Source organism: Juglans regia, chromosome 9, assembly GCF_001411555.2.
Source record: "Juglans regia cultivar Chandler chromosome 9, Walnut 2.0, whole genome shotgun sequence".
NCBI classification, from domain to species: domain Eukaryota; kingdom Viridiplantae; phylum Streptophyta; class Magnoliopsida; order Fagales; family Juglandaceae; genus Juglans; species Juglans regia.
In genome coordinates, this window is record NC_049909.1 from 14,388,989 (window position 1) to 14,461,077 (window position 72,089).

The 72,089-nt window shown below is 34.7% G+C and overlaps 7 protein-coding genes across 11 annotated transcripts; all 7 read right to left on the minus strand.

Moving 5' to 3' along the window:
- Window positions 1–5,128: 5,128 nt before the first annotated feature.
- Window positions 5,129–7,271, minus strand: LOC108994307 (cytochrome P450 94B3-like). The gene is made up of 3 exons (XM_018969446.1): window positions 7,194–7,271; window positions 6,866–6,882; window positions 5,129–6,704 (listed from the first exon to the last, which is right to left on the minus strand). The coding sequence occupies exons 1-3, from the start codon at window positions 7,269–7,271 to the stop codon at window positions 5,129–5,131; spliced, it is 1,671 nt and encodes a 556-aa protein (XP_018824991.1).
- Window positions 7,272–13,605: 6,334 nt separating this feature from the next.
- On the minus strand, window positions 13,606–18,636 carry LOC108994300. Its single transcript, XM_018969439.2, has 6 exons — window positions 18,440–18,636; window positions 15,943–15,988; window positions 14,917–15,043; window positions 14,513–14,583; window positions 14,184–14,287; window positions 13,606–14,014 (listed from the first exon to the last, which is right to left on the minus strand). The coding sequence occupies exons 1-6, from the start codon at window positions 18,563–18,565 to the stop codon at window positions 13,976–13,978; spliced, it is 513 nt and encodes a 170-aa protein (XP_018824984.1). The 5' UTR covers window positions 18,566–18,636; the 3' UTR covers window positions 13,606–13,975.
- A 3,838-nt stretch (window positions 18,637–22,474) lies between these two features.
- On the minus strand, window positions 22,475–26,910 carry LOC108994376 (exocyst complex component EXO70B1). Of its 3 annotated transcripts, none has more exons than XM_018969547.2 (2): window positions 24,713–26,897; window positions 22,475–22,736 (listed from the first exon to the last, which is right to left on the minus strand). In XM_018969547.2, the coding sequence occupies exon 1, from the start codon at window positions 26,696–26,698 to the stop codon at window positions 24,740–24,742; it is 1,959 nt and encodes a 652-aa protein (XP_018825092.1). In that variant the 5' UTR covers window positions 26,699–26,897; the 3' UTR covers window positions 22,475–22,736; window positions 24,713–24,739. The 3 variants fall into 3 exon arrangements, with proteins under 3 accessions (XP_018825092.1, XP_018825090.1, XP_018825091.1); XM_018969545.2 differs by lacking the exon at window positions 22,475–22,736 and adding an exon at window positions 22,786–22,987 and having other exon boundaries at window positions 24,713–26,910; XM_018969546.2 differs by lacking the exon at window positions 22,475–22,736 and having other exon boundaries at window positions 24,496–26,722; window positions 26,815–26,897.
- Window positions 26,911–30,288: 3,378 nt separating this feature from the next.
- Window positions 30,289–35,570, minus strand: LOC108994403. Of its 2 annotated transcripts, XR_004802421.1 has the most exons (6): window positions 34,880–35,570; window positions 31,899–32,153; window positions 31,410–31,488; window positions 30,907–30,985; window positions 30,598–30,796; window positions 30,293–30,369 (listed from the first exon to the last, which is right to left on the minus strand). XR_004802421.1 is itself a non-coding variant. In XM_018969605.2 (5 exons), the coding sequence occupies exons 1-5, from the start codon at window positions 35,177–35,179 to the stop codon at window positions 30,742–30,744; spliced, it is 768 nt and encodes a 255-aa protein (XP_018825150.1). In that variant the 5' UTR covers window positions 35,180–35,570; the 3' UTR covers window positions 30,289–30,741. The 2 variants fall into 2 exon arrangements, 1 of the variants encoding a protein (XP_018825150.1); XM_018969605.2 differs by having other exon boundaries at window positions 30,289–30,796.
- Window positions 35,571–36,332: 762 nt separating this feature from the next.
- LOC108994366 (serine/threonine-protein kinase RIO1-like) lies at window positions 36,333–42,470 on the minus strand. Of its 2 annotated transcripts, none has more exons than XM_018969532.2 (13): window positions 42,207–42,470; window positions 41,035–41,350; window positions 40,224–40,352; window positions 39,609–39,701; window positions 39,411–39,490; window positions 39,173–39,286; window positions 38,894–38,967; window positions 38,610–38,686; window positions 38,260–38,343; window positions 38,066–38,158; window positions 37,879–37,986; window positions 37,723–37,794; window positions 36,333–37,034 (listed from the first exon to the last, which is right to left on the minus strand). In XM_018969532.2, the coding sequence occupies exons 2-13, from the start codon at window positions 41,311–41,313 to the stop codon at window positions 36,612–36,614; spliced, it is 1,626 nt and encodes a 541-aa protein (XP_018825077.1). In that variant the 5' UTR covers window positions 41,314–41,350; window positions 42,207–42,470; the 3' UTR covers window positions 36,333–36,611. The 2 variants fall into 2 exon arrangements, with proteins under 2 accessions (XP_018825077.1, XP_018825076.1); XM_018969531.2 differs by having other exon boundaries at window positions 41,035–41,356.
- A 6,476-nt stretch (window positions 42,471–48,946) lies between these two features.
- Window positions 48,947–49,989, minus strand: LOC108994367 (ATP synthase subunit delta, chloroplastic-like). Its single transcript, XM_018969533.2, has one exon. The coding sequence runs from the start codon at window positions 49,865–49,867 to the stop codon at window positions 49,145–49,147; it is 723 nt and encodes a 240-aa protein (XP_018825078.1). The 5' UTR covers window positions 49,868–49,989; the 3' UTR covers window positions 48,947–49,144.
- A 4,910-nt stretch (window positions 49,990–54,899) lies between these two features.
- Window positions 54,900–56,424, minus strand: LOC108994425 (F-box protein At1g67340). The gene is made up of 3 exons (XM_018969641.2): window positions 56,128–56,424; window positions 55,867–56,029; window positions 54,900–55,743 (listed from the first exon to the last, which is right to left on the minus strand). The coding sequence occupies exons 1-3, from the start codon at window positions 56,277–56,279 to the stop codon at window positions 55,021–55,023; spliced, it is 1,038 nt and encodes a 345-aa protein (XP_018825186.1). The 5' UTR covers window positions 56,280–56,424; the 3' UTR covers window positions 54,900–55,020.
- Window positions 56,425–72,089: the final 15,665 nt, after the last annotated feature.

Consider the following 72,089-nt stretch of genomic DNA (forward strand, 5'->3'; position numbering starts at 1 on the left):
AATACAGTTGCAAGCTCAATCCCTTCATATCAAATGTCAACGCATCTACTGCCAAAATCAATCTACAAATCTTTAAATATAAGCTTTAAAAACTTTTGGTGGGAAACGACAAAAGATCAAAAGCACAAACTGACTCTGAAATCTTGGAAATCCATTTGTCAACCAAAAAATGAAAGGGGTTGGGCCTAAGGCTAATAAAAAACATGAATTTAGCTCTATTAGCTAAAACGGGATGGGAAATGAGTCAAGCAAACACAAGCTTGTGGCATTCACTTTTGTCGACAAAGTACCTAAACACAACATCTTTCTGGCAGGCAACATCAAAATCAACAAACTCATGAGTATATGGAAAGGGATCTTGAAGACAAGGGAGCTACCGACAAAAGGTACATGCTTTTAAATTTTTAATGGGCTATTGGTCAAAGCGTGGCCAGATCCCTAGATCCCAACTTTAGAAAATTTTAGGCCTAAACCTCTTCACCAAAATAGTGATACCTTTTCATCTCTGAGAGTCTTTGATCTGATTAATCCTAATACCCACTTTTGGAACACTCAAAAAATGCTAACCCTTTTCGAGTAAGATAGCATTAGAGAAATTCAAAAAATTCCATTACCTTATAACAACCAAAGAATGGATTGCCCTATTCGGATAAATAGCCAGAATGGAAAATTTACTGTCAAAACTGCTTACCATATTACAACAAAATTTTCTATTATACATTTGCCAAATTTTCCTAGCCCAACTATGGGAAAAATTTGGAAGCAAAAAATTCATGATCGCCATAAGTTGCTCATCTTGAAAATTATCTGGAACATAATTCCAACCAAAGAAAGATTGAAGATTTTTACTCCAAATCTCATTTCTACTAGCTGCCCTTTGTGCAATGAACAAGAAGAAACGATGCTCAATCTTTTCATTGAATACCCAATTACCATGATTCTATGGAGCCAAAGCAACTCGCCTTTAAATATCTATTTACTGCCGATCATTTCAATGAAGGAGTGGATATTAATAATCATAACCCAAAGTCTAGATTGGGGTTAAATCCCTAGAAAAAACATCATTTCTAGATTTTTGCAGTTCTAATGTTAGATTTTATTTGGAGGATGCAGGATGAGTTGGTCCACAACCAATCCACTTTTCTCTAAAGAAGGCAAAGGAACAATTGGATTTATCCTACCAAGAAAATTTACAGGCATGGAAAGAAAATTCAAAATCTCAATTAATGTTGAAATGGTAATCCCCGTCAAGGAATCAAACTAATATCTCCTTTGATGCTACAGTGAAGGACTCATTCTCTACGTCTTCGGCAGTTAGTCGCGACTCAAATGGTAAGATCTTGGAAATTTGGACGTTGCAAAATCAAACTAAATGCCAGTTGTTGCAGAAGCTTATGCAGCATCGCTTGCAATAAAGATGACAGAACACTTGATAAAGGGTCCAACTATCCTGGAAGGAGATGCCCAACTGGTTATATCAACCATACATGGCAAGGCTCCAATTTAGCAGATTAATCCAATTATTGAAGATATCGTTCATATATTGTAAAATCGAAATGATTAGAACATTAAAAAAAATTCTTCGATCCCAAAATCAATGTGCCTACTTAGTGGCGCAATGGGTAGTTACCAACCTTATTTTTGATTGCATATCCTTAGATAATCTACCTACATATATTTTGTATATTGGTACTGACAACTGGCAAGGACTCTCCCTCTATCAATTTGTTATAATTCATATCCATAAGCATGCTAGATTTAAAACTTAAAAAAAAAAAAAAAAACTATGATGAATCTGCCAAATTAAGACTGACAGACCTACCCACCTACCTAGTTAGCTGAGCCTAAAGTCTGAACCCTAGTTTTTATTATAACTGTCAAGGATAGCTACTGCTTATTGCTTTAATTAGTTCAAAGATGAAAGAATTGAAAGGCTAGCTACTCACATGTAGGCTTGTAACTGACGTATATATACAATTATATATCCTATATAAACACATATTATGACATATATAGTCATGTAGTATTGTGCAGTTCTTAATGAAAAAAAAAAAGTAAGGGCTACAATTTAAAAAATAATTTTTTTTTACGTAGACTCCAGATTTATCAACTTTTTTCACGAATGAACTGCACACTCCAAAAATATCATTATATATATATATATATATATATATATTTGTTAAATATGCAGGTGAATTAACATGCAGCCTGTAGAAATGATCGAAGGGGCATGCGGGAGAATGGAATTAGCAGTCATTGATCTTGTTCCATCGGCTTTTATTATTGGAATACAAGCTGTAGTCACTATAAGAAAAATTGATTTTTGTGGCCATTTAATTACGGTGAAAAGGTTATTTGTGATCAAAACAGACTCATTTTAATTATAAATAGTCATTTAACTAGAATTAAATGACCACAAATAAACAATTTTCTTATAGTGAGTTCATATATACCAGAATTAGAATATTCTTTTTTGTGTTAATTTGATTAGCTTTCTTTTTCACCAAGCTGCCATGGCGATCGATCGAGTTCCAGCTCGAACCCAAGTTTGCGCGGTTTAATGAACAATACGGCCATTTTTTATCAGGCCTTCATTAATGGGAATGATCTCATCGATCCTTACTACTTTCCAACTCCAAATAGAATGAATCCTTACTACTTTCCATCACCAAATAGATCCTTAAGATTCCCAAAGATCGAATGCGATGATCAGTGATCACTCCATAATTAAAATGGTCATGTGCACCGTCATCATGCATGCAGCGTGGAATCTTTCATATATGTTGATAGGGTCCCATGCAATATGGGAGAGGAAGATCATGTTTATTCATGATGGTGACCATGAATAGACAGCTCTAGTTTTAAGATGAATTCTATCCATTCTATGCAATGCATGCAAACTCTTGATGAATTAATTGAAACTTAATTTTGAGATAACTAGTGATTTACACGATATCAGAGTAAAGAACGTCTTGAATAGCCATGAGTCGGCTATGACTTTTATATTTTTCCATCAGTTTAAACTTTTAAATAAGTGACCGTGATTTCTCAATATAATATATGTGTGTGTGTGTAATGTGATGCATGGCTATGAAGCAACAAAGGGGCGGGGGAAGAAGTAGAGAAGATGATCTAGACGTTGTTGCTTTTTTCTTTGTCACGATGATCTAATATTTAAACATGATGAGGCCGTCGAACTTAGCTTATAATTATTGGTATAGATCAATATGTATTTGTATTGTTTAAGAAGTATTACGAATTCGTTAACACAAAATAACATATTAATTATATGGTGTGACAAAATAGTATTCCTTTCTATAAATTGTGTTAATAAGTTAAGCGTTGGTGATGCATGCCCTTAATTAATAGTCATTCGATTGACCTAATTAATTCAGTCTTATGTCGTATCATATACTCTGATCTGATCTTTTTCCTTCACTAAGATCAGATCAGAGTACTATATATAAAGATCATATATTGGAGAAAGTAGTAGTGATAGATGGATCAGTACATGCATTGAATATATGTGGAATTGGAATATTAATATTTCAACTTGCTCCATCTCGTCAATTAATTTGTAATTAGTAGATCATGGAGAATATATATATATATAGGTCATAATTAATGAAGGTTAAAAAATGAGCATATATATATATATATATATAAATCTCTTTTTAAACTGAATGAATGATGTAATATTGTTCAAAGTCTAGTAATATGGCTGATCTATAGATCATCAGCATAATATGGCTAATCTCTTTTTAAAATTATTTATTTGTGGCTAATTATTTTCTGTTAAAATAAATTTATTTTCGTCGCAGATAGTCATTTTCGGTACCGTAAATAATCCGCCACAAATATATTTTTTTTTTTTATAGTGATACTCACTCACTCAATCTGATTTATATCATACTTTTGCTAGCTAGCTGGAACAAATTCAAATTTAATCGGTACGCACGACGTAATTAATGCCAGATATTGAATTAAGTTTCTGTAATATCATATATACTTCGATCATGAAAGTAGGCAGCATCAATCGGAATTGGATTCACAAGAATAATATATATTGGTGACAAAACAAATAAAGAATAGTACTATATATATATTATCAAAGTGGAAACCGGCCACTTTGATTGATAAATATATATAGTACTGATCATGATCAAATGCACGCGGTCTTTTCATGCAGATCATCATGATGATCATCATTTTTTTGGAAAACAAATTAAAGGCAATTAATACTGCAAATTAAATTTTAAAAAAAAAAGTGATTTGTATACTAATTGTTATTGCATGCTAATTATAAGCACTTTACAAGTACTACTGTAATCATGAAATGTCTAATTAAAAATTAGTCAAGCTAAGAGCAATATTTAAATATAAATCGTGCTGATAATTAAAGCCAAGAAGCTATTTTGGCTAACCCTATTGCAAGAAATTTAGAAAAATTTGGAGTCACATTATTATTATTAAGGCTAGCTAGTGCTAAAATGACCAAACCAATTTATGGTATTTATATATTCTTAATTTGTTTTTACTTGTGTATCATTTTTTTATGTGATTATATCATTAATAATGATTGAAAATAGCCATTATTTGTTTAACTTAATTAACATGTGCTTCTTTAAGCTCATTTGACAAATTCTTATTTTAAAATATAATATTTAAATTAATTGAGACAGTTTGCTTGCAATGTAATTATGTTTTGACAATTAATTAAAAAATAATACTACTTGGCCATTTAAAACTTGAGTACTGTTACGGGTCCTGAATTTAGAACTCAAAAAATATCTTGAATAGTATAATTTTTTTCTTTTTTTTCCTATATTTTTTTAATCATCATAAATATTTAAAAAAAATAAAAAATTCACAACATCATTAAAAAATATTTTCTTAATCATTCGGTAAAAATAAAAATAAAAATCCATTTGGAACATTTTTTAGATCCCAAATTACATTTCTCTTAAAACTTACTGCTAAGTTGCCTCACTCTCTTGACATGGCACCAGATGGCCGGCCATAGCAGTACTTTTAGGTCAAATGTAAAAAAATTTAGCAAATAGCTAAAACAATTTGAATGCTTAATAATGAGACCAATTAATTAATTTAAGTGACCATGCACAGCCAGTTATACATTGCTCTTCCGGACCATCACCTTCAACCCTCCAGCCATATGGCCAGTCAACAAAGGAACAAAAATCGGCCGGTCCTCACAGACCGGCCAGATCTCGAACCGCCTCAGTATCCTGGCCACAGCATACGACATCTCTATAAAAGCCATCTCCTTCCCAAGGCACACCCTCGGACCGGCCTGAAAAACCGGGAACTTGTACGGACTGATATCCGTTTTCAACTTCCCATCCGGTTGCTCATCGAACCATCGGTCCGGTTTAAATTCGAACCGATCAGTCCCCCACAACTCCTCCATTCTCCCCATCCCATAAGGAAAGTAGGTCACCCTATCTCCCTTCCCGATCGGAGTCCCATCCGGAAAAGTGTCGTCTTCGAGGGCGTGCTTTGAGTCCCACGCAACCGGCGGGTAGAGCCGCATGGACTCGCACAGGCAGGCCTTGACGAACTTCATCTCCTTGAGAGTTTCGAAGTCCAATGGCTTTTCAGTTTCGGATCCGCCATTAATATTGGCCAGCACGGAATTCACTTCGTTCACAATGAGTTGCTTTTGATTTGGGTACTTTGAGAGCAACCAGAACAGCCATGTCATTGCCGAGGATGTCGTGTCTCGGCCGGCCATGATGAAGCTTATCACCATGTCTCTTGTCACCTCCTCGTCGACGTGCCCCGCCTGCAACAATCTCGACAATAAATCAGTACTGCTCTCGCGTTTGTTTTCGCGAGCTTCTTCGAGGATTCGCCTTTTGTTTCGTATGATCTCGGCCACAAAGCCATGCACGAGTCGAACTGCTTCTTTGAGTTTCTTCTCGGAGCCTACGTTCAGTGCACGCTTGATCTTCCAAAACCAGAATACCGGGGCCATCGAACGCATGGCGCTTATCTCCGACGCAATGTCAAAGGCTTTTACAAGAGGCAGCACGGGGCAATGCAGGTCTAGGCAACATGGGTCTATCCCCAACGAGACCTTACAGATAGTTTCAAACGCAAACCTTCTCAGTATTTCTTGTAAATCCAAGATTTCATTCCTCTCCGCGGCCTCCTCAAGCAATGGGATCAATCGGCAATCGACTTCTTCTTCAAGCGTTTTGAAGACTAATTCTCTCAAGGACTTTGTGCTAAACTCATGGCTGGCCAGCTTCCGCTGGGTGAACCATAACTCACCGTCGACGTTGAAGATGCCATAGCCAAGAAGATCGCCGAGGATGTCGGTGAAAGGGGTGCCTTTGGGGAAGTTGTTAAAGTTGGTCTTGAGCATGTATTCGACGTTGGCCGGGTTTGCAGTCACAACGATGCGCCGTGCACCGAGCCGGTGCACGACGATGGTCTGAGTGGGGGACTTTGATAAGAGGTCTGTGTACCAGTCCAGGAGACGCCGGCGGTTTTTGTTGAAAGAGATTAGGCAGCCAATAACTGGGTATGAAGGAGGGCCATGATCCATACTGGGGGACGATTTCCGATATTGAATTTGAAGGATGAAGGAGAAGAAGAACAGGGACGAAAAAAGGGAAAACGTCCCTAGAGATATGAAAGTTAGAAGAAAGATAGACATGGTTTTGCTTAATTCCGAATATCTGACTCAGAAGTACTGATGATCTATATACGTAGACATGTTCATATATATATATATATATATATATATATATATGAGTAATGTTAGTGAGAAGCTACTATAACAGTGCACATTTTACACTTACTGCATGGTTGCTTCTAGTTAATTATTTCTAACATTCACTTGTAGAGATGTGTGGTCTACATAATATTATATAATGTGTGTAAAATAAATATTCTTAATAGTGACTTCTATCTATATTTATTATATATATAATATCTATGTGTGTTTTGTGTTGCCATACACATGCGACGTTTGCATGAGAGAGAGAGAGAGAGGCCGACATTAATGTCTTAATTCTGCATTAGGGTTTACAATCGGGAGGAGAAAGGGACCGGGAGACACATATGGTTCACGTGCAGACTTAGAAGGACAAAAAACGGCGAGCCGGCTCAGGAAGGAAATTTGAACAATGAAACATATATTACGGCGGAAGTTTCGTCCATCAGACTTGGATTTTTGTCTCTTTTTTTAAAAAAAATATTAGAACAATAAGTACCATTGGGGTTATCATTATACTGTAAAGCATGTAAATGTATAATTCATGATGTACATGGGGATCACATAAGGTACTTATGACAGTAGTACTCATGCGATCGACCTTTATGCAATAATATTCGAGTTTGTTATATATCTCCAACTCGCTCAATAAAAAATTGATCAATATTTTTCATTTTAATATTAACGGAAAGAAAAATAATATTCTTCAATATTCCTATCTCAATCCTGCTCGCTTGTAGCATATTTTAAGTATATGCCATTAAAGTATAAGCTAGTTGATATATATATATATATATATATATATATATGTTCATATCAATAAAATAGTCCTTGAGTTAAATCAGCCGTATCAATAAACTTTAATAGAGATAATAAAATTTAAAATGAAAAGTAGGGTTACTCTTACATATAACATGACCAGATTCAATCAGCTAGCAATCAAGGCTCGAGAGAAACCATTTAACTCAAGGCCGACTAAGTTGATCATGAACCCGTTACCCAAAGATCCGACCCAATAGTGTGAATCACATAAGCCCATAGGAGGCATATATATCATGCACAAGACCATTACGAAATAAAAATTATATTTGTGAGCGATCACTTGTATATATGACCTGATTTGATTTTCAAATAGAAATTTAAATAATTGTTTCTATTACAAATCAAATTGTGACTTGATTGATATATATATAGGGGTGGGCTTCAACTTCGATGGAGTTGAATTCCTCAACTCCGAACTCCAACTCTAATAACCATTGGAGTCCAAAAATAACTCCGATTCCGACTTCGAGAGAAACCTAACTCTGGTTCTATTTCGCTTGATCAATATCGAATAGAGTTGGAGTTTCATTCGGAGTTGAGTTTTTTGTTTCCTATTTTCTTACTCACTTGGCCTTTTTAGCATCCAAACAAAAATTAATTAAGAAAGTTCTGTACTAGCTAAAAACAAGATTTCTAAACAATAAACACAATTGACGACACATGGAAGGGGCAGAGACAACAATGTCAGAGGGTCAATAATGACTATCGACGATGTCCTTTCCATGGGAGGTATGGAACTGCCAGTCCTAGCCACGGGCCAATATACATGAGACAACGGCAAAACATAATGAAGAGGTAGACAGAGAGAACAAAGCAGCTAAGGAGAAATATAAATGTGTAAGGTTAGCTGAAATTGTAAAAGATGAATATATAGGAGTATGAAAACAATGTCGTTTTAAGATTTGTTACAATGTCAAATATATTAAGTATACATATAGGAAATAGAGTTGGTAGTCTGGAATCTTGTTGAACTCCAAACTCCGATTTCGACTATTTTAAAAGTTCAAAGTCTGACTCTGATTTTAAATTCCGACTTCAACAAAATCAGAATCAAAGTGGGCATCAAACAGAGTCGGAGCGGAGCTGCAGGGGTTTTGCCTTGATCACGCTCATGATATGGAAAGTGGACAACATACCCTATGAGTTTTGATATGAGAAACATATAACAAGAGTGGGACAATAATTCTGCAGATAACTTTGCCGCCCCACTAGAACATATATAGTACATACTTGAATTTCAGTATGCATGCGTGCGTGTTTTAACTTTTCGGCTTCAAAAATAGTAGTCACGAATGTATAAATTGATCACATGTTAAACATGCATGCATGTGTTCAAAGCTTTAAGCTGGTTAATGTACTTTTCATGTCACTACGTACTTAATTATCTTGTAAGTGATCTGGAGTATTCTCATCCATTAAAACTAGAAAGACGTGTACAATTTTATTACGAGAAAAACTAATATTTACAATGAGTTATTTCTCACGATAATAAATTAATTTAATAATTAAGAACTTATTATTTTTGTAACAAATAATTGATTACAAATTAATAAATGTTTTTTTGTAGTGATATTTATTCTACTATTATAAACGGCTACCGAGCCGATAGATGGAGCCGCGCGCTTTGAACTTTGTCCATATGTGTAATTTTTTCATGTTTATTGTCAAGTTATTTTTTTATCTCTCTATTTTCTGTGGGTTATTTTTGTTGATTTGTTTTCAAGTCTTGTCAGTTAAAGACTTTCAGAACTTACATTTATGTTTCATCTTTGCAACTTTACAGTAATATTGATTTTAAAAGTCTTTTTTATATAAATTATTTTCTGAATTTTTTTTATTTATTGTTATTTATTTCAGTAATCCTAACAATTATATTTACACAACACATTTTTATAACATATTTCAAAATCAAAAAATTTCAATTGTTTGTCACAGTCTTTTATGGCTTCCTCCATTTTTTTTATAAGAACCACATTATTTCTTAAAAATAATCATTTCACTAAACTAGGCAAATGTCTTTAGCACGTTGTTCTTGCGCTAGTGTGTGTATATATATAGGTTTTATTACAAGAAAATTTTGAATATATTATATGAATATAATGATCTAGCTTAAATCAAATTGTGTAAATCTCGATTGGTGTACGTTGATATTGGTCGACAGTACTAGTTTTCAATTGGTTAGTTTTCAATCTTCGTTTTTCCTTTGTTACAAAGTATGTAGAGAGGGGGAAAAAAAGAAAATAGAGAAGAGGAAGTCAAGTGAAGAAGCCAGCCCTGTAGTGATGATCAATATAGATGATATATGAAATCCCACATTATTATTTGAGAGAGGGAATTAGAAATTTTCAATGATCTTTATGATAATTCTATCGAGCCAGGACTCTAATTATATCAATAACTAATCATTTTAGAGACTCGGAGAAATTACAAATTCGCCTCTTTGCTAAATGTTGTCGACCTTTCATATATCACTTTTCAAGCTACCCGTTTCAGTCTTTATTAATTATTCCATATGTCTTGATGTCTCACCACACATTTTAGGAGCCTCTTCCAAATTTTATCTCTGACAGAAACCATGCAATTAAGGCCAAGAAAGAAACTAAATTATATAATATGTATAAAAAATTTAATATTGTCCCGTAAACATTAATTTCCTAACTCATCACTGTTGACTGTTATGTAATGTTGTACAAAACACACATACCAATGATGGCAAACAAAATAAAAGCAATCATAATCAAAACAATCATAATCAAACACACAATGCACAATATATGTGGTTCTGCAATTTGCCTACGTCCACAGAACTGTAAAAATCTTATTAATCAGAAGAGATTACAATCATTCAATCTCAACTCATACTCTCTAGGACTTTTTACTCTCTCACACAATATGCACTTTTGACAATTGTTCTCTCTTAATTATTTGGTTGAAGGGTCGTGCAAAATATGTCAAACATGATAAATATATATCAAACGGTGTTGGAAATCCTAATCTGGCAAAATCAGTGTTCTTCGCTCAAGCTGCGTGTTAAGAGTGCCTCGAGTGAACAATCAAATCAACATTGGCTCGAACGGGGTGTCGAGTGGGGATCGAGCGAACACTAGCGCTCGAGCGAGGTGTTGAGTGGGATTCGAGCGAACTCTCGGACTTAAACTTCGCTCGAGCGCACTTACAGCAAACACCTTTTTCAGCTCCGAAACCAGTCTCCACATACACCCCAAAATTGACAACATATAAAAAAAATCCATGAGTCAGCAATTTCAGCTAAAAATGCCATTTTCCCATGAGCAAAAAGCAATGCCAAATTGTACTGCTCAAAACCAAAATTCTCACGTTTGTTTTCACAATTATTCTCATCTTATCTTATTTAATCATTATAACTTTTTCAAATTCCTATACAAAATAAAATAAACAATTCAATTTTTTCAAATCCTAAAATAAAAATAATATTAAAAATATATATTTTAATAATATTTTATTCAATTTTTAATTTTTATCTTAACTTATCTCATATCATCTGCGAAAACAAACGAGATAAATAAATAAAGAACAGAAAATAAAGAACAACTATTTACATAAAGTGGGCAACAATCTTTTTAAGCAGTTTCAGGCTTCTTTTAGCAAGTAATCGTATTGCATGTGGCGCATTTGGTCCGATTTTGGACAAAATTTGGGACTAAACTGGTACGCACCGGTTTTGCATTTTCAAAAACCGATTCCGCACCGGTTATTCTCCTAAACCGGTACTTCCAGTTTTACCGGTTCCGATCCAGTTTGGTCCGGTTTTTCGATTTTAATATACTATATACTATATTATATAATATATATATATAATAGTATATTCTAGTATATAATACTATAGTGATAATATATTGTAGTATATTATAATATATAGTGATATAGTATTTGTATAACTATTAATACAGTAGAATATAGTGATATAAGATTTTAAAATTTAATATTATATTAATTAGTAATTTATCATATAATACAAAACTATTTTATATATAATTATATATTATATATAAAAATTATATACAATATAAAAAATTATAATATATATATATGAACTGGTCTGGTTCGGTCCGGTCTGGTTTTAGAAAAAGAAAAATCGAAACCAAACTGATTTTGACCAATTTTAAGAAAAATAAAACCGATACCGGACCGAACCAAACTCAGTACCGGACCAACTCACCGATTCGGTCCGGTCCAATTATATTATTAAAAAGCTTTAAATTACTAAGAAAAAGTTTAAAGAGATTTTTTAAAAGGGAGACTCATTAAGCTTCTTAATTTCCAAACCATCTCATCTCATTATTATAATTTTTCTAAACTCTCACACAAAATATAATAAATAATTCAAATTTTAAAATAAAAATTATATTAAAAATTATATTTTAATAATATTTTATTTAACTTTTATTTCATTCGTTTCATCTCTTATGTATAAATATTATCTGTATATACAAACGAGACCTAAAATAGATTTTAAAGTTTTTCTCTTGGAGTTTGAAAAAGGGTTAATTTGATTTTTCCATTTAAAATACGTTAGATAATGACAGTGTGGTAGTGGGTTTTGAACTTGGTGTCATGCGAGCGACTACTGGTACACCATTGGGCATTAATTTATGGAAGAATTTTGTTATATATCAGTCAATATTTATCTTTATATTTGACAATATTTTCTTTCTTTTATCATAAGGTGTGGGGTTTGAGATAGTAAATACTGACTAATGAGAAGATTAATTTTTTATGAAAAAGTATGGTGAGTACAAATTTTTACTATTTATAGAACTTTTTTACTGTTTATAATAGCCTTACACAAAGTTTATACATCTGAAATTTGTCTTTTACATTACTCATTTTCTAAAATCAAGAGGAGAAACTATGAAAAAGAGAGAGGGTAAAAGTATATTCTCCCCATATTTAAATCAATGCTCCTAAACTTGTCCCTTGAACTCCTCCATTAATTTTTAATTTTTCACACTTGTGTGAATTGTTTGCTTGCTAAAGAAAATACCTACTACTTGCAAACAACCAACTAATTTTTTTGGACATATTTGAGTAGAGTAATTCTACATATAATCGTAAAATGCATAAATATTATGTAATCATTTTGAAAAAGAATAGAGTCTACTATTAAAAAATTAATTTTTTTTTTTGTGCCTCTCATGTGTTATTCACTTTTTTTAAAGCGATTACGTGATAGTTGTACAATTCACAATTACAAATATCTTTTCTCATTTAAAAATCCTAATGGACGAAGCTTAAAATAATGGGGAGTTTTTCTCTTTTGTTATCCTTATGAACAAAATTCAAATCTTCTAATTATAATGACACATATAGCGGCCAATTGGAACAATTTTACTCAAACACGTTCACCTATCTTCTTTCATGAAAAAAGCAATTTTGAAAAAGGAAGTCATAGAATCAAAGGCGAAAATTTTGATATGTTGTTAATGGGTGGCTGTTGCACTTCTTGATTTCAACAATGTGATAAACGGGCGAAGAGGACAGATTGGTTTGGAATCTTGGATAATGAATGGGAGGTAAGATGAGGTGAGATAATTTTAGATGAAAGTTGAAAATTGAATAAAATATTATTAGAATATTATTTTTTAATATTATTATTATTTTAAAATTTGAAAAATTTAAATTATTTATTATATTTTATATAAAAATTTTAAAAAAATAAAAATTTAAAAAAATATAATAAAAAAATAAGATAAAATGAGATAAAACACACTCAAAATCCAAAAAAAAGACGAATATATAATGCGAATCTGCCCACTCGTAGTCTTTGATGTTTACTCGATAGCAAGCCAATGAGTGTCATGAGCTGCGGGCCCATTACCTAGATTTCGTATCTTAAATTTGTCTTCTTCTTCTTTTTGTCTTCACAGCCAAAATCTTCATTAATGCACGTTCTTAATTGGTTCTTTTCAATACCCTTAAGGAAAAAAATAAAATGTGTGTCGGTACCAAATGTGGCACTTGTTTGACATGAATTAGGCAGAAACACTTGCCTTTCAAACATGTGCAAAATCATCAAATGTCTTCTTTTATAGATAGTGTTCGAGCCAATTTTGTTTAATAGTCAAGAGAAGATATGTGTAATGTTTCTTGCTAACAAGGACATGCATATTGGTGGTTTATGCTAAAACACTTGGCATAAACCCATAAGTATTGTCTTAAAATAGGTAATCATACTAAATGCAACGTCTGCAGCTTTCACTTGATATCAACATCAGTTCCATTGTGTACTAATGAACGACTTGCTCCGGATGTGTAATTGTTGAGGGCAAAACAAACAGGCTAGAAATAACGAAAGAAGCAAGCCTGTTCAAAGTTGAAACAGGGATGCCGGATTTTTTACCTCCATCCCTTCTCTCCTTCCTATTATAGGCTTTATCCAGTAGCCTCTTTCAGCCGTGCAATCAGCTCATCCTGCACATGTGATTGCATGCATCAATTCAGGCACAAGCAGAAAGAGACTGGGAATTTGAAAGTATAATTATCTAAAAGGATTGGAAATGCGGGGATCTGAACTTCCATCCCTCCTGGAAAATAAAGAATATTTTAAACTGGATGCAGATAAAATTGAATTGATCCTTGCCTTCTTTCCTTTAGTGGAAAGACTTCTTGCCTTCAAAAGGGCACGAAGCCTTTCAACTGTGAAGCTCTGAAAGTCCCTATTAGATGCTCGACTGTTTGATCCTTCTGCATGTCCAACAGGAAAAAATAAAAAATAAATTATGATAAAAATGAGCAACAAGATCATTAATTTCGTAGGAAATGCATAAGTATATAATCAGCCGATTCAATAAATTTCCAACATCTAAAGCGCATTGCATCGTCCGATGGATGTTGGATGGCTCTATTCATTTTATATGGATGTACATTGTACAAATTGGATAATACAAAACAAGAACCATAAAAGTTTACCTTGTTGAGAACTGATTTGACTATTTGCTCTCTTAGCTGAATTTCTGACATCTGGAGCTCTTTCAGCAACCCTGAAATGATTAAACGAGGGTCAGTAATCAGACAGAACACTTTCGAATTTGCACACTTGCACACCAGGAACCAAATGAAAAGAGTTGTTCCGAAGTCTATGATGCATTGTAAATTCATAATAAACACTGGTGTCATTTGAGGCAGAAGAGAGTTGATAAGTACTGTATAATCTTAAACCCTAAGAGTAGCACAAAGATATCTCAATTAAAAAAAAGACACACACACACAAGTAAACTTATAAAAACATCCTTTGAACTAAACTTATAAAAACAAACCTTATTTATCTACAAAATGTGGAAAAAATTCTCATCTGTAAGCTATGTTAGTAATACCTCTTTCTAGAACTCTCAGTTGCATTTACACCCTTCACATCCTTTGAACTAGAATCGCCCTTCTGTTTTTTAAGCATGAGCGATCTGATCAATATGTTCCGTTGGCTTGTTTTTATCTGTTGGCCCTCTGGATGTACAAGAAAGAGAGATAGAATTTAGACATTACATTGAAGTAAAAGTATATGAAATTGCATGGGACATGTTCTCTTTCAGAGAATTTAGATGTGCAAAAAGTTGATGAAAAAGTTGCAAAATAAATCAGGAGGACAATAATATCACTTCAGAATAAGTTACTCAATTTCTTTCATTTTTTTAATGACATGAAGAGAAAGAAATTGCATATGATATGAAATATCATCTTTTTTTTTTATTGGCACCAGGTGTCCAGGAACAGAGTTCAGACTAATCCCGGGGGTGCATCTTTAAATTCAAGGAGAAAATCCCCCGGTCCAATGACTCCTAGAGATTGTTTGCACCCAAGAAGATTTGAACCTTAAACCTAGGAGGAGCATACCCCCAAGCCCAAGACCTTTACCATTTGAGCCAACCCCTAGAGGTTTGATATGAAATATCATCTTGGCAACATTTTGTTAATAATATTCAAAATGTTAGCGCAATAGGATCATATAGATTAAAGAAAACATGCAAAAAGCAAAAATAGATAGACCATACATTCTGATCCTCACAATTGTAGAACAAAATCATCTCTGAGTGTACCAATAGAATTTATTGGTTCAAACATTTAGAATTGCAACACAGTACCAATGCAAAACTAGTATAATTCCATAAGTTCCGAAGAGTCCTATAAGGTCCAGAGATTCGCCCCAATAAAGTTTCAAAAACACCTTCAACATATACATGCAATCACTTAAATAAAATCTATAAGGATGTCAAAAGCATTTCTAATTTGATCCACTTGCCCAAAAGGGTAATGTCGGAGAAATAGGGAAAAGAAAGTGAGAAAATATGAATCCAATCACAAATGAGAAGTGCAATATCTACAGTGAAAAATGAAGGATGGGACACCTGGAGGTGATGAGTCATGGCCACAAATATATACTCGCATCCCACCCTGAACAAAATTTTCAAATGTCAAGGTCAATGCTCCAGCAACAAGAATCTAGTGAATTTATAACAAACATAAATGTATGAGAAAAATGAAACCAACTACGTACACAAAAGAAGCATCCTAAAAGAGCAAAAATTTTAAATGAAAAAAGGAAGGAGTTTTTGCTGAAGTTGTTTCTTGTATATGATTAAGCAAGAGATACACTACGTAAACACATTGCAAGACAGAAGGTTTACTTGACAAACAAGCTTGATCCTCTAATCATTTACAAACTGTCAACAAGCTTGGGGAAAGAACCTAGATATAGAAACTAAAGATGAAATGACCAGTTCTAATGGAAACAAGTATATTTTTAACAACTTTTTTCTTAAAAGGTCTTCTTGGGCTTCACATATTTGATCCATAAAAGAACCCATTACTTCAAATATGGCAGTAAAGTATTGTTGATGACAAGATCTTGGGTGTCCATGCAATGAGGCATTGTAGGCAACTCAAGCAGCCACCATAGAACTCCATCAAAGTGGAAAAAACAAACTTCTTGTGTGATTGGAGAAAACAAAGGATGGCATCTTGCCCCAGCGCCACAACCAGAGCCTTCTGGACAACATGCTCCAAATACTTTTTTCCATTAGAAAGCATACTGAAATAAGCAGACCAGGTCCACATGAAGACACGTGTCATTATCTCCAAGGCGCTAGAAAAGACTGAAGCTTCTCTCTTCTTCTACATAAGAGCCGGCATGGGAAGAATGTTTGCAAATGCAAAAGCAACTCCACCATCGTGCTTTTGGAAGCAGCTCAATTGACACACATTAATAACCCAAGGTCAACTAAATAAATGTGAGAAGCTGATTCTTATGTCATCGTATTGTCATATATGTGGGCTTTAGCATTCAAGGAACTGAAAAGACCATGATCTTTTACTAACTTATTTCTCATAAATACACGGTATCGTCCTTTATCATTAAAGTTGAAAAAAGGATTCTGAAAGGTTACTTTCGAACCTCTTATTGTATCTTCAGAAAAGTTTTATCTGAAATTTTGAACCATATTCTCACAGCAGGGTGATGCAGGTTCCATCTTTTTAATCCATAACAGCTTATAAAGCAGGAAGCATGGAACAGGAAAAAATAACATCTGCTTACAAGTATCATATCCAAAACACTATATAGATGCAACACCCCAATGGAAGGCCCAAACTACATGGTCTATACTCCAAAATGATTAGTCAATAGATAAGGCATGATATTTCTTGGAGCCGCAACTAATCCCAGACTTCTTGAGAGAATAGTCGTATTATCATTCTGGGAAAGTGACTATGCAGCAAAAAAAAAAAAGGATGCATGCTGGAAAAAAAAAAATCTTTCAATCACACCTTCATTGATGGAGGTGCTAGATTTATCTTATGATAACGAATCCAACAAAAAAACAACAACACCTAATTGGCTTTTAAGACCTTAAGAAGATCCCGCAAGCAACAGCCAACTTCGTCCTCAGAGAAAATTCAAAGAACAAATGTATCACATTGGATTTGAGGGCCAAAACACTAATTTTCTGTTACCCCAATAAAAAAGGACCGTGACCTGCTTATAGATCTAAAGACTAACTGCTTCAGGCTTTTGTTACCGATTCAAATACAAACAAGGGGAAGATAGCCTTCTCTAATTCATCCAGAAGCCTACGTCCAATATCTAACATTCCCGTTATCATAAAACCAGGTCAAACAGATGCCATATACCTAATAGGACACCAACAACAATGGCAGTAGAGCTTAATGATTATTCTTTAAAATTTATGATATAAATTAACACATTGATCTATAGCATCAAATATAGTATGTAAACTCAAAACATTGCAAATGCAGCCATTTGAGCCATATATTTAGTTCTAATAATGTGAACAAACCACTTGAAACAAACTACATTTTTACCGTACTAAAGATGATACCTCACAAATCACAACCAAAACTAAAGCCACTTTCTCCCATAATTTTTTCAGTGTTTCACATACAGCTACAGTAAATATTTGCAAAGCTATAAACATAAATTTTAGGATAAAATAAAAGGAAGTCACAGCAATAAATCACGTCTCCAATGGATTCGTTTTACGCATTAATCACTAATAATTTAAATACATAAAATACACCAATTTGCGCGTATATAATAAATCAACATTGAACCCTAAACGGCCTGTTTGGTTCCAGCGAAAACATCAAGATTTCCATTTGCGTTTCAAAACATACGAGCAAGACACGTCGACAACCAACTTAAATGCTTGCTTCGTCCTCGGTTAAACGATATAGATTTCTGTCTGTTTACTTCCGAAGGTCCCAAACTACAGACATTAATAATTCAAAAACTTTACCTCAAAATTTATGAGAAACCAAACAGAAGAATAGAGAAAATGACAGGGTTTAAAAGGTTTAAACAGAGAGAGGAGACGAAAGAGACATCACCGGATTTGAGGAGATGACGGTGGAGGAGAAGAGCCCCCGGGAGGGAAGGTCAGCTAGAAACTTCGAAGCTCCAGTAGACGTCGTATGACTCGGATCGGACGGCGGACAGGACGACGAGCCCGTCATGGCGCCTGAAAAAGAAAAGAAATTTAAAATTCCCTCCCCAAGCAGTACGGTGATAAAAGAGGGAGGGAGTCGAGTGCGAGTAAAAAATTGAGCACTCCGCGCATATATATTATTATTATTATTATTATTTTATATATATATATATATATATATATATTAAAACATTCTAATCTATACAGTCACTTTTACGTACTCTTTACGTATTCTGATAATGTAATTGGTTGCATTATTTTAATTATTGAGAAAATATATTTGTAACCATAAATTGTGTAATCATTGTATAATCGTTTTGAAAAAAGTAAATAAAATATAAGATTCACATGAAAAAAATTAATTTTTTAATAGTGATCTCTATTCTTTTTCAAAATGATTACGCGGTATTTACGCATTTCACAGTTATATATAGAATTATTCTTAATTATATTTTAAAAAAATAATACAGTCAATCACATCAACATAGTGCTCAAAAAGTACACAAAAATTATTGCACATAGAATTTGTATATATTAGAATTTATTTAACATATTTTTTAGCACATCCCACACAATGTTTATGTAGAAGTTTTTATATCAGTTATGTTAAAAAATGATTGATATTTTAGTCTTTTTAAAATTAAAATAGATCTCATTATAAGCATTGATTTATATGTAACAAAACTCATATATACATATATATATATATATATATATAATGAAAAATTATAAGCTCAAGTTGTAGAGCTTACATGATATAATTTAGTCTAAATTTTAAATTTTAAAATTTAAATCTTACAAATCAAATCTTAATATTTAAGTTATGTAAATTGTGTGTTCTACACACTGATTTCAAACTAGAATAACTCATATACAATTAATCATCCTCTTCAACTCTTTTATAATTATTTTATAATTTATTTCAATTTAATTAATAGAATCGCGTCACTTCATTTCAAAATTTTTGATTTTATATAATTAACATATATTTTAAATAGAGTTGCAAATTAATTATAAATTTATAATTTTTCGAGTTTGAAATATTGAGTTTTGACAGAGGCACCTAAACTCCTTGTCTTTAACATTTTATAAGATGGTAATACGTTTTTTTATCCTAGTGAGATTATGAGACCCACTTTAGCAGTACCTTTAGCATTTAAAAAACACATTTGCAAATGAATAATGATAGAGTTACTACCCTATTACCATCCATTTACTACTCAAATTGTATTTGATATTTTTTTAATTTTTTATTTTACTTAATGATTAAGGAAGTGAATATTAATAAAATTATATATTTTTTTAATTTTTTTCTTAATGATTAAGACGGTAAAAAAATATTTAAAAGACAATAATAAAAAAATTTGAAATGTGCTCGGGTAGTAAGTGAGTAGTAGATGGGTAGTAACCCTATCACTACTCTTTGCAAATAGGGGTGGGCAACGGAGCCCTGCACCCAGTTGTCCCGCCCCACATGGCTAGGCAAGCAACCCCACACCGCCCATGCTGGGACAGGGGTTCTCACACTGCATCTAGTGCCCCTAGCAGGGGCGGGGTGGGGAAATGCAGGGCAAGGTTGGTTTATATTTATATTTTACAATATAATATATATATATATAAACATAACTATATATTTATATTTTACAAATTGTGTATATATAAATATATATTACAATTTGTTAAACGTGTTCACAAAGTATACACTAGCAAATTTTAAAACTACATAATTTTTAAATTATAATCATACTTACAAAATTTAAATTTACAATTTGGATCTAAAAATATATTTTTAATTACGTGGAACTAGAAATAGTTTTTAAATCTAGTAGAATGTAATCTATTTTTTAAGTAGATATAAGGTGGGGCGAATTGGGAATCTGCCCCCGAGATGCAGGGGCAAGGCAGTGAAGGGGTGGCCTCATCCCGTAAGGGGCGGGTAGCACCCCTATTTGCAAATATATTTTTTTCATAAGATATTAATACTTTTTTATCACAATAAAAACCCATTTTAATAATCTCAATGGATCATCATAACAAAATTAGGCCAAACTACTGGGTTAGTTTGGTTACACAAAACCAAACTATTTCATCTCATCTCATCCAATATAATCACTATAATTTTTACAAACTCTCATATAAAATATAATAAACAATTTAACTTTTTTAAGTTTTAAATTAAAAATAATATTATAATAATATTTTATTTAACTTTTAACAAAATGTTTCATCTCATCTAATCCATGTGTTTTCACTTGTTAATTGTTTAAAGAGGTAATCAAATCATCTTCAAATATTTTCTCAGTGATGTTTGAGTTTGATTTGGGAGGCTTAAAAAGTGATTTTAACAGCCTGACAGCTCTTTTAAATAGAAAACAGTATGTTTATTAAATTAAAAATGCTTAAAAATTTTATTTTCTACCCCAATCCTAAGCATGCACTTAGTAATGACTAAAGACGTGAGCATCAATAAACTTTTTGACACATCTATTTATTAGGTCACATACATGTTATTTGAAAAAAAAAAACTAAAATCTTATAAGAAAATAATAAACTTAAATAAGGACAAATTTATTAAAGCCTTTATCTTCTCCAAAATCCAAACCCTGCCTTGTTGTAACTCCTGCCAATCGTATAGTTTAATTTGTACCCAATATACATGATTTTTGGGTTTCGTGTGCTAAATTAAGTGCATCATGATTTTCGCATCCAGATTTTGAGATAAAATGTAAGAAAACTTTTATTGGCAAGTCGGTCTATAAAACACACATTTCCAATCGTTGACATGACAAGAATTTGCAAGAGAAATTTAAAATTTAAATCTCTAGTTAAAAATCAAGTCTTGTCATGTTAACAGTATGAAAGTTGTGCTTTAGACACAAACCCATAAGTAGAACTCGTCTAAATAGAGTAATATTAAGTACAAGTCTTAAATAAATAAATCACATATAAATCCTTTATAAAAAAGTGGTTCTCATTAATAAAAAATAATTTTTTTTACACACTTTTAAAGTGAAATCCACCATTTTGCAAAAAAAATTATATAAAATTTATCTATTTAAAATTTATGAAAAACAATTTCACCTTATAAATATCATAGAAAAAGAAACTTTGCTATATATAAAAGATTCTATAAAAGTGTTGGTATCTGACAAATCGAGAACATCACTACATAGGACCTAATATGGATTGGGCAGCTGGGCTTGCCTCGAGTGGCTTCTCAATTATTTTCTGCTTATATTTAGGATTTGTTTCAACAAGATGGTATTATTCTGACCCGGCTGTCTTCATCTCTTCTCTTGCTTGGCATGTATATTTGTTTTAGATGCTCCTTGAAGAAGATCGATCTCTGAGTAAGTGGGTTCCGTGATGCCTTCTTGGGGCTGCAGAATACTACCGATATACTTAGAATCGGCAGCTATACGACCCGGAAAATGTTTGACAAGTACTACAATGCTTTGTCCTATGAGAGGGTTTATTTTTTATTTTTCATTTATGGTTGGGTAAACATATTAAAAATTGGAAACAAACAAAGAATACCTAGCTGTTGCTAACTCAAAACTCTCAAGTTTCGTTGGGAAATAAGATGTTGTGCTGTCAAAGGTTTAAAATAAAAATTAAGAGGCCTTTTGAGGTTGGTCGTGGCAAAGGATTCCACAATACTTATATGTGCGCGCGTGCGGTGTGGGGGAAGTTATCCCATATGAATTGCTGCTCAAGAAGCCGAAGCCAACCTTTTTCTTAAGGAAAATACACTACCCATAAATAAATTATACAAAAATAATCTCACAAACTAATATAACATAATGTGCTTCGTCAAAATATAAAGTTATTTTTATTGTAAAATATATTTAACGGATTACATGAAATCACATCAATTTATGAGTCACGTCAATTTATGAGATTACTTTTATATAATCTCTTTATAACTATAACAGTACTCTTTTCTTAATAATAATGCTGGGGAATTGGGTATTAAATTCCATTGTAAAATTTTGATTGGTTTGGAATGTATTTGCAGTTTACATGTGACCAAGTCAAGCAGAGCAGCAAAGCGCCAAGTCTCGCCCCCAGCTGGCTATACATAAATTTCAATGCCAACCACATCGTGAAAAGAGGAGGTCAGCTGTAGGCCATTGTTGTTTCTCCATGGTTGTGAATCCAAGGCACACACAAAAGAAGGGCCATTGTATCATCTCCGACTGGATGACCCAATACAAAAAGAGAGAGAGAGAGAGAGAGAGAGAGAGAGACAACATTAAATACTCATATGGAGTCTACATTATCTGAAAAATCCTACACAGGCATAATTAAATCATTCAATTCGATCAAACAGTTGGAGAGGATCCAAGGCATATTCCTAGAAAATTTTGATACTCGGAGAGAACTCAGCTCTAGCTTAACAAAGATGTAATAGGTTAAATGCCAACATCCAGATCTCCAGAGTTCTGATCTGTAAAAGTGATAAAAATACCGATCATTTAATTTGAAGACAGTATTTAGAATTAAAGAGGATCTTGATCTAACATGCAATTTTCTTTTGTTTCGATCAAATTAACTTTTCTTTTGTTTCATATCTCACAAGGAGTGCGTTCACCACAGCTTGTATGTGTTATGAGTGTCATACATACATTGAAAAGCTTGATGCAATGCCCCTATGGATTCACTCTTTGGAAGAGTTGCATAGTCCAATCGAATGGTACAATAATGGCAGCGGCAAAGAGAGGATGTGGGGGTCCAGGTGTTCTACAGATGTTTCAGACTTGGGCAAACAATGGATGGGGGGGTGTCAACGTTGCCCTTTGCAATAAAGGGATACCAAGCACAGCAAGATTACCTTAGCTCAAGTTATATGGGCCCTAAAATACTCTTATGTAAGATAAATGGGTGGATGAGAAGGTGCAATTCAGGCATTATTTCATTGGATTCCTTAATAAAGATCCACCAGTTTTAGAGGAGCAGACAATGGCTCGTTTTTTTTGGGTCACATTATCTGGAAAACATCAAGCATGTGGGGTTAGGAAAATACTGCCATTGTCAGGTGAAGAGTTTGTTGAAGGACAGATATAGACCATCTGCCACTTGAATTAATTTATGCAAGTGCATTTTACATGGTTATAATTATATATATATATATATATATATAAAGGAATAGAGCCATCAAAACCCATCAATGACTAGTAAATGGCAAGGATTTCACACAAAACTAGTTCATCTGCCACAAGTGAAATACTTCTGTAGGACTACGTGGCCAAAGTTTTACACAACAAAGGTAGCCATAGTTGCTAAGAAGTGTCCATTATGATGATCGCTAACTACTTAACATAAAAAGTGGGGTGCATACCAATTAGGTGAGCCTTGCATATAGCCACAAACTAAACCTAGATGGTCTTCCTCTCTAGCGGAGCCCTTGACTTGAGCCAGATTATTTCTTTGTCGATTGAACTGTTAATTTTGTTGCACATGACAAAGCCCTCATAACTACTCTCTCAGGTATTTTCCTCAGGGCCATCTTTAACTTTTCTTAAGTGCCGCATCTCAGATTCTATCCTTCACACCTTAGCACTCATAAATTAATCAATTTAACATTGTATTCCATAAATTGTTAATTAGTATCAATGTCCAAATATCTCCTACTTCCGAAAAAATACAGAATTAATCTGTATTTAAGTTCTTCGCCTGGCTCCAATCATACACCAGATATCCCATTCAATTATCAGGAAGAAGAAGAAAGACCTAATACATTGAACTACGTTTCTGTGAACATCCCATCTTACACAATAATAAGCTTGTCGCTTATTCAACAACACAAACACACTTAGAGATAGAATTGCAATAACAAAATATTAATGTAAAAACACAAACATGCCAACACAGCAAGTACACAGTCAAGTAGCTCCTATGGCCAGAAGGTTGCTTCAAAGCAAATGGTGATTCATGGCAATAAAATACATGAACACGTACAAAAACTAAAATCTATTACACATGTACATAGATTATTACAGTATATAGCATCCGTTTTTTTTTTTGGGGGGGGTGGGGGGAGGGCGGGGGGGAATTAACATTCATACAAAACCCATGCTCAAAGCATTAACCAACAAAAATAAACATCATATCATCAAGCTACATTTAACAGGCGAACCCTTTTCCAACTAGTCCTGGAGAACAGAGGGCATACCTGTTACAACTGTCCTCCTTTACTCCACTAAGAACTTTTTCTCCTCATGTGATGCAGAACTCGGGGTGTTCCTTCAAACAAATCCAGCAAAAAACTCTCCAAGTCCTCCGCTGTGTACTTTATGTATTTTCCAGCATGTCTTCCACTCTCTACTAGATTCCCAAACCTACCAAGAAATGCGCGGTAAGCTGGGATAACCTTTTCTGATATGGATATTCTAAGCTCTTCACGAAGTTGAGCGTCCGGAACCTTCCAAGCAGTTTGAACCCTGTAAATGTCCTCAAAGGACGCATTGAAATTCTTAAATCTTTCCTTCAGAGTCACCTTGGAGGCATTGCTTGAGCTCACACCTATCCCTTCATCCCTTAAAAAGGACAACGTCTTGCTCCAAGAAGCCCTAAGATAGCTTGTCGCGTATTGCCGTATCTGGCCACGACGCTTACGAACCCAATTATCACCTAAAAGCTCCCCAAGATCTGAACCTTTCACTTTCTGCACCACGTACAGAGAATTATTTATCAGAAATATATATTGCAGCGCAGTATCCTCATAGAGTCTCGATTTCTCCTCAAGATTGGACTGTAGAGAGGATATCAACCGGACCAACCTACGGGCTAACGGTGACAATCTGAAGTTATCATTATCATTATCATTTTGCAAAGTATCACACCCATCATCTTGACTATTGTCCAGCAGCAAGTTCAGAGTATCGCTATAATCCACAATCAACTTCACGTAATTCATCACATACCGCGTCAGGGGATGAATATCACCGCATTGCATCGGTTTCTTCGAGGTCTCACTCCGAACCGCATTCTCAAACTCTACAAACGTCCCAATGGCTGCCTCGCCCAGCCCCGTGAGCACCCCTTTCGCCTCAGCAATTACAAGATCATCGGTAACCATCTCCTCCAATTCCGGCAACCCGTTATTTATCACATCATACATATCCAATATCCTGAATAATTTCTCAGGTGACCTTTTCCCGATCGCAACTGCCTCGCCAAAATTCAAGAGCTGCATCACACAACCTTTCACAGTCTCGTTGAAGCAAATTTCCTTGGTATCATCTAGGCCACTGAAAATTTGATCGCAGAGACATTTCTCGCCGCTGAGGATGACCTTAACAAAGATCTTAACAGCTTGAATCCATCTCTTCATCTTCTCGTCCAATGAGTTCCACTCAATCCTCTGGACCTCTTCAATGCTCAATTTCTCTATCCCCAAAATTGCAAGACATTCATCCAGGGCGTCGCGGCGGACGCTACTGTAGACCTGAACGCACTCCTTCTCGTAACCGGAGCGAAGCATACGGCTGGCAATCTCTTTCAGCTCGTCGACCGCTTTGGGATCAATCAAATCGACAGATACGTCGTCGCCCAAGCTGGCGCCGCGCTCGTGGTATGGTTGGGTGGCACTAGGGTCCTCCTCGCTGAAGCTCTCGAAATCCCCGTAGATTTCGCCATCGTTGACAGGGAAGGAGAGCGCGGTCCGGCGGATCGAACCGTAGAGGCGCTCGGCCTCGAGCGGGACCGTGTTGCGGATCATCACGAGGCGAAATTCGTCCTCGAGCCGGGACATCGCCAGCTGGATCGCGTTCTCGGCCCGGTCGACGATATCACTGTCGGACCGAACCGATAGCTCATCCATCAGGTTGAGAATCTCGTCGACGGCGGACAAGTACTCATGGGCCTCGTTGCGGGAGTCCTCGGAGTTGAGCGAGCGCCTAGAAGCTTCGAGGGAGCTAGAGTCCCACCGGAGGATGACCTTCTCGGCGGCATCGAAGCGGTCCTCCTCGGTCACAGAATCCTCTCCGTCGATCAAATTGGTGATGTTCGAGAGCCGATTATCGAAGCTAGAGAAAATCAACAGCATGTCCTCTCGGACCTCTTTCGGAGTGTTGAGGCTCTTCACGATCTGCTGGGCCGTGGCCAGGACTCGGTCCTCGCCGCCGCCGGAATTGATACTGGTGGTGGTCGAGGCCATTTCTGGGCTTCGGATTCTTTGGGTCTGAGCCTCAGAGAAGGAGAAGAGGGGTTTAGCGTATTGCAAATTTTTAGGGATTTCAGAAATTTAGGGGTAGGGACATGGACGCCATTTACCTTTTTGTTTATGGGTGTTTCGATCTTGTGGGAGCGACTGTAATGAAGACGTCTTGAGAGGCGGCTGTGGACTCTGGGAAGCTTTGGAGACGGGACAAGAGATTAGTGGGTGCGTGTGTGTATATATATATAAATTCCTAATTAGAATTTAATATTTTCATTAGATCAAATCTTACGTCACGCACTTTCATTTAAATAAGTAATTTTTTATGAATATTCTTGTAATGCTTAAATATATGTTTATTTACATAAAATGTCAAAAATAATAAATTACATATTAATTAATAGATATACGTGGTATAAGATTTCTTTATAATATTTTTTTTTTTGTGTATCTAAATATAATTGGTCTAATCAGTGTTGTGAATTTCGTACCGTATTGACCGGTACAGTCAAAATTTTTGGTTGGTACTGGACGTATCAGCCTCAATTTCGGCCAGTATTTTTTATTTATTTTTTATTTTTTCAAACTATAAGCTTATTTTTTAACCCTCAATTCAAACTAGACTATTTATAATTTATATATATGTATTTATATATAGACTATTATTTTAGAATATAATTTTAGAATATAATTTATTTATATATCGACTATTCCAAAACGGTACCGGTACTGAAATATTTCATTCCAATGCTTTAACCAGTATAACGTCCAATACGATATTCAAAGCATTAGGTCTAACAATTATAATATTTTAATCTTTTTATATTTTGTAGAAGGAAATTATTTATATAAAAAAAAAATCTATTCATCATCTATTTTATCATCATCTTCTCATCATCTTATAATATAGTATTAGATTATAAATTTATTAATAAAATATAATAAATAATTTTTAATCATCTTTATAAAATAATAAAAAAAGGATGAAAATTGAGATAACCCTTTATATTATTTTAGAGTTTACAGGTAACGCATACTCTAACTATTATCGGTCTTAGTGAAATGTTATAACAAATAAAATGGTTATTTATAATCAATCATAAAATTGAAATGAATAATGGAATTGCTATTACTTAAGCACTCTACCAAACGTACAGAAAGGTGGGGAAGACATTGACAAGACGTTTACTTGGCTAAAAGTCCATTCCTTACTTCTCTTCCATAAAGATTCGAGCCCTTGAGAAACGTTTGATTATGTATGTGCTAAATTTGATTTGCTGGTTCCTAACACTTCCAAACCATACCATCAACTGACACATAATATACAAATAAGAAGACAAAAAAGGCACTTAAAATATATTTAGTAAAAAGGTCAAGACTCTTGGGTTCGCTCAATTCACAACTACTTGGTGTCAAATTGATTGGCAATTGGTTAAAAAAAGACGTGAGATAACTTTATCAACAAAATAAAAAAATGAATATTCTTTTAATCCTTATTGTTTATTAGATTTGAGTAGGTAATCAATTGACATGTTTAAATTTAATAATTTTGTATCACGATTACTTCAAAATTACTATTAGGAAATCATATATATATATATATAAAGTACTGCTACATTCACAAAAGAATTACACAAAATAATTTCATAAAGTGACGTAATTTCATTTGATCTGTTAGATTTATTTTTCAATAAAAGTAACCTTACAATCTGACAAACTACATCAGTTTGTGAGATTACTTTTGTATAATTTCTTTGAGACTATAATATTTTCTTAAGAAAAAAGGAAATGTATTATATTTTTATCCTATTGTGCTTATGTGACACTAACCATAATTATTGGATCAAATTATTTTTATTTAAATTAACAGTTAATAAGTAATATCACATCAATTAGAATATTTAATATATATAGTATAATTATTATTATTTAATATATATAATATTTAATATATATAGTATAACCATGATATTATTTTGTTTATGGGGATGTTCAAATTAAAATGAATAATAATATAAATATAATCTTTTTATAATTTTTTATACCACCATGTTTTAAATTGAACAGGATGATATTTTTATAAAAATGTCTTTTATTTAAATAAAAATGTGTGGAAGAATTGTAGAAATAGTCATACGATGTATGATTTTCCAATTAGAATTTGTATGCTAATGCCATTTGACCAATTCTTAGGCAAAAATTAGATACTGGTTATATCAGGACAAGGAATTTTTTTGATTGTTTAGCTGTTGATTTTCAAACCATCTTCTCAACAAAATACCCCAATTTTTCAAATATTAGTGCAAAATTAGTCTGTTATGATATTGATTGACTTCAAGAAAACTTGAATCATTACCTTGGAATTATCCGTAGACTTGAAACACTCTTTCCACAAAAAACCAATTCTAATAAGCAAGGGAAGGGATCCTATCAACTTGGGGGTTCCTAATGGTTTTTTCTTTCCTGGTTTGCTTTCAAGATTAAAATCTAAAACTTTGAAAATTTCTCATATCATCATTACAACAAAAATAAATAATTCAACTTTTTCTAATCTTAAAATAAAAATAATATTAAAAAATATGTTCTAATAATATTTTATTCAACTTTTTAACTTTAATCTCATCTATAAAAACAAACTATAGGAGAAGGATTGGTCAATATTTGCCTAACTTGTTAGATACCATAGCACACCCAAAACATGAAAAGAGTCACCATCATTCACAAGCAACCTAGTTAACATATGAACACGAAAGAGACCTTTAGCTTCCTCAGATTTTCTCCATTAGTTTCACTCTTCTTGTACACTCCCCTCTAATTTTAACAAAGTTATAGACTTGATATCGTTTGTTTTTATAGATGAGATAAATTGAGATTAAAATTACGTTTAAATGTTAAACTAAATTGAGTTAAGTTAAAATGATAAAATATTGTTAAAATATTATTTTTTTAATATTATTATTATTTTGAAATTTAAAAAAATTAAATTATTTATTATATTTTATGTTGAAATTTAAAAAAATTATAATAATGAATTGAGATGAATTGAAGGTAAATTTGGTAACCAAATGTATCATAAAACTAAAAGTTGAATAAAATATTATTATAATATATATTTTTAATATTATTTGTATTTTGAAATTTGAAAAAAATGAATTGTTTATTTTATTTTATATGAAAATTTAAAAAAATTATAATGATTAGATGAGAGGAGTTGTGAAAACAAATGAAACATTTGTATCCTTATCTCTATACCTACATTGATTTAAAAAAAATAAAATAAAATTCACATTTGGGCCTCAAGCTTTGATTATACTTTTAGGGATTGAACAAAAATGAGTAATTTGTTAAATATCACATTACAACTATCCCTATAATTTAAATTTCCTGATTAATTAGAAAGAATAAATAAATGAAATTTTGCTAATGTTCATGTGAAAAAAATTATATTTTAGAATAAAATTATTTATAAAAGAAAACAACTTTTTTTATTCTTATTCGGCCCTCGACTTCGCCCTGACGAGTTCACCAGTGGATTTTTTCTTGGACAGTTCATAAAAGATACAGCTGGCTAAAAATTGTAAACAAGGACGGAAAGAAAAAGGACAAGTTTTACTGGATACAGCTTTTGTATCTCTCCTTCGCCTTGTATCCAAGCTGAGCCATCTCTCCATCTGCCATGCTCGAAATTCAAAAGGGAACCAAAACAAAAGAACCCTATACATACGTAAGTTGAACATTGGTTTGAGCCACGATTTTAGGGACATTTGAGAATTGACACATTTTAGGGATTAAAATACTCGAGAAGTTTGGTTTTGATTTTCAACTCAATGCCTTTTCTGTACAAACACAAACAATTATTGTCCTCCCCATTCTCTAGTGAAAATGGAAAAAGGCAATACCTTATGAGATGCATTGTGGAGAACAGCTTCACTCTTAAGTTCTGAAAGATTACTATCAGCAAAGAAGAATGAGCATGGCCCTTCCAAGTTTGCAGACATTGTTCTATAGCCAGAGATTTGCTGATTCGGGATTTCTACATTGGTTTATATTTGATGCTTTGAGAAAATAGGAGAAAGCAGCTTCTCCAACTCCACCAAACTGAAACCCAATAAAAAACACTTGTAAGCACAATGCGTCCAGCAATATGCAACACGAGATTTTGCCACATTGGATGCAATTTAACAAGAAAATCTTCAGAAGCAACTTACATCTCATATTTGCGATAGGCTTCCTTTCTTTTCGTCAAGTAAACGTCGCCATCTTTAGGTAGATCGCTTGGAGTGCTGTCTGCAAATATTAGATAGAGAAAAAGAGCAGGGAAAGAGAAATGAAGGGTTTGGAAATTATTGAGTCAAGTAACAAATATTGTAAAAAAGAACAAATACAAGCTCAAAACACAAAATAATAAACAAACAAAAGCTCCTTAACCACCCCAGAAACCATTTAGAACAAAAATTTTAAAATCTCAATGCAGTCACAGTGAATATGAGCAGCAATGGCAATTCAAATTTACTGCTGCTTCTATTACTACATTTCTTTTTCCTTTTTTATTTGCTTTGATTTTAGATAGCTCCATTTTCTATGGTGCCATCATTGCACAAGATAAACTTGTGCCTCCAGATGCTGCTGAAAGCACAACAGTCATTCCATCTGTATTAGACATCCAAGCATACCCTAGAAAAATATGAAAGCCACTATAAATGAGACATACATGGAAGCACCGTTGGCTGTTTCATCACCACAGTCCTGCGAACCTTTAGAGAAGTGTCTTTGTTATGCTGCTGCACACCCTGTTCAAAGCAAACCAATGGCATTAACTAATTGAACAAGTTTTGATATTTGAGGTTTATTAATTGTACTTGCACATTTTACTTGACTGCTGTGCTTCTATGCTGCTCTATGCATGATGATAATCCTCTGATACAAAAATAAGCATAATAATAATAGTAGGGGGAAAAGTGAGGCAAAAATCTCACTAAATAGGCAAGAGAAGTAGGACGTGCCTGCTTACTGAATATTGACACGGCTAACTCTTATAACATATCATGTCCAAATATTTCAGGTGCTAGATTGAATACAAACAATAATAAGAGTCAATACGAGAAATTATATGATATTATAACCTAACACGTCCAAATGTTTCAGGTGCAAGATTGGATACTAACAATAATAAGAATCAATATGAGAAATTATATGATACCATCTTCTTTTCCTTCCTCTTCAATATCTTGATATGGCACTTTTTTATGTAGTGCATCAAATGATATCGAGAATGCCTAGAGCACAACTGTTCTTGGACCTCTTTATTAGCATTTAGCCAGTCGGAGATTTCTTTCGACTTCACCACCTCATCTTGATTTAAAGATTCTAACCAAGAATAGACCGGTCTCCATTGATCAGTACGTTGAAATCGATATGGTGGATTCTCATAATCAAACTGGCTAAGTTCTTTTTCCTGCCATAAGAGAGATGAAAAGTAGCACTATTGTATTATACAAACGACATTCCAAAAATTACTTTGATTTATAATTCTCTGTGTTAAGTACAGAAACATTTGTTTAGTTGGACGAGCATTTTCAAACAAAAGCTATGCAGATACAAGCAACAGAAGAGGCAAAGAGCATAAACCAAAAGCAAAATTTACTAAAGATGCTTCTAAATAGGGGCTTGTTGGTAACCCACCAAACAAATAAAACAAGAAGATACTATTTTCTAAAACCCAATAGATAATCGAGACAAACAGATAGATAATAAACAAGAGAAATGCTTTAGCCGCAAAGACATTCCACAAAAATAAACCACAAATTCACGTGGCATGATGTGGTATGTTAAATTGTAAAGCTACTTTTAATAAAAAATATATCTAACGTATCATATGAAACCATGTCAGTTTGTGGGTTTACTTTTGTGGGATATCTTTGTGGCTATAGCACTTCTCAAACATAATTCGAAGAAGAATAGGGACACTTCAGCATGAGTCACAGTACCAATTACTAGCATGCAACACATCTTAAGTAATGGCCATAGTTGTTCCCACAACGAAAAGTTGACTTTGGCCAATCATGAAGTTTAATTAATGTTTTCTCTCCGGTTTTTCGATTCAGTCTCTATGAGCTCTTTTCTTATGCTTTGAAGCAATGTTGGGGTTTAAGGTTAACCTTGGTAAATATGCGGTGGGTGCGGTGCCCAATAATAACAGCTTGGCGCGGTTGTTGGATTGTAATGTGTCTTCCTTGCCTATGAAATATTTGGGACTTCCGCTAGGGGCGACCTTTAAGGCTCGAGCCATATGGGATGGGGTGGTAGAGAAAGTTGAGAGGAAGCTCATTGGATGGAAACGGATGTACTTATCGAAAGGGGGGCGACTCGTTTTAATTAAGAGTTCCTTAACTAACCTCTTCACATATTTTCTCTCTCTCTTTCCTTTGCCTGTAGGGGTGGCGACTAGAATCGAGAGATTATTCCGGGCTTTTCTATGGGGGGGAGTGGGGGAGGAAACAAAATTCCATCTGGTTAATGGGAACAAAATTTGTTCACCAATTCCGAATGGCGGCTTGGGAGTATGCAATTTGAGGACTTTCAATAAAGCATTGTTAGGAAAATGATTATGGAGGTACCACTTAGAGGGAGACACGCTATTGAAAGGAGATTATTGATTCCAGACATGGAAGTGCGTGGGGAGGCTGGTGCTCCAATGTAGTGAAGGGGGAGGGGGGTATGGTGTGGGCTTATGGAAATTTCTTAGGAGGGGTTGGCAAGGATTCGAAAGACACATTCAATTTGTGGCGGGAGATTGTTCCAGAATCAGGTTTTGGCATGATGTTTGGTGTGGAGAGTGCGCTTTATACAGGGCATTCCCAACACTCTATCGTATTGCAGCTAACAGAGAGGCCTCTATGGCAGATATGCAAGTATTCTCCCATGGTTCTTATCAGTGGAATGTCCTTTTTAATAGGGATACTCATGATTGGGAATTGCATGTTGTGTCTGATTTTTTCAGGTTGCTCTATTCTACGAGAAATCCTATGGCTCAAGAGGACAAGTTGCAGTGGAGGGCCAATGATAGTAAGAAATGTACAGTCAGGACATACTACAGAATTTTTTCAGCTCAAGGTCATGTTCCATTCTCATGGAAGAAGATTTGGAGGTCCCGGGTGCCTACTAAAGTAGCTTTCTTTGTTTGGACTGCCACCCTTGGGAAGATCTTGACTATGGACAATCTGAGAAAGAGGGGAATTATCGTGATGGATTGGTGCTATTTGTGCAAAAGACATGGAGAATCTGTAGATCACTTACTATTGAATTGTGAGGTCACAAGGGGGCTATGAAATGAGATCTTTAGATGAATGGATATTGCTTAGGTAATGCCTTCGAGGGTGGTCGATTTATTGGCTTGTTGGAAAGAGATCCAAGGTTGTCCTAGAATGGCGGCAGTGTGAAAGATGATCCCATTGTGTATCATGTGGTGCACATGGGTGGAGAGGAATGAGAAATGCTTTGAAGATAGGGAGCGCACAATGGCGGAGCTTCAGAATTTTTTTATGCGCACTTTAATACTTAGGTTTTCAGCCATTGTACTTGATGGAAACAATGTCCATGACTTTATTTCCTTAACCTAGAATGTATTTTAGTGTTCTTCTGTATACTTCCTGTGTACACGGGCTATGCCTATTTCATTCGTATGAATACAATCTACTTATTACTTATCAAAAAAAAAATGAAGTTTAATTAAGCTAAAAACTTCAGGCAAGTGAAATTAAACCAAACCCACAGGCCGTCCCAACAATTCCCACGGCACCTAAATGGCTAAACGTGAAGGAAACCACTCCCCCACTACACGGCATATGCCGTTACCCCATACGTTTCAGCACCAATGTACCGCTGGCCACTTTATGTTTTACCAAATGGTTACTTCCCCTTCCAAGTTAACAGCTATTTGATTTTTTAATAGTTAGCAGCTATTATTATTCATATCAAACTAGAACTTATTCAAAGATTGGAGATGGCGGTGATTTGTTAGCAAATCCGGGAAGTACGATTCTCAAATTATTGGAAAAACTTAGTCCATCTAACCCAAAGCACCCACAGAAATCAAGTTCTGGAAAAAAGAAAGGAAGAGAAAAAAAATAGGACTGTCAACAGCTCGAAATTCAAAAGAAAAGAAATAGAAAAACAGTGAACCTGAGAGGGGAGTCTCATGCAATTCTGGATTGCAATGAGCCTCTGACAGAGGTCTGAGCGAGGCATTGATTTGATTCCTTCAGGAAGAGAGTCGAGGTTAGAGTCGATCCAGGCTTCGACCTCGTCCATGGCGACCGCTTTGGCCTCGGGGAACGAGCAGAGCCAAGCGCGAGCCATGGTTTCCCATTCCTGGGACTGCTGGTCACTCTGGTCGTTAAGGTTTTGATCGGAGGGCGTGGGCCCGTGCCCTTCCTCTAGGGTTTGTTCGGTGGAGTCGGACCGACCGGGTAGCTCATCCATCAGGTTAAGAATCTCGTCGACGGCGGACAAGTACTCACGTGCCTCGTTGCGGGAGTCCGAGTAGTTGAGCGAGGGCCTAGAAGCTTCGAGGGCGTTGGATTCCCACCGGATTCTCTGGCGGCGTCGAAGCGATCCTCCTCGGTCACAGAATCCTCTCCGTTGATCAAATTGGTGATGTTCGAGACCCGATTATCGAAGCAAGAGAAAATCAACAGCAAGTCCTCTCGGACCTCTTTCGGGGTGTTAAGGCTGTTCAAAATCTGCTGGGATGTGGCCAGGACTCACTACTCAGTCCTCGTGGTCGAGGCCATTTCGAGGCTTCTTCGGGTTCCTTGGGTTTGAGCCTCAGACTCGGAGAAGGAGAAGAGGGGTTTAGCGTAAAATTATTAGGGATTTGGGGATAAGGAGATGGACGTCATTTCCGTCTTTTGTTTTTGGGCGTTTCGTCCTTTCAATATATTTAGAAATACAAATTATTTATTCTAAAATAAATTCACCTAATAATACGACTTGGTATATAAAATTATTTTTATTATAAAAAAAATTTAATAGATCACGTTAAATTACGTCACTTTATATAATATATTTATATATAAAATTGCTTAATTAAAATTTAACATTCTTTGTTATGTATTAAAAAAAGTTAAAAATTCTCACTTAAATAATCAAAATTAAATTATTTTACTAATTTAATCCTACCATTGCCAAAATAATATCAAATAGAATTTTCCTAAAGAGTTTGATTAGAGTGATCCAACCATTCTCGAAGGAAAAACATCACTTATGATAATCATGGGGGTGGTTGACCATCACCATCCTTTTTTGAGGAGCCTAGCCTAATTATTTTATGGTTGACCTTCATAATTATAATGTTTATTTATATAAATATTATTTATGTTTTCGGGATTAGTTAGGATGCAAATAAAGTATTTTTTATTTTTAAAGAATAGGTATTCTGATTTTAGTGAACTGTTATTCAGAATGATTTAATCATCATAAAATCTAACTGAATGCTATTTCAGCTATGTTGAGTTACCAAGCTGCTGGCCGCGTTTATTTAGCTATTATCCCTTGAAATGGCTACCTGTTTCTATTCATATAAATCTAGATCTTACTTATCATCCCACACCACACACTATACACACTTTACATATTTTAAAATTATTTTTTCTTATTTTTTCTTATTTTTTTTATTTTTTTTAAACTAATTAAATTGTTATACATATCATCCATACACCACATAATTGTTATAAGAAAAATGAAAAAAAAAATTAAAATAAGTGAAATGTGTAGATGATAAGTAAAATTATTCGGAAAGTAACAGGCGAGTACTCAAGAGCCAAATTGTGCTGTTTCTCCCTTGATGAAAAAAAAAAAGTTCGCATAATTGTTAAAATAAATAAAACTTTGAATTTATAGTTACTGCTAGCAGCTATCTGGTCTTGTGAGCTTTGGCCAACTTCTTCTTTCTTTTCTTCACGGCTTTAGGCACTTTATTCTTCCGAGCCTCCCTCTTCTCCTCTTTGACTTTCTTTTTGTTCTCTTTTCTTGCAGCTTTCTTATCTACGGGATCGTCTGGTTCAGTTTCTGATGAGGAACTCTCTTCTGTATCGCTTGAGTTCTCTTCATCACTGACTTCTAGAGACTCGATTTCGCTCTTAGGAGGATTAGACAGAGCAGCTGGATTAACAGAGGAGTCTTCACCAGGCTCTGCTTCTTGCTGAGCAATTGAAAGGGCATGCTTGAGTCCTGTGATAGTTTGATAGTACATATCTCCCGTGTCTTGGCCGCTGGTTATCCGTCGCACATCCTCCTCGGCATTCTTTACATGTTCTAGTGTCTTTGGGATGAATGACTGTAAAGCAATACAAACAAAAAAAAATAAAAAACAAGGCATTCACCCATATATACATAATCAAAATATAGCAAGGTCCACTTTTATCTCCGAATATCTTTCACTTATAATTTTTTAGAAGTGCACATATGCATGCATGCGGAGACACACACACTCACACACCAGCTTCAAGTGTCAAATCTGAATCCCCATTTCAGTCCCCACAAAAACCAAGACGAAAAAGAGATCCCCCATTTCATGGATTTATGTGTATTATGCAAATCAAAACACCTTAAACACTAATATACTGTAAGGACGTTTTGCTAAGATATGGGCAGTGATTCTAAAGGTTTTTGTTTGAGTTGAACCATTTGGGAATGCTTTGCCTGTGTATACATATGAAACTTGCATTCCCATGTTTGAACTTTGAACCACAAGGTTAATCCAGTAGCTGAGGGAACGGATAGTCGTAGGAGTGAAAAATATCTAGTGATATTAACTTAATGTCTTGAAAACATTGATCAGCAAAGATTGGTGTATCACATCAAACCAGCTTCAGTCAGAACTGGCGCAGGCTGCCTACTTGGCAAAAAGTTGCAATGCTTAATGTTTTAGGAGATCTGCTTCTGCTTAAATTGCTATGTAACAGTGATCGGTGATTAAAAAAAAAAACTCAAATAACATGATATATCAATGCCAAGAAAGTTACCTGCAAAAATACAGAGTCTGCAATTTCATCCTGGACAGATATGTCTCCTCTAGCCAAAATTTTTTGTTGCACCTAAAATAAGTTGGAAGCAGTCACAATAACGATCTCCTGAAGTGCCTGTGGAAATTTGACAATATAAAGTATAAACTAACAAACTTTTTCCAGATAACTATCCACAGCTTCATCGGCAATAGAAGGATCAACTATGAAATCAAAGAGTTCTCGAATTGTCATAACAGCTACACCATGTTTTTTGAAAAAATCCTGCATGCCAGCAATGCATAATTAACACATATTGCTGATGATAAACATTTTCGTTGGATACTTTCAGTAAAGAACGTACAGAAACATGAAGACAGTCTTCACGAAGGAAATCAAGGGCATGGGGATGGTCAAGATCAACTGATTGAGAGACGTCTATAATATACAAGTGACCCTGCGAATCACAAGGAAAGATAAATCTCCATTTGCATGTGGAATCAATTCAATATTAGAAAAGAAAAGGATGAACAAAAAAAATATATAGTCAACACTCACCTCAAAATAAAGTATATTATACTCGCTGAGGTCTCCATGAACCAGTTTGCACTTCTGATATAGTGTCCGCATTGCAATAATCATCTGAAAAGGAATGCAGAAAATGCTTAGATCATTTAAAACAGAGAATAAAAAAAAAAAATACAGAGTCCTTTTCACTTGCCAAAAGAAAGTCCCAATAGAAGCATTTATTCCATCATCTCATATGGCAGAAACCACTAAAAAAAAATTAAACCACCGCCCCCCCCCCAAAAAAAAAAAAAATCTGGGGCTGATAGCCTCCTAGAAATCAGGTTCCACTTTACACAATCAAGAATTCCCTAAGAATGACCAAAAAGATACGGACACACCTCCACATAACCTTCACGTAACCTGTCAAGAGATAAAGCAGCATCCTTAAGACGAGGTGCAGCCCAACCTGTTTTTCCTGTGAAAGCACAAACTCCAAAATTCAACCAGAGATGTAGCTGTACTATTAGAAGCCAAAATTCAATTCCATCCACAAGAGACCAAGTGAGAAGGAAAATAAGAAAAATCTACAATAAACACTAAAATACAGGGAAAACACAGACTGCTAACACATATATTATCAAGACAATACTTATTTTATAGGTGATTAATCAACACACAATACCTATGAATTCCATGACCAGAACATGAAGTCTCAAAAGTACTGGAGTTGGACACCTAATTCCTGCTGCCTTTAGCCTGCAGTTCACAGTGACCATATTAAATACCCTATGACAGGACCAATTCTCAAACAACCGAAACAACTTCAGAATATGCTCATAAGTTCACATTTCTCCTCCAGCAGAACTTGAATCTGTCGCGAAATAAGTTCTCATTCACTTTCCACAAAGCTTTCAATATCCTTATGATAATGAAATGAACAGGAACAATGTGTCGGCCTTACCTCATAAGGTTCCTCATCTCTTTCTCAGCCCATGTCTTTACCATTTTCCTGGGGTTATGCCTGCAGTATCCATGTCTGAAACGGTAGTCACCTTGTACATAACGATCTCTGTCCCTGTTATTTTGGGTGCAACAGGTTAAATTCATTATCAACCTACAAACAAGTACACAGCCTCTGATCCATGGACCATATTGCAAGTAAAATTCACTAGCAAACTATAAGTGTCACCTAGACATACTTAAATACCAGAACGGAAGTTTTATATACTTTGATTGCCAGTTCCTGACCATTAGATCTGGTTGCATGATAAACATTTGCCTGTTGAAGAAAAAGTGATTGCATGATAAGGACATCTAACCCAACGATAAAGTAAGAATGAAACTAGAACATGCTGGAGGTATTAGTACAGAAATTAAAGGTAGCCGTGTCTACTTACTTCTTTTCCAGTTGAAATGCAGCCATTAATATCATGAAATACACCTCGATTTAGCATCTTGAATAAGACCATGCGAGTTCTAGGATCAATAGCCTGGAGGAAGCAGACGTTAGCTAGATATTCCATGTCAACTAGTTTTTGATGCAGCCCAAGCAAACACATTAATACAATCAATCTTCAAAAACATGTTATAAAGTGAAAAAAGCACTGCTCGGAATAATAATGCAGCTACGTCTGAAACACAGCCAAGGTATGATAACAACTATAAACAACTAATTCCCCGCAACACAACCAAGGCATGATAACAACTACAAAAAAAAATACTTCTTTAAAACAGAGAAAATGGATTAGATTATTAAACATCATTGCTGATTACACAGAAGTACTACAAGAGAAACTATACATTAACAAAGATCATGTAAATAATAGCCCTGAAAATTGTCTAATGTCTTCTTCGCTACATCAGGTCCAATGCATCCCAACAATGAATAGCAACTTGAAGCAAAGGGAACAACATAATCTTAAAAAAAAAAGATAAACTAAAACAGCCTACTATTTGCTCTCGTTTATTTTCTATAGTTATAAAATGTTAACAAGAGTTCACTAAAGGTTCACCTGCTCAACAGTCGCACGGTCTGCTTTCTCAGTAGTTCTGGATTTACCAATGGCCATCTCTCGAACACTTTCTCGAATAGCAGTTGTCACAGAGTTCGATACGCCCACATTCAACCTCCCTTCCCACTCCTGCACTATCAATCAAATTGGTTAAGAGTGGAAACTGACACAAACCCATCAAATCAAATGCAACCAATCCAAACATGGAAATGGGCACACATACATACATACATACATATATATCTAAGTGCCTAGCTTGTTTATCATGGAGACTTATATTATGCAATAAGCAGAAGAACACTTTTGACATACAAAATGTTTTAAAACCCCACCTATAGTGTTGAAAACACAATCTGCAGTACAAAAAAAGCCCTAAAATATTACCCTTTGAAAAATCAACTAGCTCCAACATGTATTGAACAAACAATCTAGATTGTATATCACATACTTACCCAAATGGGCGGACCACCCAAGTTTCTTACAGGTACTGGAAGAGTTTCAACACAATATTCAGAGCCAAAACTTTCCAGTTTTTTTTTTTTTTTTTAATTTTATGGTGATTAGTATAATTTTTTTTTTATAAGTAAGTGATTAGTATAATAATATCAACAAGTTGAAACTTAATTATTATCTCTATGAACTAAATGATCAATTTTACTAAAAAGATGTAACCCATAGCTGCCTATTTGGATGATAAGATAAGCCACAGTAAACATATAACGGAGAAAACATAACATATAGAAATACAAACCATCAATTCCTATTGGAAAATTGCACAAAGAACAAATATCAGCAAAGAAGTTACATATACCTCCAAAGGTGAAGCTCGAATATGATGAGTGAACCTCTGGTTCCGATTAGAGAGCGGCTGCAGTGTGGATATATTATGTCGAGAATGAAGCCCTCCATGAGCATTGGGACGCCTGGAATTGAGCGTAAAATTCCCCTCGACAGCTTGGTTGTCATCCTTGGAATCCAACCAGTCCAATGCATCTCCGACTTCCGAGTCTGATGACCATGAAAGCTCTTCATCTTCCTCTTTCTCTTCGTCTTCATCCAGTGCTAATGGTTTCACTTCCATATCGGCCATCTGTGATTCCTGTTAGGGTTTCACAACCGTTTTTCTCCTGTTTCTTTGGAGGGAAGGTGCAAAGATCAAAATTTTGAATTTCATTCAAGTGGCCGTTCCAGTGTAAGTATTGGAACGAAATATTGCGGTATTAGTACATACTAGTGTACCATTTTGAAATAACTGCTATATATATGATTGTGTGTGTGTGTATACAAAAAAATTAAATCACCATCTATGAACATGAACTTAAAAACAAAAAAAATGATTGTCAAATAAATAATTCATTCTCCATAGCAGCATTTGATTGACAACTAGACATTTTTTTTATATTCTGCATAATTAAAAAAAATATAAAACAAGTTGCGGTTGGGCTTTGGCACATCCAGCATTTGGAACTTTATACAAAAACAAGTTGCATTTGCATATTTGAAAACTTTTGGATATTACATGAGTGGAGGCCATTAGAAAAACCATTATGGCAAACACAACAGCATATTTGGTCAATTCTGTATCTCACACCAAGTAAATTAAGCCCACGAATATACTATTAACATAGTCCATTCCCTTTTTTTTCTTGCTTCACCAATTGAGCACACACTGTCCCACATTCAAGAACCCAGTCAAAAATACTATAGAGTTGCACTAAACCCTAAAGTCTATTGGCTACTGCAACACTAATTTCCTAAATTCACAGCCAACATAAAGGGAATGTGTTTATATCTGCAATTTAGTTTAGCTATTTTTATTATATTGTGAGGATGCATGTAAATAACTGATCACGATCACAATGTGTATGTTCGAATGTTTTATGTAAATTTCTTAGTCGAATTAATAAATAAAGGATCAAAGTATCACATGCCTTGAAATAGTCAATTTTGAAACAGAGAGAGAGAGAGAGAGAGACGAACTACCTGGGGATTACGGCACACTTACGGCTTCGATGTTGCAGGACTATGGCTTGGAAAGTGAAGATTTGAGGAAGTGAAGCTGAGAGGCTGAGACTGCGAAGCAGTGACACTGTGATTGAGGTTGGCTGGCCAGTCGGTTGGCTGGGTGAATGTGCAGAAATCGCCGGGAGAGAGTGGGGCAGAGTGAGGCAGTCGGCAGAGAGGCGAGGCAGAGACGAGAGTGAGGTTCGATTTTAGGGTTCATTCTTCATTGGCAATATTGCCTTCCAGAAGTCTAAACGGCGCCGTTTCTTGCTGGTATAGAGGATACAGCGCCTTTTGCTCTATAATAGTATTAATATTAGTATAGCTATATAATATATTAGACTATATAATAATATTAATATTATACTATTAGTATAGTATAGTTATAAACTAATATATTAGTATTAGTTATAAACTTATATATTACTATATTAGTATAGGTATATAATATATTAGACTATATATAATATAATTTAATATATATTTTTATGTTTAAAGATATGATCAATTAAAATTTCAATTTTAAAATTAAACTTTTATTTTATAAAGTATATAACATTATCTTATATATAATTATAATTTATATTAATAACATATAATCAAACAAATTACAAATATAACAATGATCGTATTTAAGATTATAATTTATAAATTATAATATGAAATTATTTCTTATATGATATATAGTTATATATATTATATATACAACTTTATATAATTATATATTATATATAAAACTTGTATATAAAAAATATTTTGTATATTATTAATTTTGTATAAAATTTATATATAAAATATTAATTTATATATATATATATATATTTCTCCAATCGGTCTGATTTGGAAAATCTTGGAATCGGTTCAGGCTGGTTTTCGTAATATAAGAACTGGTTCCAAACCGAACCTGTTCAAAACCTAGTCAACCGGTCCGATTTTTCGATCTAAAGTTACACCCCTAACAATAATTTCCTAGGCACTACTGAATAATTAGGAAGTGACCATGTACCATGTTTGAAATATTTGTCAATTGGATGCCATTTAATTGTAATTTACTACATATTGGCAATATATATAAACCAGATGCAATTATCACATATGCAATTATCCCATTTTCTTAAAGTTATTAATTCAATCATAAAATCCTAATAATACAAACTCAATCATAAAATCCTAATAACACAAACTCAATCACAAAATCCTAATAACACAGATACAATCACAAACACAATCACAAAAATCCTAAATTTCGGATTCAAAAATCATAATAAAACAAATACCATCTACGGTTCTACTAAATTTCAAAGTAAGTTAAAAAAACGCAAAAACAGTTACCGTGGGTCTGTGAAGAATTGAAGACAGAGAGAGTAAAGTGAGGCCAAGGGTCTGTGCGTGGTAGGTTGCTGACCTGCAGCAAAGTCATGTGCAACAGTCGGTGAAGAGGCAGAGAGATAAAGACGAGATAGTGACTCAATGAAGCAGAGAGTCTGAGAGACGGGCATTGTTGCAAAGAGACTTGAGACGAGAGAGTGAGCCTTTAGGGTTTATTCGAGAATCAAGAGGAAACGGTTCAATGAAGGCTTGGAGACCGGAGAGGAAACGGTGTTGTTTCCTATTGGTTTCAAATTTTCAATGTGGTTCTTTTTTTTAAAATAATAATTAATATTTTTTTTATGGATTGGGAAATTGATAATTATTTGTAATACATTTAATAGACTATAGTGATTTAGTTATAGTGATTAGTATTAGTTATATATTAGTATAAGTATAACTATAACTATAGTGTATATTAGACTATTGATATTAATTATAAACTTATATATTAGTATAGCTATATAATATATTAGACTATATAATAGTATTAATATTATATTATTAGTATAGTTAGATATTATTATTAGTTAGAAACTTATACTTATTTAGTATAACTATATTAGTATAAGTATAACTGTAGTGTATATTAGAATATTAGTATTAGTTATAAATTTATTTTGGTATAGCTATATAATATATTAGACTATATAATAGTACTAATATTAGACTATTAGTATAGCTATATATTAGTATTAGTTATATATTGGTATAGCTATATAATATATTAGACTATATAATAGTACTAATATTAGACTATTAATATAGTTATATATTAGTATTAGTTATAGTGATTTAGTATAATTATATTAGTATAACTATAACTATAGTCTATCTTAGACTATTAGTATTAGTTATATATATATATATATTTTTTATAAGCAGTTATATATTAGTATTAGTTATATATTAGTATAGCTATATAATACAATTATAACCATAGTCTATATTATACTATAAGTATAACTATAGCTATAATGAGTATGTTAATTGTTATAGTGAGTTCAATTTATTATAACTATATTATTAATAGTATTATAGTGATAGTAATAGTATAGTAATTTATTATAGTGATAGTATTAGTATAGTAATTTAGTATTAGTAATTAGTATTACTATATCATTATTTTATATGTGATTATTTAGTTCAGTGATTATTTATCTATATATAATATATTAGTCTTAGTTATATATTAGTATAGCTATAAATAAAATGTTATTAATAATTTAAATATATATTTTATGTTTAAAGTATATGATCAATTAAATTTTCATCTTTAAGATTAAAATTTTATCTTATAAATTATAATAGCATTATCTTATATATAATTATATTAATAACATATGATCAAACAAATTACAAATATTCATATTTAAGATTAACATTTTATATTATAATTTATAAATTATAATATGAAATTATTTCATATATGATATATAATTATATATTATATATAAAACTTATATATATAAAATATTTTATATAATATTAATTTTGTATAAAACTTATATATATAATGTTAATTTTTATATTTTTTTCTCCAACCGGGCCGGTCCGGTCCTGAAAACCATGGAACCGGGACCGAACCGGGTCCAGCCGGTTTTACGGTTACAAGAACCGATCCCTGACTTGACCGGTTCAAAACCGGCCAACTAGTCCGGTTCGGATCGATTTTTCGGTTCAAATTTACACTCATAGCCTATACTCCAAAAGGATTTGTTAATGATATAATTGGAGCCTCATTAGAACCCTTATAAAGAGTAAGAACTTCTCATTCCCAAATAATGTGGGATCTTATACACCACCTACCATTATCTTTATCATATGGGGTATCAGAATTTTCCCCCTTAAATTTCCGACGTCCTCATCGGGTTAGTCTGTTGTAGGTGACATAGCTTAAGTCCTACATTTCTAGTTAGGATAAACTCTTATACCATTTATAACGCCCTAATAGAAAACTCAAACTACATGACCTATACTAAAAAATGACTAGTCAATGATACAATTTGAGTCTCATTGAAACCTTATAAAGAGTAAGAATTTTTCATTCTCAAATAATGTGGGATTTCATACACCACCTACCCTTATCATTATCATACGGGATATCAGAGTATTGGACCGATTTACACCCCTAGTCTACAGTGGAAGAAGTATAAACTATAAACACATGAAGTGAATTAACATTTATAAATATTTAAGTGTTTATTGGACAACATTAAATATCTAATAAATGTTAGAGTCATTTAATGTGTTGATATATTAAATATCCACCCATTGATCTAAAAATCCTATAATCGTTAAATATTAATTTGGTTAAACATTTAACTCTCAAGATCATACTATTCTACCACGCTTCCAAATTTGACGTCTATGGAGGTCCACTTTAGCGACTTGACCCAACAATAATTATTTTCCTTTTGGTGGCTTCACTCATCTATTAATATTAAATGACTTAACATCATGCCTTTATATAGAACCAATACATTTTAATCTATCCTATAGGTTACTCTCTCCATGACTTGAACTCGTGATACGGTCTTTGCTCTGATACCAATTACTAAATACTTGATTTAAAAGAAGACTATTGGATATCAATTTAGTTAAACTTTTAACCCTTAAAATCATAACACAATCTTTCTATCATTCTATACCCTAAAACTTATAGAGATCCATTAAACTCCAAACCATATGTTAAACTCCATTTATCGATCTTTTCTTTATTTGTTGCTACATTCTACTAAAAGGAAATTACATCTTTCAATGCGTCAATTTCTTTTTTCCTTTTTATATATGTTTATATCAACTTGGCTACAACTAATGGTGTTTGAGCCCTTATACTCATTATTTTTATAACACTTATACTCATTATTTTTATATCACACACTACATATAATAAATTTTTTTTTTTTTTTATTCTTGCTAAACAAAAGCAATTATTGTACTCATCCATATAGCATACATTTGGTAAAGAAAAAAAAAATATATGTGTGCCGTATGGTATAAGGATAATGAATACAATTTTTTGTGGTGACTTCACTTAATTGTTTGCACTGAAAACAACTTTTACAACCAAATTTTATGGTCGAGAAAAAGCATTTATGTTATAATGCAACCATTTTCAAGAATGCAACCACCCAAATACGGCTCATAGAGCAATTTCGTGCTCTAGAAAATTGGAAGTATGTAGTATTTTTGCAAGAGTATAATCATAGGGCATTGCAAAAGAGAAAAGATGCAGTCTATTATGATACCCAATAACAATCCGGTCCAATAATTCTAAAGTCGAGATTTGATCATTTTTATTGGGCCTAAATTATATTTAATGAGTCATATTGGATAAATCCACGAATGATAAATTATTGAAATTGATTAGGAGTTTTAATTAGACTCAATAACTATGTTAAATCTCATTTATGATTTATTGAATGAGTTAGACTCCTTTTAGAATTTAAGGATATCATTGATTGAAATCTCCCACACAGTCCCAGTCACGAATAATCCTATCTTAAATGACCTGCTAAATTATGTTTTTAAATTCAAACTCTCTTTGTAGATGATCACGACCGAGTGTTCAGCAAATTAATGTCACTACATATATTAACTAAGTCCAACTCAAACTGGTCGTCACCCTCTCCCAAATCTCTCCCAAACATGATGAATAACATGCTTTGTACGTAAACACTGGTTTCGAAAGAAGTGGCTCTAATACATGTATAATCTCTGCAAGCATGTCATTTATCATGTTTCATTCCGCATATTATAGTTATGTATGTATTATGTATCGCTTGCATCTAACATTGCATAAGATACATAAAATTTTATAAGATTAAGTGTAAGATAAGCTCATAAGAGTTAATCAGATGATCATTCAAATGCATGGTACCAATACAATTTCTTGGTGGGCGTGCAAGCCATAGACTCAAGCACAGTCTATCGTATTATGCCAGAGTACTGCACAGTTGGCTTCTTTTGCTACAGTAGAGGAAGTTAGTGCACAACCTTGCACACATGATTAAGTGTGTTGGCCAGTCAGATAGATCAGTCAGTTAATTCAGATAAATCAGTCATCCATAGTATAAACATCAGTATGATCAGTTATGATTTTAAGTTTTCAACATTAAATATTTTATGAAAAATCTTATATTAAGTATGCTTACATTATGATAAGTTTCTTATTGAGTCATCGGCTTATTTTAATTTTTTTAAACCACCTCAGGTCAAGATAATTATGGCGATAGAGCTGCAGGACATGACTTAGTTCAAAGAGGGGTGAGAATGGCCTAGATCATATATAAAGATTGTAAGTTATGATTTTTGTGGTGCGGATTTTGAAAAGTTTTAATAAATGCTTATAGGCACTTTCTTTTATGATTTCAATATTTTAATAAAAAAATATTTTATTTATAGAATATTTGTACTTAACGCTTCATTCAGAATAAAAAGAAAATATTTTTAAGTTAAGGTTCAGTAGTAGCACTCTGACTCCTGAAAATTTTTAAAAGTGACTTTATTATTAACCGTGAGGAGCGGGGTATTACATACCCCATATGATATGTAAGAGTAAATGCCAATTGGTATATGAGATCTCACATTGCTCATAAATGCAGACGCAAACGACGTGTAAACGAGATTGACATAGAAATCGCTCATCCTAAACCCCCCGAATTAGAAATACTACTGGGATGTGAGAAATGGTTGACGAGAGAGAGAGAGTTGATGAGAGAGAAAGACCGAACTGATGAGAAAGTGATGACCCGAATGACTTGAGGAGCGAGAAATAGAAATAGTTGATGAGAGAGAGAGCGCCAATAAGAGAGAGCTGATGAGAGAGAACATATGCGTTTAAAGAAATGAAAAAAAATATTAATATGCATGTAACGTGATATAAATAACTGTATGCCAATTATATCTAACGACTATATATAAAAAAACTGAACAATCAATACTAATAAATAAAAAAGAGACATGGAACGAAGAGATCGATCTTCCAACATTGTTTCCTTTTCAGATTTCTCAAAACGACAAATCTCTTCCTCAATTATTAAAAGAAATAATGATTGAGATAGCTCGATGGCAATCTACTTTTTGTAGACAGTGTGTTCCATACATCCAAATTTTTAAGAATAAACTTCCAAATTTTAAACCGTCACTTAGATTTATTACTTCCAATTGGACATTCAATTGAAAGAGAAATCAGGAGTTTGATAGAGGGTAACTTCTACAAATATCTTTTTTCTTTCTTTCTTTTATTTTATTTTTTCATGTATGAGCCCAAAAATACACACATCTTTCTTTCTTTTTTTTCTTTTTTTTTTAAAAAAATTTTTAAAAATCTAAACTATATAGAAAGGTGATAAACAAGATCTCCTGTTAATTACTCTTAACAAGTTCAATGGATAACAAAAAGGGCAGCAGCATTTTGCCCAACTCCAAAGAATAGCATACAAAATATTCATTCATACAATAATAAACTACCAAAATTAACAGAAACAAAAAATCATCCAACTTAAATAAAATGACATTATTAGGGAAAAAAAATACAGAAAAACTCATACGCCTAATTTAATATCACCCAAGTCAAGCTGAGTAGCGATTTCCTCGAGCTGCTTCTTGACGCTCAGGTCGATCAACTTGGAGCCCGTGCTTCCGTACCTGACGGTGAATCCGGCCACCAAGGTGGGATCAATCATGGTCTTGACCCTCACGTTCTTGGCCCCAGTCAGCTTCTGCACCTGCTTTGCAATCTGGGTCAGGTGCTGCGACTCCAGCTGCACCACCGAGCTCACCACCGCCATTACTGTATCGGTCAGCTTGTTGTACACGATCTCGTACTCCTTCACGATTTCATTGATCAGGTCGATCCGCTTGGCGTCGACCAGGATGTTGAGGAAGTTGTTCGTGTAGGGCTGGAGGCTCGACGAGCTCGAAATTTCGTCGAGCATCTGGCGCTTCTTCTCCGCATCGATGGTGGGGTTGATGAAGAAGTCGTACACCTGTTTTTCCGAGAAGATCTTCTCGATTTTCTCGACGTCGTCGCAGGTCTTTTCGAGGGTGTTGTTGGACTTCGCGAGGTCGGCCAGGGCCACGGCGTAGCTACTGGCGGCTGCGGAAGCCATTCTGGCGCGGCCATTACCGGTAGCGACGGCAAGTTTCTGTCTGGTTCTGAGAGATGGGAACGCGGTGGAGAAGGAGAGGTTGTGGATTGATGTTCTTGGGATTCGGGCGGAAGGTGGGGACTGGAGGGAAATGGGGGTGTGCTGGAGGGCGGCCATGGCTGGGTTGGTGGTGGTGTGCTTTGAGCCTTTGGCCGAGTCGTTTGGTGGAGGTGTAATGGAGGCTTTTGGTGTTGAGACGGACGAATGAGATTGGGAGGAGTAAGATGATCAACGGATGAAAAAGGATAGGATTATTATCTTATTTATTTGGAGCACCTTAGCCCTTATCTGCAAAAGATAAGGAATTGACACGTGGTTGCTTTTCTACTTGTCCAGGAAATTTTGATTCAAGAGCCACATTTTTTTTTTTAAAGCAGCAGACAAATCACGAGACTCTGAATTAATTAAGATAAATAAATAAAAAAATATTTATATAATCACTGCATAATTATTTTAAAAAAATATTAAAATATATATAATAATTAATTAATTTTTTAATAATAAATCTCAATTTTTTTCAAAACGATTATGCGACGTTTACACATTTTACGATTATATATAAAATTATTCATAAATCAAATTTTTTCAAAATAGATGAAAAATATTTTAGAGTTAAAAATGAATTTATAATTACATATTAAATTATAAAATTATTTTTATTATAAAATAAAAATAATTAATTATATAAAATTATTTTTATATATTTCGTTTATTCCTGTAATTTGAACGGATTGACATTCAAGGCAATTGATGAATTGCCTATTTTAAATTTTTGTGAGATCCCTAATGGTGTATATACTATTTCAAAATTTAAAGTCTAGTTTGATTACACAGTTTAAAATATCTCATTTTATCTCATATAATTATTATAATTTTTTAAAATTTTTACATAAAATATAATAAACAATTCAACATTTTTAAATCTTAAAATACAAATTATATTAAAAAATTATATTCGAATAATATTTTATTCAACTTTTAACTTTTATTTCATCTCATTTATATAACCAAACAAAGCCTAAGAGTCCGACTTATATTTGATATATTTTTTATTGAATATATTTGGTTAAAAAGTGAACATTTTAGATCTATTTATTTATTCACTACAATTTCATTCATTTACATTTCAGGATACATGCAACTACCGAAAAACCAAAATCAATACTTAAATTCTTAAAAAATTATAGAATAAATTGTTATCAAAATGGCTCTAAATGACATGGTTCTCTATTATACCCTAAACGTATATATGCTCGATCGAGATTAGCAATGGCTATAACAAATGGTTCAAAGTATAGTATTGACATGAGAGAGGTGACAATGCCATCTTTATTAATGTTTTTGCATATATATATCTGCCCATGATATTGCAAGTTGAATCTTCATGATAGCACAAATTAAAATTTTTAAGTAATTTTTCAAACTTCCTTTAATGGGAAAATATCAAACATGGAATATTTCTAGATTTGGATAAGGGCATGAACATATATGTGGTGTGCTTCCAACACAAATCCTATATATGAATTTGTGGTCATGTTCTTAGAACACGAATCCTTTCTCATTGCCACCAACAAAATATCAAACCCCAAGTGGGTGGAAAATGAAGGTTTTATTTTATTCTTCTCTCTCCAATTTTTTTTTTCTTTCTTTTGGAGATATAATTATGACTTTTGTTATTCATCATTCTACACACTTCACATCACAATTATTTTTTATTTTTTATTTTTGTTATATTTTTCATAAACTGATTGAGTTATTATACTCATAATTCATATACTTGGGAAAAAAAATTAAAAATTTAAAAAAATTATGTGTGGTGTGTGGTGTGAGAATGATGAATAGAATTTTTCTATAATTATAGTGGCCTTTAACATTATAAGTTAATTTCCTTTTCTTTTATAATTAAAAAATACAAGACAAAGGATACATGTCTCAATTCAACTAATCAAATTGATCTAGATATGCATGCCAATAAAGTGGCCTGACTTAGGAAATATACATACACATCATATATGTGTATGTACACGTATATAAGAATAATGCTAGAAAAATAAATTTTTATTATTTTTTTATGAAAGAGATCGCGTGCCGAATTGTGAATGGAAGAAGGAGTGCAACTGTGCTGGCCATTGATCCAGAAGTTCCTTTTCCCTGTGAGTTGTGACGTATGGAAGGGGAAGGCCGGGGCAGAACAAGTCTTTGTCTGACCGTATCAAATGGGCAGTTGGAACAAACTCATAAATAATATTTAGTGCGATTTGCAAGCATTGGGACATCCACTACTATATACATATCCACCGGATTAAGGTATTTCAATTTTTTTTCCAACTTGAGTGTGCGACTCGTAACGTGGGTTTTACAGTATTTATTGTTATTTTTATAAATATCTCAATTCGTTAATTTTATATTGTGTTTGTATTAGATTCACAAGTTGTGTTACAAATTTTTACTCATAATTTAAAATATATACTCAATAGAGATTTTTTTTGTATACAATTTCAAATGTGAACCTATTATTATTATTATTTTAAAATATGAAATTGTATTTACTAATGATATCACAACCAAATTTTGAAGGATATTCATGGTACTCTTCTAGTATTCGTATCTCTCCCTTGGAAAGTGTTAAATGAATAATAAAATTTATAGCATCCACTTTGTGTATTATCATATCTAACTTCAAGTGGTTCGAAAAATAACTTGAGAAATATTTATCTCGATTAAGTATATATATATATATATATATATATGCATGTATGTATCTTAATATTTATGTAGCAGTACTGAGACTTTCCCATGCACGGTATGACGCACTCACAAGCCAAACTTGGATAAAAGAAAAAGAAACAACTCTAAGAAACTAAAAAAAAAAAAAAAATCAAATGCTGATTCAGCTCTGTTTAGATTGAGAAAGTATCTCAACTCATCTTATTATTATAATTTTCTTAAATTCTCACATAAAATATAATAAATAATTTAATTTTTTCAAATCTCAATTAAACTTTTTAAAATTTAAAATAATAATAATATTAAAAAATAATATTTTATTTAATTTTTAATTTTTATCTAAAATCATCTCATCTTACTATTTAAACGTGAAAAGGGAAAAAAAAGTAAAATTCAACCGAGATGTGATTAAAATAATTCAATTTTCAGAAGTACATATATGCATAAAACTACAGCAAAGACAGGTAATTTTGAAAAATAAATTGATCATGCTGGCATACAATTTGAAAGGGTTGCAACTTTTCAACCCTTATTTTTCTTCCAATTTATCAGAAATTTTAAAATACAGATTAGAGGGAAAGGAGGGAGGGCCTTGTGCCTCTATTTAAAGGTCGATATTCTCCCTTCTTCTGCGTCGTAATGCATGTGGGTCGGCATTTGTGTAGAAAACGTCCTTTGGATCCAAAAAGAAAGTTCATCGAAATTTCCCCCAATTCTACTCATTTTTTCCTCCGAGTGTGTACCCAAAAAGGACGCCCAAAAATTTGGCTTATTCTTCACCTATATGTACAAAATAAATGATATTTTTAGTGATGGAGTGCACAAATATGATACTTTTTTTTTGTTTTTGAGAAAAAGATAATAAATACGAGATTTATATAAAAAATTAAATTTTTTAATAATAAATTTCATTTGTTTTAAAAAAAATTATATAATATTTACGTATTCTACGATTGTATCTAATATTACTTCATACATAAAATGCACTTCGTGTATATATATATATATATATATATATATATTATATTTCAAGGGTAATAGTTTTTACATAAATGTGGGTTACAGCTTCATTAATTTTGAAACTGATGATAGATGATTATGACCAAAAACTCCCATCCAACGTGACATCATACTTATACCATTTTGTATTAAGTAAGAAAAAAAAGATTTTTCATTTGGAAAAAGTAAAGGTGATCGATTTCGTGGACATCTTGGGCACGAAATTCATGTGGCTGCCAGCATGTTAAATAAAACGGTGCGGATGGAGTGAAAGAAATGGTTAAATGGAATCCAGTGCACCGACGTTCTCAACAAAACGGTGCGTACCGAAGTTCTCTTATTCACTTCGTTGTGCAAAGTCAAACTGAAACTCCAGACGATTTATCTTCACAGTTCCTCCACTGGACTCCCAGACGAGTGAAACCCCCATACGTTCTTTCCTCTTCTCTTTGCTAAAGGTAAATCGAACTGAAACTTGTTCTTCGCAGCTATAACTACTCTAGGGACGTAAGGGCTTAATCTCTCTCAATTCTTCTCTCACTTATTTTCAATCTGGTCGGCATTGTTTTCATTTATATTTTATAATACACGAATTGATATGGTACATTTATATTTTATATTTTCAAGGGAAAGCCGAACTCAAATCAAATCCAAAAATTAAAAAAAACTTGATAAATTAGCCTTTGTCCATACCTGTTTCTTATATTCATGAAAAGATTGATAGAGACAAAATGGACCATAGGAACCACGAGAAGTTTTTCTTTTGAGTAATCGGTGGATGACTTAAATATATGCTTACTGACTATAAATATCAGAGGAATTGCAGGATTTCCAACTTCTACAGTATCATTTCCGACAAAACACACATTCCTAACCCTTTATGTCCATTCCCATGTGTTGATCTTTCCTTGCCATGCTTAAGTTGCACACAAATTAGTCTTTCTTTCTTTCTTATTCCTTTATTTTCATCCATCCTATAATCGAAAATAGATAAACCCATAGATTTAAATTATTAGACTATGTTAATTAACGTATTAAATCAAATCAATTTATCTTTATAAAAATTTCTTTTACCTAAAATATTTCAAATGATCATTGAATCAGAAATGTTAGGAATTACACGAAGTGTGGGACGATAAGTTCATAGAATGAAAAATAAATTCTTTAAAAAGATAAAAATAGAAATTCACGAATGAAGTATCGGAAGAGACACAATATGAACGGTACTAAATTTTATCATCTATCTCCTGATAATCTGTCGCCAGTTATAAATTTATTATTATTTTTTCTTTTTTAAAGTATTTTTTAATACTTTTAATTATTAAGAAAAAAATAAAAATATTATAATTTTATTAATTATCACTTATTTAATTATTAAATAAAAAAATTAAAATAAATTTGAGTACTCTACGTATATTTTTCAAAATTTTATCCATTTGTCTCCTAATAATGTACAGAAGAGAATCTCAAGAAATTAAATGAAAATAAATAAAAAAAAATCAGATACCACCCACATTAATAATACCAAATTTAATTAATATTAATCATTCAATTTCCTCAACCTCCACCATTCCTCCAACACCATCGGCACCATTGTCGCCAGCACCCCCGACTTCGTCCAACCACCGCTCTATTGGCATGCATTCCGCCTTGTGCCGCAGCTTCCAATCAAGCGCTTGACACCCACGCGAGCAGTAATTCACCATGCCGCATACCGAGCACCGACGAAACTCGTGAGCCCTTGTCTCCGGCCGGCCGCACCCTCCGTGTGAGCACAGCCTGAGCCCCTCGCTCAGCCCACCCGTTCCCGATTCGAACCAGTCCCTCAAAAACCGGTTCACCGGGTGCGCCTCCGGGGCCGGTACGTTGCACCCGAAGTCGCTCAAAAGCCCTTCGCAACCCGAACCGCTAACGCACGGGGGGTTGGGCAGCCTCCAAGCCGACGACGAGAGGTAGCGTAGGACGGACGCGAGCTCGCGCGCGTTGGCTTGTACCAGGAACCGGCGTCCCTGGGCGATGTTTTGGCGGGCCCCGTAGCCGTCCTGGAAGCAATGCCCCAACTCGCGAAGGGCATCGACATGACCGAGGAAAGCAGCTCGGGCGCATAGAGCCACTCCGGCTTGGAGGTTCTTCTCGCTCTTTGATCCTCCGCTGCCGTTGAACTGTATCACTGCGAGGGAGTACAGTGCCGGCGCGTGAGACTTAATCGCCGCCTTAGCCATAAGTGAAGCCCCGCTTCCTCGATTCTGTAAGCAATAAAATCGGATCTACAACAGACAGTAAAAGAACAAGAAAAAGAAAAACAAGAATTAGTACGAAAATATATCTAAAAAACGAAATTTATTCTATTAACTAATAATTTGCAGTAACATCACTAGTAGGCTACTGACCATTCCTAGAGTATAAGAGGCTTCGACGTTGCCAGCGTTGGCGCACAGTTTGAGAAAACGGTCAGCGGATTCGGACCAGTTCTTGGCTTTGATTGCAAACGCTTTTGCTCCGGCTTTGGATAAAACCAGAGGATGAAGACCTAAGCGGTTCAGTCTTTTGCATCTGTTCCAGAAATTATCCCAAAAAAAGTTAAAAAAAAAACAGGAAAACGGAAGAGAAACAGACAGAGAAACAGAAGTTGGCATGATGAATAAGCATACGTGATGAGAACGTTAACGAGATCGGAGGGGGAAGAAGCGGAGGAACTGAGCTTGCAGAGGATGAAGACGAGGAGATCTTCCGGCAAGTCGTCGAAGAAATCGGACTTACCGGAGAGTGTGGTCGCCGGAGTTCGTGGCCTTTTCCTGAACATGGTTGGGGACTTCAGGGGGCTGAGGCTTTGAATAGCGAATGGGAAGGAGGCGGTATATGTATTTGAGTTTTGAGATGGGAGTTGCTTAGCGTTGTGTGCGTGCGTGCGTGTCTGAGCAAAGGCAGCGTGGCGGCTTTATATGGCACCAGAAAGATCGAGGAGAAAGAATAGAACTCAACCAGGGAGCGTCGTTTTGCCCCAGGTAATCTGCAGGAGCCTGATGGGGCCCACCTTTTAGTTTCATCAAAGATTCAAAATTATTAACTTTTTCTTGTTTATTTTATTTATTTTGTGTGAAATATTGGCCTAATTTTTCTTGTTTCTTGAATTTTGATTCGTTTTCCATCTAATAGAATTTCATTTTTGTGTTTTTTTTTTTATTTTTATAAATTTTAGATAATAAGTTGCTCTGAACAAATTCTAGCCATTTTTACTTATAATTTATAAAAGAATAATGTTACTATACACATTCATTTTACATCTTTTTTTGACCATTTATATTTTTATTTATTGATTAAGTAAGTAATTATTAATATATTAAATTTTTTTATATATTTTAAAAAATGTTAAAACATATGAATAAAAAAATTAAAAAAATAAAATTTACCTATGAGAATGCCCGACGGTCATTACTGGAAAGCGTCCTAATAACATTCTTTCAATATATTAATGAAAGATATTTAGTAAGTGAATCCAATGAGATATTATTATTAATTCAAGTGGGAGGTAGATATTAATGTCGAATCATTCATTATTCTTGAGATTTGAAACCGTTACATACTTTAAATTTAATTACACTATTAACATATCAAATGTAAAACGATATATATTTAAATATTTCGCATGAAAATTAATGATCTCTTTAACTAAATATCAATGGAATATTTAGATGTGAAATTGTTTTGAAAAACCTTTTAATGATAAAAGTGATAGAATCTTTTAAAGTAGAGACCATTAAGCCCTAATCAATGTAAAATTATTAGGCATTTCTAAATAAGGATAGCGTAATACTCTGATATAAAATTAAAATTACTTATGCAATCATTAATTTTAACTGACATGATATCTTATAATAGAACGAAGTATCACATGGCTGTATTTCAAAAAAACGTGATAAGTACTTTATCAATTTTTTAAGAAAAATTATAATTGCAGTTATGAGTGTGTAGATGCTGTATAATTATTTAAAAAAAATGAATAAATATAAAACTCAAATAAAAATAAATTAAATTTTTAATAATGAATCACACTCATTTTTTAATAATGATATACTTATAATTATTTTATAATTAATTAATATAAAATAATTATAAAAGAGTGAAGTCATAAATATCTCTTTATTTTTATTATTATTTTTATGTATAGTTTGGTTTGGATATTTCCTCCTGTGGAGGATGTCACGGATAGCGAGTAGGGGATTGGTCAAAAGACACGCAGGGGACCCATGCATGCAACTCACGGACTTTCACTGCTTGGGGTTGGACAAAAAAATGATGCCATCTCAAAGTGCTGGATTTTTTTAATTTTTTTAATCGGTAAAATCGATTTTCTTTCTATATTTCAAATGTAACCCATGATTTTTATTTTATTTTTTGTGGGGGGTGACCATGTGATCACGCTTATATAGTCTACCAAATTGGTTTCAACTTTAAAGCGACAGCAACTCATGAATATATGTGCCTTTTACTTTGGATGAGGAAATCTAGATCTTAATTACATTGAATTGCATCCATTTTTGACCCACTAAATGCATTATAATAAGCACGTTTGTTGACTGCCCTATTAATGTTTCAAAGAGTGACGGAAACTCCAAATTCTCAAAATCTGAATATCTTTTATGAGAGAATCGGACAAATCATTAATAGATTTATATATAATTGGGTAAGCATAGATTGATATGATGTTATTAGCAACGGTGGTTTATGGATTTAATTGATACAATGGGAATGAGGGGTTTCCAATCTAGATTTTTCATTTGACATCAGGCCATCAGCTTCCTCCTATATTGATCAAGAGGATATATAGGTGCACGAATTTCAATTTTCATTAAGAAGTTAATTAATAGAATAATGCTATATACAGTTGTGTAATGTACAAATATCGTGCAATCGCTTTAGAAAAAAAATGAAATCTATTATTAAAAAATTAATTTCTTTTTGAGTCTCATATTTATTTACTTTTTTTAAAGCGACTGTACGATAACTGCACACTCACTACTGTAAGTATCATTTATATAATTAATAATATATAGTAATTACAATATTAAATATTTTAGTTTAAATAAAAGGCTAGGCTAAAAGGGGTTGCATTTGAATTTCCAACGCACATGATTCCCACTTGCATGCATGATGCACTTGCTTGCACGGATGGCTACTCTATATAATATATATACACACATAGAGTACCTGAATCATACACTTTGCAGATGGTTTAATTAGACAAGGTAGGTGATAATAATGGATCATGTGGCATGCCTTTCCTCCTCTTGTTTTATTTATTATTATATTATTATATTTTATTATGATCTCAAGGCATGCATGAGAGATCAAAGAGAGAATTGTGTAAATGAAGCTAAGCTAGCAAGATAGATATTTATCATGTTGTGGGGACGAAATGAAAAGGAATAGTTTTTATTTCGGCTGGGGGTTGAAGGGTGCGTTAATCTTTGAATTGGATATGCATTGGGGGGAGGGAAGGAGGGAATGTAGGTTTTGGATAAGGTTTGAAGATGTGGATGAGTTGGTGGAACACAAATCTTTATTTTCCAAACACGCCAAAAAGCTATGGAGATGAATTCCTTTGGTTTGGTAGGCAACGAGTGTGGCATTACTTCCCATGTGCCACGACCATACCATCTTCTAAACATTTTAATCATTGTCATTTTTTTTAATATTTTTTTTGCCTTTTTGCATGACTTAAGTTTTCTTGTTGGGTGACTCTACCGCCACCGCTCTTAGTTTCGGCTATTGTTAGTTATAATTTTTTTTTTACTTTTTTATACAAATTATTTTTTAATATTTTTTTAAAAAATAAAAAAATAATATTATTAAAAAATAATTTCTTAATTATTAAGTAAAAAAATAAAAAATTAAATAAAAAATCACAGCTGTAACTTTCAACTGGTAAAAATAAATGATAAGAATAGATTTTTTATTTTTTATTTTATTTTTTCTTGTTTTAGCCCTTTTCGTTTTGTGTTGGAGAGTCTCTAAATTAATTAAAAGTGCTTTTAATAGCGTAAAAGTTATTGAAGTGATGTAAATATTAGTTGAGATTTAGCAGAAAAAAAAAAAAAAATCCTTTGCAAAATGCTTGGATGTGTGGTTAAGAATGGGTTTTTCTTTACCTGCTAGAAAGTTTACTTCTATTCAATCAAAAGGAATTATTAATTATTATGATATTAGTACCAATTGCGATTTATTGTAAGATAAATATTTTAGTTATAAATAAATTTTATAAAAATAAAATTATAAAATTACGTAGTTTAATGTGATATGTTAGATTGTAAAATTAATTTTATTGTAAATTAGATCTAATTTATTATATGAAACCATATCAATTTATAATGTATTGAAAGCTTCAAACTTTATAGAAATTTATATATTGATCTATGCCTCAATCAACGGAGTGAATGTGGTATGGACTATACACAATATTCATGATGTTTAATTGCAAGAAAAATTGAAGTCAAGGCATTAATTAAGTTACAATATCCCTTTCTTTAAAGACTTCCCATTCACGCAGCCTATTTATGTATATATATGCTTCATAAGTCTTGAATTAATTAACCCATCAACAAAATATATTACGTACATGATGCAAATGTGACGGAAATTACTCTTATAAATTAAACCACGTGTAAATTGGTTATAATGTTCTTACTCCTTAGAAATTAATTACAAAAAATAAGCCAAGGAAGAAAGATATATATATATATATATATATATTTGTTGCTTTAAGAACACACTCTACAGTCCTCCTCGATCTAATCTTCTGGCCTGTTCCAACAAAGTGATATTTCAGTTTGAATTTTTTGCCAAGAAGTCTATACTATCATGTATAGTATAAAAGTTTTTCTATGTATAAGTAAGTTTGCGTACTAATCTGCGTATTAATGTTGTTACGTTTATATTTTAAATTTAAATTAGTACTGTTTTCAATAAAATTTACTTTTTGACCAATCATATTGAATAGGTGTGTGTATTAGTACACACAATCGTTTATAATTAAATTTTTCTATAGTACAAACCAAGTTATTATGAACAATTCAAAACTTTTTTTTTAATTTTTTTTTAAAATTTTATAATCTCAACGTGATAGTATGATATTGGTGTTTATTGTCACGCACTAGCACATAAACATGCATTTTATTATAATTAGCTATGATGTGTGACACATAGATGTGCAAGATATATCATGGAAAAGGCCATGATCATATCTCATCAATACATTATTAAAAAATAAGTTAAATCATTAGAGAGATGCTTTTCTTCCGAGTACATGAGAATTCATAACTAGGGCTTGGTCGGCACCTAACTAGCCATATATATGCATGGATGATTGTGACTTTTTTTGTTCGATTATTAAGCAGCAAATAAAAAAAAATCAGAAAATTAGGGCCACAAACTTGTTGAAGTAGTACTTGCTACCTTTAAAAGCTTGAAAATGACTGATGTAAATTATTGTAGTGATATTGATTAAATTCACAATCCCTTGTGCTTACTTTAAATGATGGATATACCCCATGATATATATATCAAGATTTTTTTTTTTTTTTCACTAAGAGATCATAAATCTCGAGCTTTTCATGTTAAAAAGACTTTCTTTATGAATGGTTAATTTTACAAGTCCTATTTTATTATTTATAAAAGAGTTCTGTTATATATAGTCACTTTTGTATATTCTTTATACACTTTACTGATGCGATTGACTAAAACGATTATTTCATATTAAAAAAAAGTGACGCAACCAGTCATATTATTAGAGTGCGTAAAAAATACGCAAAAGTAATTAACACATAAAATTTTTGTCTATAGAAATAAAATAAGCAAATCCTAATAGAAATAAGATTCTTATGTTAAATCCTTATGAAACAGTTTTAGTCGGGATTTCCATTTTTTTTTAAGGAAAATGTTAAATGTATTTAAGAAAAATTTATAAAAAATTTATTTCTTCACGTATCAGTTATTTATATGTTAAAAATTATGAAATTTGAAATGTAAAATTTAAATTTTAAAAGAAAACTAATAAAATGAGTCTTGTAAGTAAAAATATAAATAAAATTATAAGTACGTATAATACTATTCTTTTTTTAAATTGTCATTCGTAATTTTTCTTACAAATTTGGATTAGATTTTCATCAATTAAAATATTTCACGTGTTAAAAATAATAAAATATAGAATAAAGAATATCATTATTTCTAAGCAATACCATAAAGGTGTCATGCAGACCATAAAAATGTAATAAGTATATGAGAAATGATATTTACAATCTCGAGTATATAATTATCATATAATTTTTTTTAAAAAATGAACAATTATGAGATTTAAATAAAAAAATTATTTTTTTAATAATAATAATTTTTTTTAAAAATAATTGTATAGTATTTATATATTTTATAATTATATTTAATATTACTTTTAATTATATATATATTTATAGGTCTCATAATAATATCAAGTGGTGCATGCGGCACTTACTTCCGGTGCTGAAGCAAGCAAGCATGCTGCAGTGCAGTCAATGCATCACTTCTTTAGACAGTAAAAGCAGATGAGAATGAGATGAATGCAGTACCAAAAACAGTGGTATGCAGGTGTTGAATAAACTGGCTGGAAGTGGATCGAAGCTGAAAATTGATGATCGCCTTTTCCGCGTCAGCTAATAAAAGGTACTCAATTACAGTGCCTTGGATTCCTTCCTGCAAACCCCATTCTCCCTAGAGTAAGGCTACGTTTAACGTTTGCATATCAGAATATTTTAAATATTTTTAAAGTATTTTATTATTATTTATTATTATTTATTAATATTCAATATTTTATTATTATTTTTTTATAACTTTTTCAATATTATTCACAATTCTACTCAATATTTCTCATTACTCAAACCTATCAATATTGGGGCTCTCGTTGGATTTTTTTTAAAAATTTTTTATTTAATAATTAAGTAAATATTTTTTAATGACATTATAATTTTTTATATTTTAAAAAAATACATATAAAAAAAATACACAACAATTGCACTAACCTCCCAACGAGAGCTGGGAGCAGTGGCTGTAGAGCCACTCTTCTCACTAATCTCATTCAAAAACCACCGCAATCCCATCTTTCACACTCACTTGTTTTGCTGTGTATTTTAAATAGTTGCTCATTAAGGTTGTGTTTGGAAGTTTAGACCATCTCATACTATTATTTATAAATAGTTAATTACTATTGACTATTATTTTTAAATTATTTCATTATTATTTACAGATGATTTCATAAGAGATCAGTAGAATAAGCCAATTAAAATGTGCCACATAAATGATACGATATATGATAAGATTTAAACCTAGTTTGAGTATTAAGAAACTTTAGGTTTTCTCATAATATTTTATTACTATTTATTATTTTATTATTATTATTCATATATTTTTCACTACTATTCATTACTATTTAATATTTTATTATTATTATTTTATTACTATTCATAGAATATAAAAAAAATCTCACTATCCAAATGCAACTGTTAAAGAATCGTATTACTCTTCAAAAAATCCTATTTTATGATTTTTTTATAAAAAAACGTGCACTCACTTATTAGGAAAAAAGAATTTGAGATTTTTTCCGTCACGTAAAGTAGTCATTTTTTTTAATCCAAGACTCCCCTGTTATTAACAATGATGTGGGAGATTTAGATCCAGTTTGGATAAATAATTTAGAAGAGATGAAATAAGATATTTTAAATAGTAGTGAAAGTATTTGAGTTAAGATGAGATGAGATAATTTAAAAAAAAAATGTATATTTAGATAGTAAGATGAGATGATATAGTTTTGAGTTTTTGAGATTTGAAAAAGGTGGGAATCCCACGGTATTTATAGAGTATCCGAATCCTTGAGATTTTGCACTGTTAACGTACTGTTAAGCATTGTTCACGTCAGGTTTATTGTTCATTTACTGTTTTGAACTATTCACTATCAGTTTTACACTGTTTATTTAAGTGGATATTTTCAAAACTTAGAGAAGAGATACAATGTTTGAATAGGCAAAACTTTGGGATTGTACAACCCATATGAGATACAGATGAGATGCTTTGCCTATCCAAACCGGGGCAGGTTCTGTTTGTAATCTGACTTTTGCCAATGGGAGAGAAAATTATAGGTTTTTGAGATGAAAGATGCAAGAGAGTTCTATTTCTAATCCGATGCCCATCGATTCTGGTTTTTTTTTTTTTAATAAAAGGCTAACAAGTAGCCATGTTAGTGCGTAAAGGGGTCCGCGTTCATTCATTAGTATAACATTTTCCTAAATTATTATTTGTTTCCAAAACTTAAATCAAATAAAAAATAATTATGAACTCAATCATTGTAATTATATATATTATATTCTCAATATATATATATATATATATATATATATATATATAGATTAAGATTATATGTGTGAGAGGAGTAATCCTCAAGGGTGGGCTAGGACGAACAAGCCCAACCCACAAGGCCCGAGAACAAGGTTTGGGCTAGGAGGAGAAGCAGCCGGGCAACACGCATTGACCAGAGGATGGAAGGCAGAATTGTTTGACGCCACTACTGGCCGACAGCCCCACTGTGCGAGGTCAAGGACAATCTCTATCCCTTAACCACGGCCTCTAGACAAGCCTAAGAAGTGGACACGTCTGACTGGGGCCACGCCGCATTTAATTAAGGGCGAAAATAGGCACACCACGACAGGGAGACACGCCGCATTTAATGAAGCCCGAGGCTAGGCACGCCATGACGTGCCCCCTGGGTTGTCAATGGTCGCCACGATCAAGTTTGAAAAATCTGTTGCACAGCAAGAAGCTGGCACAGACACACGGCCTGAGTATGGAGCGACACATTCACAATTTTCCTTCCCAATGATCGCCCCCAATCATGTATATATACCCCCTCCCTCAGCGAGGAGAGAGGTTTAGACACTTTGATACTTTGAGTTCATAATCCTCATAAAGCCGAGATCGCATACTAACTTTGGCATCGGAGGTGTCCCCCACCATCCAGAAGCTCTCATTTCTTCATAGTTCCAGGTGGTCAAATTGGGTCTCCGTGGAGTTGCTCGGGCTGTAAAGCACGACATCAACAGTGGTGCTGTCTGTGAGACATCTTTTCCTATAGTAGTGTGTCATGAACAACCTGAGAACGGAAGGCCCCCAGGATTTCAGCCACAATGGCCGACTTACTAGTGATGAAGGCTCCCTCCTCTTACAATACAATACTGGGCCGCCGGACCCTGAACAGCCTGAGAGCGGTAACCTCTACCCACCACCTCAAGATGAAGTTCCCCACGGACATGGGGGTGGGAGAGGTCCACGGCGAGCAGGTGCTAGCTCTGGGGCTAAGGCACGAAGTTAAGGAAGTCAAGATGATCGGGGAAGCGAGGGAGGCAGCCGAACAACCTTCACCGCCGACCCTAGTTGAATGGGATGAGGAAGTCTGAGACGAGCAGACACTGTGGCAGGGGGAACCCAATGAGCCATTGGAGTTTGTTTCTATAGATTGACAAAGGTCCGAGCGCACCGTGCGGGTAGGGACCAAAATGGCTCTTAAATTAAGGTAGGCCATGAAGTGACTCCTCGTCGAGCACTAGGATGTGTTTGCCTGGAGTCGCGACGAGATGTTCGGGATCGACAACTCAATCATTGAACATCGCCTCTGCGTGGACCCCACAACCAGGAAGGTTAAGCAAAATTGTCGAAACTTCAATGCGAAAAAAGTATGCTGCTATGGTCGGGGAAGTGGGTCATCTCCTTGCAGTAGGATTCATTCGAGAAGCCCACTATCCCGAATGACTTTCCAATGTAGTGCTGGTCAAGAAGGCTAGCGAAAAGTGGAGAATGTGCGTCGACTTCATGGACTTGAACAAGACTTGCCCGAAAGACAACTTCCCCTTGCCCCGCATTGATTTGATAGTGGACTCAATGGCCGGTCACCCACTTTTCAGCGTCATGGACTCATTTAGATGAAACTTAACTTCCGTGTCTTCCCATTCAACTCCGTAAGACCAAGTCAAAGACTCATTTAAATGAGAGAGTCATTTGACTTTTCTTTGAAATTTCTTTTTTGCCTAAAAAAAAAATACAATAAAATTAGAAATGAAATCAAATGCAATGAAATAAAATAAAATAAAATAAAAAGAATATTAGAATATTAGAAATATGTTGTGCATGTGCATGAACATTGTCCATTTAAATCACAAGTTATAAAATTAAGCATAAATCATGCTATTAACCAATTTAAATCACAACTCGGATTTATTCATCTTAACCATTTATTCATCTAAAACCAATAATAATGTAATGAAATAAATAAAATATATTGATTCTAAATATATAAAATATGCAATAATTCAGCTCAATCAATGGACCGAAGAAATTTCGGGGGTACTGTGGGCATACCGGACAACCTTCATGACCCCCACTGGAGAGACTCCCTTTACCCTCACTTACAGGAGCGAAACGGTGATTCCCGTGGAGGTAGGGATGCCCACATACAGAGTCTAGTACTTTGACTCGAGCGTCAACGATGAGAGATTGAAAGAAAGCCTGGATCTCCTAGAAGAGAGATGAGAAAAAGTCGTGGTGTGGACAACGAGCAATAAAAGAAAAGTGGCGCAATACTTAGATAAGCGAGTCAAGCCACGCTCCTTCACAATAGGAAACCTGGTACTAAAACAGACCGGGGTGACCACCCAAGAGGAAGGGAAGTGAGGGCCACGATGGGAAGGCTCGTACGTAGTAGCAGCAACCAATATTCTTGGTTCCTACCGCCTTAAAGATGGTCAAGGCCGTGAACTCCCCCATCCGTGGAATGCCGAGCACCTGAAGAGGTACTTCGCCTAGGGATCACGAATGTTATCCATGAATGAAGCCCGTATACCTGTAAATGTATTCAGTGAACTTATAAATAAAGATGTATAGATGTTCGCCTCAAACTCACCCAATTGTCAAAACTAGAAACTAGCAAAGCTTAGACTCGCCATGGGGTTGCCCACAAGGCCACTCGAATACAAGTTCCTAGACTTGCCAAGCCTTGTGTCCAACAAAGTCGAGTCCTTAGACTCACAACAGGGTTAAGGTCGGGCCCGGAGCTTCTAGAGCTCTGCCTACATGGCCTCTCAGATACAAGTCCCTAGACTTGTTGAGCATCGTGTCCAACAAAACCAAATCTCGAGACTCGCTGTAGGGTTAAGGCCGGGCCCAGAGCATCCCAAGCTCTGCCCACATGGCCTCTCGGGTACAAGTCCCTAGACTTGCTGAGCCTCATGTCCAGCAAAGCCGAGTCCTTAGACTCGCCGCGAGATGACCTAAATGGCCTTTCAGATACAAGTCCTTAGACTTGCCGAGCCTCGTGTCCAACAAAGTTGAGTTTTTAGATTCATCGCAGGATCGCCCACATGGCCACTCGGATACAAGTCCCTGGACTTGCCGAGGGTCCTGTCCAACAAAACTGAGTCCCTAGACTTGTTTCGAGGTTAAGGCCAGGCCCAAATCATCTCAAGCCCTGCCCACATGGCCTCTTGGATACAAGTCTCAAGACTTGCTGAGTCTCGTGTCTAGCAAAGCCAAGTCCTAAGACTCATTGCAGGGTTGCCCACAAGGGCATTCGGATACAAGTCCCTAGATTTTCTGAGTCTCATGTCCAGCAAAGTTGAGTCCCAAGAGTCACCGCGAGGTTTCCCACATGGGTACTCGGATACAAGTCCCTAGACTTGCCGAGTCTCTTGTCCAGCAAAGCTGAGTCCCTATATTCGCCGCGAGGTTACCCACATGGGCACTCGGATACAAGTCCCTAGACTCGCCGCGGGGTTAAGGTCGGGCCCAGAGCATCTCAAGCTCTGACCACATGGCCTCTCGGATACTAGTTCGTAGACTTGTCGAGCCTCGTATCCAGCAAAGTTGAGTCTCAAGACTCCCTGAGGGGTTACCCACATGGCCTCTCGGATACAAGTTCATAAACTTGCCGAGTCTCGTGCCCAACAAAGCTGAATCTCAGACTCGCCGTAGGGTTAAGGCCGGGCCTAGAGCATCACGAGCTCTACCCACATAGCCTTTCGGATACAAGTCCCTAGACTTGCTGAGCCTCATGTCTAGCAAAGTCGAATCTCTAGACTCACCGCGGGGTTGCCCAAATGGATTTTTGGATATAAGTCCCTAGACTTTTCGAGCCTCGTGTCCAACAAAGTTGAGTCCCTAAACTTGTTGCAGGGTTGCCCACATGGCCACTCGGATACAAGTCTCTAGACTTGCCAAGCCTCATGTCTAGCAAAGCCGAGTCCCTAGACTGGCCACGAGTTTAAGGCTAGGCCCAGGGCATCCCGAGCTCTACCCACATGACCACTTGGATACAAGTCTCTAGACTTGCTGAGCCTCGTGTCCAGCAAAGTTAAGTCCCTCGACTCGTTGCAGGGTTAAGGCCGGGTTAGACTAGCCGCTGGGTTAAGCCTAGACCCGGAAGGGTCTCGTGCTTTGACTCGGATTTGAGTCTCTGGACTAAGAACAAAAAAAAAAAAAAACAAGAAAGAACAAGGAAGCACACAAGCAAAAAGAAAAAAAAAAAAAAAAAAAGGAAACCCAGTATCTACATGAAAGTCGGAGTTACATCATAGAAGGAAGTCAAGAATACAAAAAAGAGAGAAGAAGCAACTTCCCCCTCGGCCAAGCCCAACTCACCCGTCGAATGAGTTTGCTAGGATGCCCCATTTGGAGAGGTAAGATAGGAGTCCACATCCAGGGAGGAACGTGTGGATGGCTATAGGATCGACACACGATTGTCACTTAACTCTATGATAAAGGGGGAGCTCGGGCCTGCCTCCTCCATATCATTGGGCCACGAGACTGCAGGGGAGGAGGGAGTCTTTGCCCCAGCACTTAGGGAAATGGAGAGAGCAGCATCTTCCTGACCAAAGATCTTTGGGACATAAGGAGAGGCTAAAGACTCCATCGTGGCCGATGGAGGAATAGGCAGAACGACCTTTTGCGTGAGTGTCTCCTCAAATGAGACAAGAGACTCCACAACCGGAGCCCTCCGGGGGGAAGGTTTGATGAAGGCCTTGAAGAAGGCGACCTGGAGAACGTCTTCATCTTCCTCCTGGATGATGAACTCTGGCGGAACGGAAGACGATGTGAAGGTCGAGCGTTACCCCCCGGGAAAGAAGTAGTTCCCCAGGTAGGGGGAACTGGGATCTCTGGGCGCTTGGGTTGCATGCGTTGGGACCCCCATATATTGTTTCTCGACCCCCTGTGGGGAGAAGGGGGTCTGGTCCCTATGGATTCACTATGAGAAGCACCCTCTCTGCTTTGGGACCCCCCGACCTCGCTTTAGGGAACCCCAACAGCTTCGTCGTGACCCACCTTTGGTTGTTTCCCACTGCTGCTAGCATTGAGAGGATTAGAGTGACGCTTCTGACCCCAAGGTGATTAGGAGTCGATCAAGAAATCTCGACCAAGCATATACAAGAACGGTCAAGTAATCAAGTAACTTCTTATGTCGTTGTACAACACCGTGTTTATGGGTGGGCTGATACCCAGGATAACACTGTCGCTAGCCTGGCCTCTTCCTTCCTGAACAGATCGATGGACAGGCTCTTGGAGATAGGGACGTACGACCAAATGGCCTGAACATGACGCTCCTAGTGGACCTCCTCTCCTTCGGGGTACTCCCATCCTTAGCCTGAGATGAAGAAGAACTTTCGTGACCAGTCATTGATGTGCAAGTGTTGCGACTCAAGGCTGGCGATGCACCTCCCGGCCTTGCGCGCCTGTAAACTACACAAACTCCCGTTAAGGCGTAGCACGTGATACACCTACAAGAACTCCCGAGCCATCTGGTCTGGGTACTCCTCAGGACTGGAGATGAGTATCCTCCGGTAGATGATGCAACTGGCCACTAGGAGTCGCCAGGCGTTCGAATAGAGTTGCATAGGGGCTAACCCCAATAAGTTGAGAATGTCACAAATGGGGCGGCAGAATGGGTGGCGAAGCCCGTTCACGAACATGATAGGGTAGAGTGCCACACGGGTTACCATTTCGTTAGAGTCCACGGTGGGTACTTTATGCCCTGGGACCTCTAGAACCGCCGATGTGGGGATGCTGTACTTCGTCCTGAACGCCTAGAGTCATCTGGGGAGCCCAACGACTCCCAACTCCTCATGGTGAAATATAGGGGCTTAGCACTAGAAGAACTTTCCAGGGCCATGGAAACAGTTGAAGACGGTGGTGAAAGTGAAGAAGAAGGGCACTGAAAGCTCAAAGAACAAGAGAGACTGCGACAATGAAGAACTCATAAAAGTGAGAGGCAACAATGGTGGAAATGAGAAGGGATGGGGCCTTATATAGTGCTGGGCGTGCAACAAGGCCACATAAATCGAGGCGTCGCTGATGATGCATGCGAGTGGCCTCATGAAGGAAAACCGACGCGAGTCGGCACAAACATGGGAAGCCACATCGAGCGTATGGGGAGCACGGACCAATGCACGACACAGACGTGGAGAGACCCCCTGATCAAATCAATCGGCGGGTGTTGGAAGGGCCACAGAAATCAAGGTGATGCAAACATCTATGACGTGGGTAGGTGGCCTAGTAGAACCCAACTGGTGTGAATCTACTCAAACATCTATGACGTGGGAAGTCCATGTCGAGCACGTAGAAGGCACGGGCCAATGCACGACGCAAAATTGGGAAGATGCCCCAATCAAATCCAACTGTCGAGAAGTTGAAGAGACAATGGAAGCCGAGACGCCCTTAGGCGTTAGTGATGGGGGAGAACGGTCGCAAGATACGTGCCCGAGGAAGATGCAATAAGGAAGTTTTGAATTCCCACCATATGTGTGTGCTCGAAATTCGGATGATAGTGTGAGGGGAGTAATTCCTAGGGTCGAGCCAGGATGAACATGCCCAACCCACAAGACTTGAGTAGTTCTAGGGCCTGAGGACAAGGGGTGGGCCATGCAGGGTTAGCCTAGGAGGCCCTAGAGGAGAAGCAGTCGGACAACACAAGCTGGTCAAAGGATGAAGGGCAGAATTGTCTGACGCCGTTACTGGCTGATAGCCCCACCGCTCGAGGTCAAGAACAGTTCCTGTCCTTGAACCCTGACATCTAGACAAACCTTAGGAGTGGATGCGTCTGACTGGGGCCACACTGCATTTAATGAAGGATGTAAATGGGGACGCCATGACAGGGAGTCACACCGCATTTAATGAAGCTTGTGCCCCCTGGGTTGTCAATGGTAACCACGATAAAGTTTGACAAATCTATGAGCTGACAGGAACACACGACCCGAGTACGGAGCGACACATCCACAATATCTTTCCCAAGGATTGCCCCTGACCAGGTATATATATCCCCTCCCTCAGTGAGGAGAGTGACTCAGACACTTGATACTTTGAGTTCATAATCCTTATATGGAGATCGCATACTAACTTTGGCATTGGAGGTGTCCCCGACCACCCCGAAACTCTGATTTCTTCATAGTTCTAGGTGGACGAATTGAGTCTCAGTGAAGTTGCTCGGGCTGCGAAACACGACATCAACAATATGGTAGAAAAATTTACGTAAAGATAGTTAGAGATAGACAAGCCTTGAAATTTGACATAGACACTTAGGGTTAGACATATTGATATTATATATATGTGTGGTGTAACATTCTTCGTGCGTGGAATGGTGGGTGGCCTATCAATCTCTTTTGTTCTCTCTGAATATATATATATATATATATATATATTTATATTAGTTAATGGGGCAATGTGCAAGGCACATTTTCCTAGTTGTGTGAAAAAATGTTGGAAATAACATTTATATACAATAAATAAAATGTGGTTGGAAAAGGATAATGTAGAGTAGCATAAAAATTTAGTGTAAGAGGATTTTCCCCCCTTTGTCTAAGTGGGTTTGAGAAGGGAAACTAAGGGAACAAACCAAAGGCTTAGCTCAGAACGAGTAGAATCTTCGACTCAGCCCATGGGTAGGCTCCTTTGGACGTTACCTACACGAGGGAACGTGTTGCAGAGGATGTGACTCGCTAACCTGAAGACCCTCCGAATAATGTCCAGCTCTTGAGTGCTTGTTCCCGTAATGGGCAGAAAATACGGGGGACCCTTGATCATTTGACAGGGAAGGCATCAATGGACCACCAAAGACACCAGCGGGATGAGGCAAATAGGAAAACCACGCCACATTAGTGGTACCACTGCCCGAGTTACACGCGACATTAATGACTTTGTCATAGAGCCACGCCACATTAAAGAAATTTGACAAAAATAATTGTACGAAGGACACAGACTCCATGGGGAAAGACACGATCTGTCCCCCCAGACTCTTGGTATAAATAACAAATTTCAGGTACGAAAAATTATCTCTGATCTCTATAGACTCTTTCACTTATTTACAAACTTCCAATATAATTTACTGACATTGACATCGGAGACTTCTTGGCCCCAAGGTCGCCCTCTCCCAACTGCTTTTTTCTTTACTTTTGCTGGCCCAAGTCTTGAAGATCTAAGTTGCTGGAACCTGACTCAAATGCGTGCGAAAAACGACGTTAACACTTGTTATAAAACTCAAAAATTGGTTCAATTATATAGA

Bases quoted from the DNA above. Each gene is read 5' to 3' on its own strand.
- LOC108994367 (XM_018969533.2), bottom strand. From the start codon at position 49,867: ATGGCCGCCCTCCAGCACACCCCCATTTCCCTCCAGTCCCCACCTTCC.
- LOC108994425 (XM_018969641.2), bottom strand. From the start codon at position 56,279: ATGTTCAGGAAAAGGCCACGAACTCCGGCGACCACACTCTCCGGTAAG. The intron at 56,030-56,127 runs GTATGCTTATTC...TTTCTGGAACAG, and splicing joins CTCGTTAACGTTCTCATCAC to ATGCAAAAGACTGAACCGCT. The intron at 55,744-55,866 runs GTCAGTAGCCTA...TGTCTGTTGTAG, and splicing joins CCTCTTATACTCTAGGAATG to ATCCGATTTTATTGCTTACA.
- LOC108994403 (XM_018969605.2), bottom strand. From the start codon at position 35,179: ATGGATGAGCTACCCGGTCGGTCCGACTCCACCGAACAAACCCTAGAG. The intron at 32,154-34,879 runs GTTCACTGTTTT...CTCTTATGGCAG, and splicing joins GCATGAGACTCCCCTCTCAG to GAAAAAGAACTTAGCCAGTT. The intron at 30,986-31,409 runs GTATGTCTCATT...TAATATTTGCAG, and splicing joins ACAGCCAACGGTGCTTCCAT to ACAGCACTCCAAGCGATCTA.
- LOC108994307 (XM_018969446.1), bottom strand. From the start codon at position 7,271: ATGCTTTACAGTATAATGATAACCCCAATGGTACTTATTGTTCTAATA.
- LOC108994366 (XM_018969532.2), bottom strand. From the start codon at position 41,313: ATGGCCGATATGGAAGTGAAACCATTAGCACTGGATGAAGACGAAGAG. The intron at 38,968-39,172 runs GTAAGGCCGACA...TGTGAACTGCAG, and splicing joins GAGATGAGGAACCTTATGAG to GCTAAAGGCAGCAGGAATTA. The intron at 37,035-37,722 runs GTAACTTTCTTG...ATTGCTTTACAG, and splicing joins CAGACTCTGTATTTTTGCAG to TCATTCATCCCAAAGACACT.
- LOC108994376 (XM_018969547.2), bottom strand. From the start codon at position 26,698: ATGGCCTCGACCACCACCAGTATCAATTCCGGCGGCGGCGAGGACCGA.
- LOC108994300 (XM_018969439.2), bottom strand. From the start codon at position 18,565: ATGACGGGCTCGTCGTCCTGTCCGCCGTCCGATCCGAGTCATACGACG. The intron at 14,584-14,916 runs GTATTACTAACA...TAATCATTTCAG, and splicing joins ACTGAGAGTTCTAGAAAGAG to GGTTGCTGAAAGAGCTCCAG. The intron at 14,015-14,183 runs GCAAGGATCAAT...TCACATGTGCAG, and splicing joins TTTCCACTAAAGGAAAGAAG to GATGAGCTGATTGCACGGCT.